The sequence below is a fragment of the Lygodium microphyllum genome, chromosome 3 (genome assembly GCF_053477565.2).
Source record: "Lygodium microphyllum isolate KBCC chromosome 3, Lygodium_microphyllum_v1.1.10, whole genome shotgun sequence".
NCBI classification, from domain to species: domain Eukaryota; kingdom Viridiplantae; phylum Streptophyta; class Polypodiopsida; order Schizaeales; family Lygodiaceae; genus Lygodium; species Lygodium microphyllum.
Genome location: NC_141137.1, coordinates 111080649 through 111152737, shown reverse-complemented (window position 1 = coordinate 111152737; position 72089 = coordinate 111080649). Strand labels below are relative to the sequence as shown.

The 72089-nt window shown below is 39.9% G+C and overlaps 1 protein-coding gene across 3 annotated transcripts; it reads right to left on the bottom strand.

Moving 5' to 3' along the window:
- Nucleotides 1-27312: 27312 nt before the first annotated feature.
- On the bottom strand, nt 27313-33300 carry LOC148038752 (pentatricopeptide repeat-containing protein At3g09040, mitochondrial-like). Of its 3 annotated transcripts, none has more exons than XM_087674600.1 (2): nt 28135-33300; nt 27313-28051 (listed from the first exon to the last, which is right to left on the bottom strand). In XM_087674600.1, exon 1 carries the CDS (start codon nt 31749-31751, stop codon nt 29412-29414), a length of 2340 nt encoding a protein of 779 aa, XP_087530726.1. In that variant the 5' UTR covers nt 31752-33300; the 3' UTR covers nt 27313-28051; nt 28135-29411. The 3 variants fall into 3 exon arrangements, with proteins under 3 accessions (XP_087530726.1, XP_087530729.1, XP_087530728.1); XM_087674603.1 differs by having other exon boundaries at nt 27313-28040; XM_087674602.1 differs by having other exon boundaries at nt 27313-28435; nt 28558-33300.
- Between the last annotated feature and the right edge of the window lie 38789 nt (nt 33301-72089).

The following is a 72089-nucleotide window of genomic DNA, read 5'->3' as shown; positions in this document are numbered from 1 at the left end:
GGGAGACAGGTCTAACCATAAGTGAGGTTGACCTCCCTAGGTATGCCTTTCCCTTGATGCACCCTAAGTGTGAAGGGGGGAATCAGAATGGACTAGGGGATTCTTGCCCACCGAAGTCACCAAACACACATAACTTGAGGACCCCTAGGTATAGTGAATGTGACACTCTTGAGTTTCTTACTTTTTGTTGTGATTTTTCTTCTCAATTTTCTTGTTCTTGTCCTTTCCTTTCTCTCTTTTTTCTTTTTTTTGCCGTCTTTCCTCTTCTTTCTTCTCTCTTTTATTTTCTTTTTCTCTTTTTTCCTTTTTGTTTTTTTAATTAAATTGTGACAAGAAGCTAGTCTTTGTCATCGTGGTCATGAGAGGGGAGAAGTGGGGGGTTTAAGGGACCTATTAAGAAATCTTTTCCCTTGCATATATCCTTTTAGGCTCATTCAAACATTGAGAGGGGTTGTGGAAAAAAAGGGATGGTTGTAGCTAGTGAAATGGATGTTACTCATGTCCTCTAAGAGGGCTATGCAAAAAGATAGTAAGAGGGCACAACGCGCATCATTAGCCTATCCATTGCACATCTACCTATGCCAGCATTGAGATCAAAAAAGAGTGGCGAGAGGTGGTATTCTTGCAGAGTAGGGTGTTGCCTTAATAAAACTCTAAGGAGCCTAAGGTAATTACAAGTTGTGAGCAAAGAGGGGTCCGAATTCATTGAGGAAGTGGTCAATAGAGACATACAAGTCATGCTCAGAAAACATGAGCGCTTCCTCCGGCTTAGTGGAATTGACATTATAGATTTGTGGGAAGTCATATCAACCATGGACATCTGGATTGAAGTCCACTCCTACCCATCTAGGATATGGCATGTAGGTGGGGTTATTCCTCTCAAAGGGTAGGGTGTTGCAGAATGACACTAGGCATCCATGTTGCCATCCCAAATGTGCCTTGTCCACCTTGGCTGGCACTCGTAGCCCTTCACTATTTTGGGCACTTCCATGACCTTGTTCTCCCAATAGTCAAGAGCCTCTGTGCCCCATAAGGTAGGATTCTTCTCTCTTTTGGCAACCCACCTGTCTCCCAACCTTCTTCCTACATTAATCACCTCTTCTACCACCTTGGTTGATAGAGCTTTGCTCGATGTGGTGGGGAATTAGAAATTAAAGTCAAAGGGCTCATGGCCATTCTCCTTCTACTCCCATACTATGAGTTCTGTGTTCCAGTCTACTGGGAAATAGTCTTTTCTTAGAGGGATGGGCACCTTTGGGGGCACTACTAGTTGAGCTCTCAGTCTCCTCCGTGCCTTGTCTAACATGTTTGTTCTCCTCTTTTTTATCTCTACTTTTCTTTCAGCATTGGTGTCTACCTCGTGCTATACTTCTGGCCAGGGGGAGGGAGTCTAGGGGACTAACTTCTCGTTGTGCTACCCCATCTCAAGGCTTGGTCATGCTTCTTCAGTCAACATTTGCACCTCCTTTCCCTTGTGTTCTTGTGGATCTCCTTCCTTGAATCCTAGAAATTCCACTTCTTGGACTGTCAAGCATGCCCTTAGTATTTAGCTTCTTTGATCCTATGGGCCTTGGGGCTGGTTCTTGCTGTTTGGGGTTGGATGTATAGCCCATATCTTAGAGCCCTACAAATAGATCTCTAGCTTTCTCCTTAATGATTCAATGGCCTCCTCTTCTGATTGTGTGGCATCTAAGAGAGTATTGAGGAAGGCACATTGTTGGGCTTCCAAGCTTATTTGTGTGGCCTCTTCCCTACTTTGTGCTAACACTTTGTCACCTTCTGCAAGGGCTAGTTAGCTTGCTAAGTCTCTCACGCATCCTTCACCCTTGCCCACCCATTCATCTTCTCTTCTTCTCATCTATTTCAAGCCTTTCTTTTGCCTATGAGCCAAGGCCCTTATTCTCTGCCCTTGTTCCTTGATTTCTCTTTCTAGTCCCTTCTGCTCTTCTAGCTCCACAACCACCCTCTTCTCCAACTTATCCATGTTTTCCTAATATCTTTGGGCCCTCTCTTCTTCTCCAGCTACGAACTCCTCCATGGCATCCTAGACCCTCTTCTCCAACTTATCCATGTTTTCCTAATATCTTTGGCCCCTCTCCAGCTACAAACTCCTCCATGGCATCCTGGACCCTCTTCATCTGCCCTTGCAGCTCTTCTTGTTGTAGGATGAGCATCTTGTACTCCCTTTGAAGTCCCACCAACTCCTAATTCTCATCTTCAAGCCTCTTCCACCATCTTTCCTCTTGCTCCTCCTTAGCCCCGTGAGATCCACCTTTAGCTCACATATTTCTCTCTGATAACCCACTACTTGGCGGGTTTTCACGAGCTAGAAGGCCGTTAATGTGTATTTCTCCACTTCTTACTCAGCCATAGCCACCTTCTTTTCCTCCTTCACTCTCCCTAGCTAGGAAAGGAGTTCTTTGACATAATCATCACATAATCTGTAGACGATGGAAATGCTATAGGGACAGTCATTGTGGATGCTTCTACTTTTTGTCTCTTAGGATCTTGTTGTGATTCCAAATCTGTTGGTGCTGGTATCTTTGTTCTCGTCACTGGGGTTCCTCTATTTGCATATTGAGCTATCTCTTTATTGACAAGAAACTACACCCAGGACATAAGGTTGCTGGCATCAACTATAATTGAAGTGCCTTGTGGGTGTAGGGAAGAGTGGGGTGGCAAGCACTAGGACAAGTGGGATAGGTTCAATCAAACCCTTGCCCTTGCCTTCTTCTACTACTAGGGGTGGTGTAATTTGTGGCACTTGGAAACTTGTTCCTAGGCCTTCTTCTCCATGCAGGCTCGCGGTAGTCAGCTCCCCCTCTCTGGAGGGTTGCTCCACTAACAAGTGGATGGCCCTGTCTATGTCCTCTTCTTCTCTCCTTTTAAGCTCCTCTGCCTCTTCATCTACTTTTCTCTTTCTTTCTTCTTCTACCTCCTTGGATTCCCTTTGGCCCCTGAGGTAGTCATCTCTTTTCTTCCTTCTCTTCTTTTCCACTCTCCTTTAAGGGTTTTTCTTCTTGGACGTCTTGGCCCCTAGACCGTGTTTCCTATTGTCCTTCTTCGTCACTCACGGTTCTCTCACTGGACTGTTCCTGCTCTTAGTGGAGAGGGGACGTTGGTTTCTCACCAACTCTTTCATCGCCTTGTGGTTCTCATAATGCCTCCCTGATGATGGCAGTAAAGACCCCACCAAATCCAATGGTCGAGGCCTTAGACAATGACTTCTTCCTTGCCTTGGAGGCTGGGAACTCTCACTTGCGAGTCTTCCACCTGAAGCCAGTGCCTTTGCTGAAGTCTCGATGGTCTTTTGCACAAAGTCTTTCAAGTTCACTTCATCAAAAGATTTGGCTCCAATGCTTTCCAGCATCGACACATTGATTTTTCTCATTAATGCATTGTACCTTTGGTTGGAAAATAAGGCATGCACCATTTTGGCTTGTAGCTGGACTTCGGGTTGTTCAAGGATATCAACTAGGCTAATGCCATCATTAGTGTGGACCAGCACTTTGTCCATTCCCATCATGTTATTCCCATCATGTTGTACACATCCCTTTTTGGCCATCTTTCAACTTTGTTGGTCATGCCCAATGCTCTCTCCACAAGCTTTGGGGTCAGCTCAACTTCTACTTGGCCGATGGCCTCTCCTTATCGCACAGTCATGGTCCCACGATTCCTGTTGTTGAATCTGCAAAAAAATATTTGGGCTCTTGTCCACCTAACGAGTGTGGTTGTGAATTTTCGTCGCATTCGGATAAAATTTGGTATTTTAAAAATTATCCCACACCAAAATTATGGATACATCAAAAATTGAGAAATCAACATCGTGACAATCATCTCGATGGGAAGCACAAGAAGAATTTGAAATATCACCTTGGACACAGACATGGTAAAACACCAAAGACTAATCCTAGGAGGAAGTAGAGGCCAGAAAAATGATGTTGAACTTGCAGTGGCAAAAGGGAACATGCCATTTGTTTCAATTAATCCAAACTTATCTAAAGGATCAGCCGGATTGGGGCTATTGAATATTACTATTCCATCAGGAGATCTCTTGAGCAACTTGTCAAGAATTAGGATTGACGGATTGGAAACCATATGTATTCTTCATTAGAATGGCGAATTGCAAAGGGTGGGACACTTGGTATCACACAGTCTATACTTTTCAAAATTGCTACAATTAAATTATTGGTTTCTTTAGTTGTGTTAAATATGAAGCATGCAAGCAAAGACTACCGCCTATTGTTAGGAAGGCATTTGCTCTACCAAGAAAGGGTAATCCATAATTGGGATAAAGAGAAGTGCATAATTCATAGGAATCAGTATAAAGTTACTATGTTATTGAAAAATATTACCCCTCCCTCACCACAATGCAAACTAGTTGTGGTTGAAACAGTCAATATGGTAGAAGGCTTAAGCAATGAGAAGGAGGAGAAATTTCTAAAGACTAATGCATATTTATTGTCATGATATCTAATTAATGTATTGTAGATTATTCAATAGTATATGCAACCATAGAGGTTACCTGCTAAAACCCTAGAGAAAGAGGAGGAGGACCACACTTCAGATAGTTCCAAAATCTAGAACCAAGACTGTGAGAAGGAAGATGCTGATATTGATGAAATTTCTAAAGCTGAGATAAAAGAAGTACTAAGACAGGAGCAAGAGTTTGAGGCACAAATGCAAAATGTTGCAGGCGTGAGAATGTGGATTGATGACCCTAGATAGTACCATCGAATATTCCCCTAAAACCAGATGTTGTTCTAGTCTAGATGTAGTGATACTGGATGACCCTCACACAGCCAAACAGGTCAAAGAGGAGTTAGGCTGACTACTACAAGTTGGCTTTATAGCCCCAATAGATCAAGATTATTGAATTTTCTTAATTTTCATTGTCCCTAAGAAAAACAAGAGGCTGTAGATCTCTGTTGACTACAAAAATCTCAATGTAGCCACTATTCTAGATTTGTTTCCCATTCTCTACTTGGATACTATTCTATTCTAGATAAAGTGGGTGTCTATGAGATGTACTCCTTTCTTGATGGTTTAAGTGGCTATAACTAAGTTCAACTTGTCCCAAAAAATTAGCCTAAAATAGATTTCATTACTACATGGGGTGTGTATGTCTGTACGATGATGTGGTTTGGCCTAAAAAACGCTCTAATCTCTTTTCAAAGAGACATACAAGAGACCTTTGGGCCTTATCTAATTGATTTTATTAGAGTCTTTCTATATGACTTTAGTGTGTTTGGAAAAAAATTATTGCATATGATGCATCTTTAACTCTATCCAACATGCTATCAAGAGGTAAGCTTAAGGTTAAATCCTTTTAAATGTGTGTTTGATGTCAAAGGAGGAATCTCACTAGACCACATTATTTCTCAAGATGGCATTAATGTTGATCCCACCAAGGTGATAGCAATCATACAAGCTACAATGCTAAATTCACCATCTACACTACTCAAATTCTTGGGGAAAATTTGGTGGCATAGTCACTACTTGTGACTTTTAGTACAGTTGCCTATCCCCTTGAACAAATTGGCACATGTGGCAAAACCTCTCTTCTAGCAGAATCAAAAGAAAAACTTAGCATTTCATTACCTCAAGCTATTACTTTCCTGAGCCCTAATTGTAACCCCATCGATTTGGGAGAAACCATTTCATGTATTTGTTAATGCCGCTAATATGGTGATTGCCAATGTGCTTATGTAGGAAGATGTCAGTGGATGGTTTCACCCAATATTTTACACAAGCAGGAGATTGTCCAATGTAGAAAAGAACTACTCAGTCATCATCATGGAAAGAGAGTGCCTTAGCATTATCTATTTCATCAAGAATTTTTTGTACTATTTTCTCAGGCATGCTTTTGTTTTTCATGTGGATTATTTAGCTTTAGTTTATTTGGTTAAGCAGAAAAATGTCGCTTGGCGACCAATAATCTTCTTATTCTTCTTCTTTCTTCTTCCACACAAAGAACCAAGTCTACAACATGATAAAAGACTAATATGAAAGTACCACAACATATGTACACATGGTCACTAAGTGTGAATCTACTATGAAAGAAGAGGTGGTACAATAAATGTGCCATAACCAAGGATGGACTATGTGGGTGTATTCCAACTATAGAATCACTAGCATATCCTCATGTCATCACCTAACACGCCAATGAATAATATCATGCTACATCACCAAGGCATGTAGTGGATGCTAGATCATGTAGAGTCAATATCTCAACACTCCCTCTCAAGCTTAGTATGAGCTTGTGAACTTCAAGCATAATCCTGAAGCATCCAAGTTTCTCAACTCCTAAGGCCTTGGTGAAAATGTTAGCAAATTATTCCTCTATGCTGATATAAACCAATCCAATATCACCTACCAAAACCCACTCTCAAATAAAATGGTAATGGACCTCTATGTGCTTGGTCCATGCATGATACAATGGGCTCCTAGCCAATTGAATACTACTAAGGTTATCATAGTAGATTATAACCTTGTTATCTATGTGCATCCCCAAATCACCTAGTTTGTGTAACCAGGCTACCTTACATACCGCAACTGCACTACCTTTATACTCTACCTCTGTGTACAAGACAAGGCAACTAATAGTTGTTTCTTGCTACTCCAAGTAACAACAACACTCCCAAATGAAAACATAAAATGACTGATAGATCTCTTATCTAAAATACTTCCATCCCAATCTACATCTATGTAATTATGCAAATCCAATAGTATAGCTACACCATAGTCCAATGTGGACTTGTCATAGCACAATGTGTGCCACACTACATCCAAATGTGGCTTTCGTGGAAGTTGCATAAACTGACTCTCCAAATCAACTATGTAGTTTAGGTTTGGCCTAGTGATTGTCAAATAGATGAGGCTGCCCACAATCTTATGATACATAGTGACATTCTCAATCAAGTCACCCTCATGTATACTAAGCTTAGCATTTAGATCCAAAGGTATAGACATATACTTGCAATCAACTATGCCATATTTCTTCAACATATCCAGTGCATATTGTCTCTGTGATAGCCATATACCCTCTGGAGTCTTGATTATCTATATGCCAAGAAAATACCATAGCTCTTCCAAATTCTTCATCTCAAATTCAGCCTTTCGAAGACCCTTCACATTGTCAATCGCTCTCTCAGCATCACCCACAATGATCAAATCATCCACATATATAATAATGACCATAATACCTATATCACTCTCACATACATAGACTAAGTGATCAAGGTGTACTCTACAAAATCCAATGCTGACAAGGTATTTTGTAACTTTGTCATGCCATACCCTAGGTGCTTACTTCAGCTCATGCAAGGCCTTATGAAACCTATATACATAATCTAGATTATTCTCATTCACATTACTAGGTGGCTGCTCCACATAAACTTCTTCTTGTAACTCCCCTTGCAAGAAGGCACTCTTAATATCCATCTGATGCATGATCCAACCTTTTGATGTAGCCATTACTATGACAGTCCTTATAGTGGCCATTTTAACTATTAGAGCAATCATAATCAATACCATGAGTCTGTGCATACCCTTTGGCAATCAACAACCATACCTTATAGTGCTCAATAGATCCATTTGACTTATGCTTTGACCTTGTAAACCCATTTGCAGCCAATAGCTTTCTTGACTTTAGGTAAGGGCACCAACTCCCATATGTCATTATCCATAAGTGCAAGCATTTATTCATCCATAGCATAATCCCAATACTCATTACCCACTGCATCCTCAAAAAAAATGGGTTCCACATCTTGCACAACCTTAGCCATGTATACATAGTGATGAGCTACATAGCTATCATATGTCGATTGCCATGTTGGCTTCCTTACTCTACTTTACCTATATGGACTTGGATTACGACCAGTACTTTAAAAATCCTCTTATGCCTTTCACACACTCGGTGTTTTAATAGATAAAATCCCAAACTCCTCATCCAAGCTATACTTAGAGCTATCTGAATCAACATCAACATGAAAGAAACCTAATGATACATCTATCACAATAGGTGAGTTCCTAACTTTCTCTTTACCTTTTCTTGATATCTGTGATGTACTTGGTGGTGTAATATATGACCTTAATCTTCCACTCCAAGATCTATCAACAAAACCATGACTAGGAGACTCTTACGATCCACTCAATGTTTATGAGACTGCTGACATGTTTTTGGCATAGCCACACTCTCATGCTCATCAACCCCAATTTCATCTCAATCAAATTCTTAAAGATTTTGAAGTGAGTGAACACCTCACTTTTCTCATGCATAAAGTAAACCCATACTTTGCAAAGTATGATAATCAATGAAAGAAACACAATATCTGAAGCCACTCAAAGTTGCAATCTTTGTAGGATCCCACACATTAGAATGTATCAAATCAAGTGGCTTCTTATATACATGCTTTTCATGTGGAAATGCATGCCTTCATTGCTTTTTAAATTGGCATACTTCACATACTTTATGCATCCCATTAACCCTAAACTTGGGCAACCCATCCACAATCTTTTGACTATATGTCTTTCAATCTCACTGCATATTCACATGACCAATTCTCATATTCTAAATCTTAATACTAGCCACAACACCTGAACCTTGTGCAAATATGGTAGCATCCATTTCAGCCATACTTACATCAAGAGTAAACAATCTACTAGCACAATTTCCTTTAGCAATCAATGTGCAATTATTTTTTAGATCTTCTACATAGCAACCATCAAATGTGAACCCAGATGTGAACCAAATTTGTGATCCCTATTCTACCATCTAACTAATAGAAACTAAGTTTTTTGTAATATTTGGTATATGTAGCACATCAGCCAAGTACTTAGTTTTTCCATCCTACGTACTCAAAGAAACATTTCCAACATAAGTAATGGGGTGATTTGTATCATCCCCTATCTCCACATAGCTCGGAAACTTTGGACTGCACATATGTCTAAAGCAATCCATGAGAAGTCATGTGGTTAGAGGCACTGAATCTACATACCATATATCATTCTTTGATGAACCATCAACAATCATAGTATTCATAAAGTGCATAACAAACAATCATTGTTTCTACTACTAGATGTATAGTTACCTTGTTGCTTTTTCCCGTTTCTAATTTCAACCTTCTTTTTGAAGTAATTTTTAGAAATGCGATATTTTTGACCAAAATGCTAGCATTCTCTATTATCACCAAAAAAAATTAGTCTATTAGAATCTGCATGTTGCCCTCTTCTTTGGCTCCCCCTTCCTCAAGACTATCCTCCTCTATTTTGTTGTGCATCGTAACCTTGGACCATGACTACCACCTTGGCCTCTGCCATGACCTCTACCTCTGGTAGTAGAGTAAAACACATATTCAAACTTGTTCTTTCTTTGAGAAGAAGAGGAATCCAAGTCAAGGTTCTTCTCCTTAAATATCTACATAGAAATTAAGTCTGCAACATCAAGGATATCATCCCTCGTATTCATAGATGACTTGAAGCTCTTATATTCGTCTCCAAGTCCATCTAAGCATGCTTGCACAACATTATCATCATCAACTACCACACTGATAGATCTAGGAGCTTCCATAATACTCTTGAACTTCAAGCATAATCATTAATGGATAGGTTCTCTCTTTTTACTTGATTCAGCGTTAACTTGAGCTACGGCCTTCTGGCTTTTTTATTTACTTCGAACAACCTTTCCAAACCCTTCCATGAAATAGCAAGCATTTCAGGCATTGAAAAACAAGAAATACATGGCTTTACTCTATGTTAGGTCCCAATCTTTCTTAGCCTTTAACTATTATATGTAATAGCATTTCATGCAGGAACTTCAGGTGCTAATGCCATGTTTTCTTCAATGTAATTTCAAATATATTTTCCCTTCATGTTGTTGCCCTATCTATGCAAAATACATAATAGGACAGATAGTGCCTCATGAGGAAAATACCCAATCTCATATCAAGAACTCATATAAACTCAAAACTAATCATATAGAGACATAGAAACACTGACTTCAACACTAATGATCAGAAAATGAGAAGGAAATCACTAAAAATATGCTACAAATAGAATAAGAACACCATAGATGATGGCGCCAACTTCCAGATCCTCTCTATAATCGTATGAATCCATCATACATCAAGTGTGGACATCTAGGATGATCAGATAAATGAAAATGACACACAAAATTTCCCATCCGGTCACATTTTGCAATTGTCTCAAAACTGCACTTCATGAGGTACTAAACTTCATGAGGCAAATAGTGACTGCCTCACACATAATACTAACATAACTAAGGTCAAACCATGCTAAGTTCATAATACATTATCCATAAAGTGTGAAACCATAACCATGACTACCACCAAGCACAGCACTAGCATAGCCATGACACAAACCCTTGCATGATCCATGAAGTTAAAATGCCTTATCCAAAAACCTGACATATCTAGTGACAACAATTATGCCTTACTTACAGCCTTGCACTGTGAAGTAAGCCACAAAGAGTAACCACAAGTAGAGCCTCTCTAGTAGGATACTTATAGCCCTCTAAATGGTTGCATAATCCCCTCAAGAGACAATCACAAAACCTAAAGGCATAACATAGAGGCATGCATAACAAGGATGAAATAAGAATGATGGACAAACAAGGAAACTTAATCTGACAATGGTACATCAAAATGATTCATGAGCTATGAGGTTCATGACCATCATGACAGTCTATAATAGACTGCTCCTAGGCATGCTACTCATGTGATCCAATAGATGAAATATCCATATCATAAATCCTGTCAAGCGTGAGATCCCTAATCTTAACTTGCTAGTTAAGATCATGCAAGACACCATTAATATCAGCCCTAACCACATCAACAACCTCTGAAGGTCGATTTTCAGCACTATGAATATGCCTAGCATTTTGCAAACTAGCAACCATATCCACAAGTTTATGGTACTCACTATATACTATCCAAATTCTCTTTCAACATGTCTTTCTTACATAACAATGTTTCTATATTCTCATATACAAATGTCTGTTGTAATACTCCATAAGGACTAGAAATAACATGTGACATCCTGGTCGTAATGCCAACCCATTGATCATTCATCAAACTAGTCAATGTAGCCCTCACTGAAGCCAAATAATGCTGCATAAAAATAGACCCATCTAGAGCAGCCTCCATGTCACTCAAGAGTTTCTTTTCAACCTTAAGGAGAGGTTGCAAACGAGCATCCAAAATAATTCTATCAGTCGTAAGCTTAGCATTTTCCTTAGCCACGAAATCAAGTTCACCCTAGAATTTCTCCTACATGTGTGGTGATGTCCATTCTTTGAAAGCAACTAAAGACAATTTACATTTAGCCATCATATTAGCATACTCATCAATCTGCCTCTGTAAAGCACCTGCTTCATTATCATGCAATTCCTTCATCTTTTCCATCTCAATCAACAATTGTATCCCTTTTAGTCTTCATGCATGACAATTTCTCTTGCAAAGACTGCACTACATCCAGCTTAACCGCACCACTCGCATGCATATCAGTCATGAATCAATGTAAACATGTCATAAATGAGCAAGCTTCCTCAAGATTTTGAGGGACATATCCAGTTGGAATAGATTTTCTATCATAAGGCAATTGTCATAAGGCAAACCAATACCTTGCTACAAAAAATCACTATGTTTAGGCATAGGCATATTCTCCATCTTGACTTTGGAGAATCTAACCTTTTTCTTCACCCATGTAATAACCACATCTTCATGAACATTGTCATTTTTAATATCATCATTCAGCCATTCTGAATGTCCAAAGACATACAACCTCCCAAAGCATTAGCATTTGAGTTGACCAAAACTAAGAGGAGTGAGAGGAGAGTTGAGCCATGCTCAACTGAGATTTGATACCATGTTGAAAAACACAGATATAAAGCATGGCAGCTATGGAGGTTGTAAGATGAAGACCAAATTCATAGTGACATGGACAATGAGCTGTTACACAAGTGAATTAGGTTCCAAGATGGAAGCTTGGACTCATAAACACAATCTTGTGTAAGAGACTGACAATGACAATGACACTAACTGAAAGTTCAAAGCATCATGATGTTGCATTCAAATCCTTGATAGTGATAGTCAAGTACAATGCTTTATAGTAGCTGGGTTGTTTCACTCTCCTCACTATATGGGACTCAGGACATCTCTTCTTGGAGCTACATCATTTGTCATATCTTTCAACATTTGTAATCCTTGATTCCTTGATGATTGAATGCCAAAAGGGTATAATGTGCCAAACCATGACCGTGGGTTTCTATTTGGCTTGATTGCTTATGCTTTTGTGGATCTAAAAGTACATGATTCCATGGATGATGATACCTATGGCTTGGTAGTCATGATTTTAATGCATGGACATGATGTCACTTTTCTTTTTGATCCTAGAGGATAGAGGATTACATTTGAAAGAAAACCTTCTTTTAGACCAATGCTTGCCTTGGAATTGTTCCCACATCTTCAAGGGATCATTTGAAGAATGATGGTGTCAATCTATAGTCTTTGTTTCACTACAATTTGTCAAAGAATTGCTCTCTATTTTAGACCAAAATTGATGTTGATTTAATACAAAGGAGTACAACTTATATAGACCGAAGATGCACAAAAAGAGCTTTGTTTGGAGCTATTATACACCCCGATTAGATCAATCTATCAAGAGATATTGTTGATTTAGTATTTTTTTTTAACTTAATAGGCCCATTTCCTTTATGTTGTAAACTTTTTGTATATTGCATTGTTTGAGGAAGAAGGAAGAAAAACTAGCAAGAAAATGTTTTGGCCTCCATCTCTCTTATTGTGTTCTTCAATGAGTTCCCTTTTGTGTGTATTGTGTGTGTCTAGTGCAGTAGCTTAAGCAAATCTTCCCACCAATATTATACAAATAGTGATCATTTTTAAAATTGATGAGAAGATATCATGAAATTATATATTCTCTTTCTTAAAGCCCTTGGCTACCAATCTCGTATTTTTCTTATGTATCTAGCAATGACATTTTTTGCTTGTAAAGTGCGGTAATGCATGCCTACCTTTAGGCAACATAATCAAATTTCAAAGAAACATTCTTAACTAAATAATCCATTCTCAATTGTAAATCCTTTTTCCACTTATGATTATCATTGCATCCTTACAAGATAAGACCTTTCATAATCTATCACCAAGAAATAATCTAGAGCTACAATATATCTTTATGGAGGTCTAGAGAATATTGTGCATTGTATTAATATTTGCTCAACCCAAGCATTTCATTGTGCCAACTATCTACCTTACTGAATGTAAGGTTGTATACCTCAATCTACACCTGGCTGCTATGGTGGTACTCCCAACTCAATATTTATTTAGCCCTTCACTATATGGAATAGTTCATGCATGCTACTTATATAGTGATTGTCCATCTTCCTAAAATACAAGCTTGCACATCTCAATGCTCTTTATGGAATGTGTATGCATCTTTTCCTCATTAAATATCACATCATGGCTATGGACTATCTTTTTAGCCTCTAGATCCCATAAATAATTAATATCCAACTCTCTTGAATCTCCATATCATCAAAGGAAAATGCATTCCATTACTTAGGATCAAGCTTGGTTCCTTTATCCTTGGAAACATGCATATATACCTCATGGCTAAACACATGTAAGTGCTCATAAGGGGATCTATTTTCAAAACTCACATTTAGTATATCATTATTTTAACAAGTTCAGCCCAAAAATCATATGTAAGGCCTACATTAGATGTCATCCCTAGAATCCTTGCTTGTATGGTCCTATTGATCTTATCTAAAATCCCATTTTGAGTCAAGTTTTTAGGAGTAGTCAACTTGTTCTTGATATCTTTCATCTCATCAAACTTTTGGAATACTATAGAAGTATACTCTCAACCATTATCAATAAGCAAGCATTTGAGTTTCTTACTTGACAAATTTTCCACATATGCCAATAACTTTTGAAATGCATCAAAGATATTACTCTTTTTATAAATAGGATATACCCATGCTTTCCATATAACATCATCAATAAATGTAACAAAATGTAATACTCCTCCCAATGACATTGTAGGCATATTCCCACACATATGACTATGAAATGATTTCAATGGTTCAAATTTCTTCTTACAAATATTCTTCTTATGTAATAATTTAGTTTGATTTCCATACATCCAATAGCTACACACATCAATGTTTGAAAATTTTTAAAAATAAAGATATCACAAATGAAAAATTAATTGCATTATTGTCATAGGCATGTAGCCCAAATGGTGATGCCAAAGAGATACATATGGCTATTCAATCACAACTATAATTTGATCTTTATACTAGACATATGCAAAGACTATAAAGTGCTAGAATTTGGCCCTCGTGCAATAATAAGAAAACCTTTTCAAATCTTCATGAATTAATATCCAAAGAAAGAGAAAATTAGCAAGAGATAGATGTACATCTCCCACTCCAACAATGTCACATACATAGTCATTGCCCAAATGGAGACATTATTTTCTAGCTATATCACAACAAGCAAACCACTCCCTATGTGGAATAACATGAAATGATGCTCCTGAATCAAGGATCCAATCATGTGATACACCATCATCAATAGAAACAAGGGATGCATCATTAGAGTAGAGACATATGAGACATCATCATCAACATTATTGCTACAAATAGTGTTTACTTTCTCAACCTTTACCTTGGGCTTCTCTTTCTTTTTTCCATCCTCATTAACATTTTTTTCCCTTTTCCTTTGCCCCTCCATTTGAAGGACTTTTTCTTTGTGTATCCCTTCTTTTCACTATAAATGCATTGTACGGTCTGTCATAAATATATGTATGTATCACATGGGTTCAATATAAGGGATTTTTAAAATACCATTTTTACTTATTTCTTATATACAGAAGGGTACCATATAAAGGGGGTTACTTACAAATTGAATAGAAAAGGGTTATGTTTTATTAAAGAAAAATTCACATATAAGAATATTTATAAAAAGGCCTTGAATGCACTGTCAAGATTGTGGGAGAGAAGGAAGGAGTCTCACTTGTAGCTTTCTTGCTTGCACAATGGGGGAATACACACAAAGGTGGAGGCTGAAAACAATTTTCCTCTTCTTAGTTGTGTAAGCCAAAAAGAAGTCTTATACAAAGAAAATAGAAGAACCCTATACATGGGTCTCAAACCAAACTCAACTAACTAAGGTGGCATACTAACTGAGCCATGAACTAGAGTAGATAAGGATAGCTGTCATCTAGCTATTATTCATGGGCGGTGTACCAACCGCACCTACAACTGACACGTCAGTGACATAAATGCACAACGATCACCCTAGCATATCACGAGTGGAGCTCGATATCTCAACACTCCCCCTTGAGCTCAATCCCAATTCCTGCACACCAAGCAGGTCTCTGAACTTGCGCAGCTTCTCTGCGCCCAATGCCTTCGTGAATATGTCAGCTACCTGATCCTCTGTGCTGACATAAACTAGATCAATAAGACCTAGTAAAACCCTCTCCCGCACATAGTGATAATGCACCTCAATGTGCTTTGTTCTAGCATGATAGACTGGGTTATTTGCCAAGTGTATACTATTCATGTTGTCACAATAAATGACAACTGGCCCATCTGTAGACTGATGCATGTCATAAAGTAGCTTATGCAACCAAGCTACCTCACGTGCAGCCATTGCTGCACCCCTGCACTGAGCCTCTGTGCTCGACAAGGCAACTGTGGCTGTTTCTTGCTGCTCCAAGTGATTGCAGCACTCCCAAAAGAGAACACATATCCACTGGTAGATCGTCTATCAGAAATGCTACGAGCCCAATCAGCATCAGTAAAACCATGCAACTGTATCTGAACCCCAGTCTCATAAAATAGTCCATACTGCAATGTGGACTTCACATACCTGAGTATGCGTCTAGCCACATCCAAATGCGGTTTCCTTGGAGCCTGCATAAACTGACTTACCAATCCAATAGCATAGCTCAAATCTGGCCTGGTAATAGTCATATAAATCAAGCTTCCTACTATGCGTCTGTACATAGTAGGGTCTTCCAGAAGCTCACCTGCATCTGCGCTCAGCTTCACATTCTGCTCCAAAGGAACTGAAATAGGCTTACAGCCTGTCATCCCATATTTGGACAGTATGTCCAATCCATACTGCCTCTGCAAGAGCTGTATCCCACTTGGTGATCTAATCACCTCAATGCCCAAGAAATAACGCAGCTCTCCCAAATCCTTCATCTCAAACTTTTGCTTCAATAGCATTTTCACATGAAGGATATCTTCATCACTGTCACCTGTCATAATCAAATCATCAACATAAATGACAAGTAGCATAATACCTTTCTCTGTTTTTCTCACATAAAGTGAGAAATCTGCCTTGGAAATCTGAAAGCCAATAGTGACAAGATACTGTCCTATCTTGTCAGACCATGCTCTAGGTGCTTGCTTCAAGCCATACAAAGCTTTCTTCAACCTGCAAACAAACTCAGGATGAACAGCATGCACATAACCTGGTGGCTGCTCCATATAGACCTCTTCTTGCAAATCACCATGCAAGAAGGCATTCTTTACATCCATCTGATATAAAGACCATCCCTTTGATGCATCCATAGCAATGACTGCTCTTACGGTTGCCATCCTTGCAACCGGACTGAATGTTTCTTCATAGTCAATGCCATATGTTTGTGCATACCCCTTGACTACTAATCTTTCCTTGTATCTGTTCACAGAACCATCAGCATTATGCTTCACCTTATAAACCCACTTACAGCCAATTGCATTCTTACCTTTAGGCAAAGGTACCAATTCCCATGTAGCATTTGCTTCCAAGGCATCCATTTCTTCATCCATGGCTTTCTCCCATTTTTCTTTTCCCATGGCTTGCTCAAAAGAAGTGGGTTTTGGTTCCTGTATCACTTTGACCATATATGCATAGTGAATGGCTGTAAATCCATCATATTTCAGCCTATCCATAGGATACCTAGCTCTCGTAGACCTACGCAAAGTAGGTTCACTCCCAGGTGCTCTCAAAACATCCCTGGTCTTCCTTACTCCAGGTGTAACAATAGAAGAAATACCCAACTCATCATCAATGCTCTGCTCTGAGCCACTAGATTCACCATCCGCATAAGAGTGACCTGCATTCACATCAAACATGGGCTGATCAACCTTCTCTTTTCCTTTTTGTGATACCTGCATACCTCTATCTGAATTGCTTTGAGGAGATTCTCCTGATCTCAATCTGCGTGTCCATAGCAAAGAATGTGAACCATTGCTAGAGGACGCTCCAGGTCCACTAATATTTTGTGACTGCTGCTGTGAATTCTGTGCAGCATTACCATTTTGTGCATCTACATCATCAATCACATTTACTGGTTTATACCAGCTACTCATCTCATCAAAAACAACATCTCTCCTCACTGTAAACTTACGAGTAGAAGGGTTATAGCATCTATACTCTTTTTGCTGCAAAGAGTAACCAATAAAGATGCACTTCTCAGCTTTTGGATCCAACTTGGATCTCAACTCATCTGGCACATGTACATAGGCAATGCAACCAAAAATTTTCAAATGAGAAATATCTGGTTTCCTACCAATATACCTCTCCTCTGGAGTCATCCCATGTATTGCTACAGTGGGAGTCATGTTCATTATATAGACTACTGTAGCAACTGCTTCAGCCCAATAAAAATTTGGCAAGTCTTTTTCATTGAGCATGGCACGAGATACCTCTCCAATATGCCTGTTTTTCCTTTCTGCAATTCCATTTTGTTGTGGGGTATGACTGCATGAATATTGCTGCTTTATGCCATGCTCCTGCAAGAACCTTGCAAACTCATTTGAGAGGTACTCTCCCCCTCCATCTGACCTTAGGCATTTTATTTGCAGACCTGTTTCTTTTTCAACCATGGCTTTAAGAGTTTTGAAATGCCCAAAAACTTCACTTTTCTTTTTCATAAAATACACCCAAACTTTTCTGCTATAGTCATCAATAAAAGTGACAAAATAATGACAGCCTCCAAGAGATGCAGCTTTAGTAGTCCACACATCAGAGTGGATTAATTCCAATGGTTCTTACTCTCTTGAATATGTCTAGAAAATGGTTTCCTTGCCTGTTTTCCAAACTGACAGGCTTCACATACCTTATGCATTTCTGCAACCTTGAATTTAGGCAATCCTGCAACAATGTTTTGGGCCTGCATTGATTTAAGTCGCTGTACATTAACATGACCAATGCGTTTATGTCAGATATCAATATCTACAACTACATCGGTCCCATGTGCAAACATTGCTGCACTCAATTCAGGCATGTCTGCATCCAATGTAAACATTCTGCCCTTCTTCTTTCCTTTTGCTATCAAGTGACCTTTATTTTTCATATCCTCAACAAAGCATCCATGAGGATTAAATCTGACCTGCAAGCCCTGCTCAACCATTTGACCAACAGAAACCAGATTCTTGGTGATATTCGGGACATGAAATACATCGGACAGGTATTTCTTTTTCCCATCCTGCATAGACAAAGGAATTTTTCAAATCTGCACAATATGATGTGCAGTATCATCACCAGTCTCCACAAATCCTGGTTTTTCCATTTTCCTTGCATCCTCCATCCATTCTGCATGACTTGTCATGTGGTTTGATGCACCTGAGTCAACATACCATACATCATTGCTTTCTTCTGCACTTGTCACAGAATTGTTCATGTGCTGCACCATAAACAAATGCTCATTTCTGTCATCACCCTGTCTACTAGAAGATGCATAATTCCCTTGTTGCAGTTTTCCATTCATGATGTCATTCTTCTTTTTATAGCAGTCTTTAACATTTTACCACAGTAGTAGCATTCAACATTACTATTTGCATTTTGGCCTCTTTGCCATCCACCACGACCTCTTTGGCTCCCCCTGCCTCTAGAGTTACCACGTCCTCCTTCATAGGACTGGTTTTCTTGAGTTTGCTGCATATTCTGATTTCTACCATGGCCTCCAAATCGGCCTCCTCTACCTCTGCCTCTACCTCTTCCAGCATTTGAGTAGAAGACAGTTTCTTTTGAAGTTCCTCCTGAAGAAGATGCACCACCATTTCTCTGCTCCTCAGAAATTAGAAGAGCAATCAACTCCTCAAAATCAGGAAATCTTTCACGAACTGAAATGGATGTCCGAAACTGTGCATAATCCTTTCCTAGACCATTCAAGGTCACAGAAACTAAATCATCATCTTCCACTGGCGACCCAATGGAAGCAAGTGCATCTGCAATCTTCTTCACCTTCATATGGTAGTCATTGATGCTCATATTTTCTCTTTGAACATTATGCAACTCTTGCTTGAGCTGCATTTTCCTGGCTTGAGTATTTGTGCTATACATTTTTGACAAAGTATCCCATGCCTCCTTTGGCGTACTTGCATCCTGAATATGCACAATCATAGAGTCTGAAATACTGATAGACAGCCAGTACATAACTTTCCTGGCTCTCTCATGCCATGCTTTAAATGCCTGCATTTGCTGTTGATTGGGAACATCAGGAAGAACTGATTCTTCTTCATTTCCTGCAACAAATTCCCAATATCCTTTTCCCATAAGGAAATTCGTCATTCTAAACTTCCATGCCTGGAAGTTGCTCTTGTTAAGCTTTTCAGTTACAATCTGTGAAAGAGAATCAGACGCCATTACAGAACACTGCAAAAAATATTGTCACTGCAAAAAACTCAGCTTCACCCTCACAAGGGCAAATATGCAAAACTGGCGAAAGTGGTATTTGACCACACAGTCACTTCCTAGTGATGATTTTGCATAAACAGGAACCAAGGATGATTCTGAAACTCCCAATGTCTATGCGCACAAGCATACGATGCAATTTCTACAGTAACTTTTCACCGACCTGTAGAACAGTGGTCGCACAGCATAAAATAGGGTCTTTTCCTGAGTGCGTGCAGAAAACTTCCGCCTCCAAAACAGACCCCGAAATGGCCTCAAATCAAAAAAGCAAGGTGGCCAAGGGCTAAAGCCCTTATCCCGCAGCATATACTGCCCTCTTGCTTCACCGCAAAGGGCGTCTCAACCTAAGACACTGCACTCTTGCAATTTCCGGCTGTGCTACCTGCAGAGATCTGCTCCCAAAACAAAAAATGAAAGCAACACTGCTCCTCTTACCAGAACACCGCAAGCTTGGCTTGCTTTCTTGAGCTCCTTACCACGAACAAGGCTCTGATACCATGTCAAGATTGTGGGAGAGAAGGAAGGAGTCTCACTTGTAGCTTTCTTGCTTGCACAATGGGGGAATACACACAAAGGTGGAGGCTGAAAACAGTTTTCCTCTTCTTAGTTGTGTAAGCCAAAAAGAAGTCTTATACAAAGAAAATAGAAGAACCCTATATATGGGTCTCAAACCAAACTCAACTAACTAAGGTGGCATACTAACTGAGCCACGAACTAGAGTAGATAAGGATAGCTGTCATCTAGCTATTATTCATGGGCGGTGTACCAACCGCACCTGCAACTGATACGTCGGTGACATAAATGCACAACGGTCACCCTGGCATATCATGAGTGGAGCTCGATATCTCAACATGCACGTGATATAGAGGGCATACATATATTGAATTACCCATGTACATCCTTCCTTGTATGAGGCTTTCTTCTAAATTTTTCCCTTTCATGGGATTTATCTCTTATATTAAACCTTCCTTTCGCAATGGGATCATTGGATTAAAACCTTTAGTACCTACGTTATTCTTTCTATTGAACTCTTCAATAAGCTAACTTCTCACAACATTTGCACTAGTCAAGCCCTCCCAACTGTTGAATTGCTAATAGTAGTCCCAAAAGTATCACAATTTTTAGGCCATATCATAAGCAGAGGCATGGGCTTGATAGAGTCCTCAAAAGTAATCTTTGAGCTAACGAGTAGCTAAAACTGGTGTTAAAGTCATTTAAGAAGTCAAACGTAAATGTCCCCTCTTCCATATATACGAAGATCAATTGAGCTTTTCATAAACCTGAGATGCAACACTTTGTTTTTTGTAAATATTATATAGATTTTTCCATATTCCACATGTACCACTGTATATCTCTTTTACATTAAAGTACAAAAGATTTAGTGGGGTATCAACATGCAAGCTCATTTGTTTCATCCCTAACATCTCTATCTATGCCTTGCTTAATCTATTTCTTTTTCACCAAAATAATATGTATCTATTGAAATAATAGAGGAACTTAGTTCAATCCAATCTTTTAATGTTAAAAAGGTGGTATTTTCCAAGGCAAAATAATGAAGCTACAACCACTATGGGAGATGTAAACCAAAAAGTGACCAAAATAATGTCAACTATACCACTAAGAAGACCAAGAGTACTATTCCAAATAGACAAATTTTAATGCCCAAATAGTCAATCTACTTAATGCTAACATTTTGCAATTTTTTAGCAAAAATACCCCCAAGAGATTTCATAGAAACTGTCTTTTAGGCCTTTCAAATAACTAGTTTTCTTCTCTCTAGTGTGAAAGAAAACCAACCAAACTTCTTATATGGTTCTTAGGTCTTATCCAATTGTTTCTAAAGGGACTTCTTATATGCTTCTAGGATCTTACCCAATCATTTCTAAAGCTTGTGTCTATTGGCTATAATTGCCTCAGCTTTGTCTCTCTTAAGTTCATCACCTACTCTAGAGCTCCTACTCTACCTATTGTGCCTTCCCTCCTATGGGAGGTTCTTCTATACTCTTAGATGATTCCTCAAGGTGTAGCATATATTCTTTGTTCACATTCATGCTTTGTTTTACCCTTATGAGCTTACTAATCTTTGTCTTCATCCTTGCTATCTTTGCCATCATCCTTGCTATCTTTGCCATTAGCTCACAAAGGGTTGTCAAATTAGAGGATTGTGATTCTGTTGTTTCTTTTCCCTTCCCTTTAGAAGATTTATATTTTTTAGCCAGAATTCGAGTCACTTGCTATGAGATGGATTGATCCTTTTTACATAGCACTTCTTTAACGGAGACTCTTATTGCTCACTAATGCTCAACCTGAATTTTCATCATCCTAACTTCCAACTTCTTCCATTCTTTCTTCAACCTCCTTTTGTTAACTTTGATAACAATATGTTGATCTTTTGTCTCTCTCTCATCAAATTCCCCTAATGATGAACTTGGCTCTATTTCTTACCTTTTGCCTCCTCTTTCACTTATTTGGCTCATCAATGGGAGTGGCATTCTTAGTCTCCTCTCTTTTTTTCTTTTTCTTCTCCTAAGTATTGTGTCCTCTAGTGTGATCCTCTGGTGGCAACGGCAGGGTTGCATACTGGGATGGCATAATTGCTTGTAGAGGGATTCCTACTGTGCAACTACGATGAGTTAGTACACTACCATGGTTGATGACATTTTTTTGTGCCTCAAGGCAGTTTAGCTTCTATGTTGGATCCTTCTAGAGAATTTTATGTTCATTTTCCAAGGATTCAATCATGCATTCTAGCTAGAGGGCACTCAAGTCCTGATTGGCTATATTTCTTGTTATAATACCTCTAGTAGTAGAGCCATATTGACACTCAAACTGGGATGGTGGTGGCTTTGTGGTACGTGAAGAGGTGACTGGACACCTGTATTGTGACTTTTTCTTCATCAGTGATAGCTTTCAACAAGAACTTCTTGATTATTCATCACTAAATCATCCCATGTCCATGCAGCCTAGAGTGTTTTTTACATTCTATTCCACTTCCTTGTTCTATACACAAGAAAGACTTTCTCATTAGCTAGAACACCTAATATGTAAGATGTATCATGAGCGTTCACTTGAAGCATTGGTTGGTCATCAAGGTGCACAAATTTATGTGGTATAGGTACCTCAAGAGGAATTGAATGGTTCACAGTGGGTGCTTGGATCAACAACCCATGATGGGCTTAAGGTTGTAGTAGGGTCAACAAAGGTGGGTGCCTTACATGGTATATCTAGTGTGATGTGCTTTACAACTCGAGGGGCAATATTGGCTTGATTGTATCTTCTTGTAATTTTCATTTAGACAGAGCAATGGTAGGACATTGTTGTTGCTCTATTTCCTAAAGCTCGAGTGTTCATGTTGGCTGATATAGGACAATGCAATAGCTCTAAACAATACGATTGCAAGGACATGGTTTGCTTGGGGAGCCATAGGTATCTACAATCTTGATAGTATCCTTGGGCATGAAGAAGAGCCTTGGGTACCCATTGAGGCATCGTATGTGGCCTCCAATGATTAAGGTGGTGGTTATAGCATGTCCTTCGGAGACAGAGTAGTAGTTCAAGTAGATTTGGATCTCCTTTGAGGTTGGGACTTGGGCTATGAGAGAAGCCTCTAATTATATAAGGCATGAGCAATTAGAGGCTATGAGAGAAGAGCTATGTCAGTTGTGGGAATGGTTTGCTAGTATAGCATGGTGGAAAAATGATTGTTAAGGGTTGTAGGCCAAAATCCCTGATACTTAATATACTGAGATAACTCGTATACCAATGAATTTCACATGGATGCATTTGTCAATGTAGTTGACACTATACTTTATGAGGAATTTTAATGGGTGGCCTAACAACAAAACATAGAAGAAGATTTGAATGGTTTCAATCTCAATTGTCAATTTTAATCTACACTTTCCTAGAAATAAATATGGTTGGCCACCATAGTGTTGCAACTTGTCATCATGAAGCTACAATAATAGTTGACTCAATTCTCTCTGATAAGAGAAGAGATTGAAATTAGCACCATCAATAAGTGTAACAGCTGTCACATTTATGGTTGTGGTCAATCAAATGTGGAGGTAAGCAAATAGGATTATGAGGTCATTTTCCAATCATAGGCTATTAGTAGTCATTGCCCTAATTTTGATGTTATTGGGGAGAAGGTTTGATTGTTGTGTTGTGCATGTTGCTCCATTTATTCATGCCATGTTTGTTCATAAACATGATGTTCTAGATGGGAACATCAAGTTCCTTCATGGGTGACTCGTGTAAGTAGTGCTATTGAGGGCGGTACCATTTGATATGACTACTCTTCAAGTGACTGATACTTTGCTCATCCATGGTTTCTAACTCTATGTTGTCTATCCCACTAATGATACAAGTGGTCCAAGACCTCAAAGTTTAAGTTTTTTGTTTATGACCTTTGATCAAATACATCAGTAGTAGGTCACATTTCTCAAAGGATTATTGCTTGATATGTTTATCGAACCAATCCTTTTTTTGAGCTTTTTCAACAAGCAAGACATGGGTTGCAAATAGTCATATTTTAATAAGGTGTTCTAGTTCTATAAGATATTCTATCCAAGTTTTAGTACCTCCCCAACATTCTTATGCTATGATGCAAAGACTAGGGCTAAGGAACTCCATGAGTATAACACCGCAATTCTATAAGGCAGCTTGAAGGGTATTTGCCCCATGGTCGTCTTGTAAGCTATACAATAAGCCCCAAGGGTTCCCATGATCTTATGATTCCAGTCTAATCGATAAGGTGAGATAGTCTTGATGAGAACATTAACAAGGATCTTATAAGTTGCTTCTGCTTGGCCATTTTCTTGAGGGCAAGAAGGGCTAGAAGGGCTAGACTTACAATGCAAACCAAGAACTTGAACAAGAGATGTTCAATGACCTCATTTTAAAAATGAATTCCTTGATCATTGAAAAGTTCAATGGGATAGCCAAATTGTGAAATGACTTGCTCCCATAATAAATTGCCCATGATTCTAACATCATTCTTTCTTGTGGCCCCAGCATCTGACCACTTAATCATATAGTCAATATAGCTATGATAATGTCTAGCCACTTAATCATGTAGTCAGTAGCTACGATAATGTAGCATACTTGGGAGTACTCAATAGTAGGGCTAATGGGCCCCATGAAGTCTATTTGCCGCTTCTCAAAGGATTAGTGGAAAATTGTAGAGGAGAGTTCTATTTTATCCTTCTGATTCCAAGTTTGATTCATTGACACTCATCGTAGTGTTTGACAAAATAGGCCACAACTTTGAAAATAATAGGCCACTAGAACTAGGACTGTAAAATCTTTCTATGTGGAATAAATAGACATCGAGGAGATTATCATCAATCCCAATTACTTTCTTACTATTGGTGATACTAGACATATGGTGAGTAATAAATTTTTTATTTCCTTTGCATATGACCACAAAAAAGTTAAACTCTAGTAGAAGCAGAAGCCATCTAGCAATGCAACCTATAGCACAAGGCTTATTTTAAATGGTGTACAAAAATTGCAACTGGGATGGTCAATAAGTAGTGGTGAAACTTCTCGATGATGTACACAATTACTAATCCTTCATATTTGATTGTTAAATAGTTTATTTCTACTTCAATGGATTAATACTAGAAAGATTCACAGAGGGAATTCTATGTTATGCTCATTGGGTTGGCATAACATGGCTCCAATTGCAAGTTTGGAAGTGTCGCTATGTAGTGAAAGGTTATCGTCCAATCAAGAGCTCATAAAATCAATGGAATCATTAGAGCCTTCTTCAGTACTTTGTACAAAGCTTGGTATTTATTTGTCCGTTCCCAAATAACCAACAACTTGGATAGGGATCGTGATATTAAAGTGTAATTCAATACGGTGGCAATAATATCCAATATGTACAAGGAAACATTGAATATCATTGTGGCTACTGGATGGTGGGAGATCCAAATAACCAACAACTTGGAGAGGGATCATGCTATTAAAGTGTAATTTAATATGAAGTGGCAATAATATCCAATATGTACAAGGAAACATTGAATACCCTTGTGGCTAGTGGGTGGTGGGAAATCCATTATCACCTTAATCTTAGTATCCCTTCCAATGTTGTTTCTAGATACCACATGGCCCAAAATGATACCATGCTTAACCCAAAATTGGTACTTCATGGGATTCGAAGAGAGCTAGTATTGCTAACATCTTTCAAAGACTAATTGAAGATTTTCAAGGTGCTCCTCCCAATTGGAGTGAACACAAATGTCATCAACAAACACCTGGAGGGGCTAGCTATTCGCACCCATTTTAGATGTAGTACAAGCATACCATATCCTAATCCACAGATGTGATACAAGTTAGAAACTTCGAAATTGACATATCCTTGGTATCGGCCAACGAAACCAAAATATTGCAATCTATGAGCTCAATATCGGAACCATTGGATGCGTCATTATTTGTTCAAGGATTTCAACTTACAAAGCGCACATCTGTCTCTTATCTAACCTACTCACATGCTTAACAAATCTAACGGCTCAATATGACTAGAGATCACACTTATCAAACTCACCATGTTATAGTTATTGCATTAGCAACCCATATCCAGAGTCCATGTGTACTCTCTTTTTCCCTCGACTCTCTTTTGCCCTCGACCGTGCTTTCATTGTCCATGAATGAGAGGAGTTACCAAGGACAAGCTTAAGGAGATGATGAGAAAAAAATAGCTTCACGAATTGCGTTTCTCACTCCCTCACTCTCAACATCGCATACTCTTGCTTGCATTTGTAACTCACCAAGAGGATGGGATAGAGACTCATTGCCCCTCACTCCACACACCCACACTCCCTCTCCTTCACTCTTACTCAAGACAAGAGAAAGAAAGCTAGAAGACAAAGTTTGCACACACATAAATAGCTTATTCTATTATTTTTCATCTCTTTTATTCATGAGTTCTAGAGTTAAGGTTTCTCTTCTCTCTTGGGCATCCAGTCCTTTTTTAACTACATAACCAGTTTCCCTTCTTATTGCATGCACCTAGACCTTAGAAAATTTGACTAATGCATGTCATAATCACATAGTGCTACATAATATTTGATACAATTTGCACAAAAGGAAACTCGGCTCTCAATGAAACATCCAATTGATTGTTACAACATTCTCTCTAAAAAATTTACGTCCCTTACCTAGTCGCAGTTAACAATTGATGCTTGAAAATTCTACTACATTAGAAGTCAATTAAGACCCCTTTTTTCAGGTCGATCCTTGTAGGGCTGAGGTGAACATTCCCCTACAAGGGTAGACTCAAGCGATCCTACATCATGAAGTTTGAATATTCATTTGGAGTCACAAAGTTCAAATATTCCTTGCGAGTGAGACTTTACGGGTAGAGGAATTAACGTGCCTAGCTCCCCCTCATTTCTCACTCTCTTTGAACCAAGTGCCACACTAGTGCACTTTGGTTTACAATGCTTAGCATAAGCAACTACCTAGTGTCAACACTAGGAAATTCTACTTGGAGACCTTGGAAGCCAATTTGAACCCCTCTTTTCAAGTTGATCCTTGTGGGGATGAGAGAAACCTTCTTATGCTAGGGTAGACTCCATTAATCCTAGGTCATGAAGATTGAATATTCCTTAAGAGTTTCGGATAGAGTCACCTAGATACATCCCTTAGTGGACTACCAAAATTGTGCTATCAAGGATTAATTAGATAGGCACATCATGATTTCACAGACTATAAAATACATCTAGAAATCACTCCACCACAAAACAAGAGATCCATATTGATGTACATTCAGCAAAAACAGGAGATCCATACTGAGATACATTCAGCAGAAAGCAAAATAGCTAACACATTTGCCCAATTGACCGCCCAATGACTATTCAAAGGCAAATCAGCCCTATATTTCCTGATTGAGCCATACTCATACAAATCCCTTTTAAGAGATTTTCCATAGCTTCACAGGAAATTGCATAAGAAAGAGTTCAATATCCAACATTTTCCAATGCCTCAATATTGCACAAAAAGATGTTGTCAAAGAATCTCGATACAAATTATTGGCTGTAAAAGGTCTTCCTCTGAGTTGAACGGAACTTATCTCCTGCAAAAAATGGAAAGGATATCCCATAGGAAAAGGCAGTAAGGTAGAGATAACAGGTGAAAAACACTGACATCATGATTGGCAGCTGTATTAATTTCATCAACAAAATGTATGATAGTAACTTGCCCGCAGCATGGCAGAAATCCAAATCTGATGCAACTGGATTACATCAGCTTTGTCTGCACTCTTGTCATCCAGGTAAGAAGAGCTGAAAGGAAGTAAACCTGTAAACTATCTGCTTCCTGGTTAGAGGCGATTGAATTCACGGACCCACCATGGACTGTCCACACAAAATTAAGGATTGAATTAGATGGATACCTGTGAGGCAATTCTCTTGATTGCTGAAGGGGTGCAGAAATAATGTTGCTATAAACACCGGAGTTTGAAGTAAGCAGCAGAGAGGACAAGGCTCTGGATTGCATTGAAGAGGGCAGCCCATCATTGTTTCACGAAGAGAAATCAAACCCTCAACACAATGCATCCAATGGCCTTCATTTAGGCATGCGTGTGCAGAACCATCATGTAGATTCTCCAAAACTAAAGAAATAATATTTCTTTACCCTCAGCTTAGTACCAGACTGAAATCAGGGGTGGGAGAGAACACCTTCACTTGCTTATCCTTCACAAACAGATACACCAGCAAAGGCAGAGGACCAGCATTGGCATGTAAAACGGCAACTCCAAACAAAGAAGGAGATGCTCTCATTAAACAAAGGGACATTTGTGCCAAGAACAATTTACCATTGTCAGGATGAACAGGATTATCAACAACAGAAAGAACTTCCACGCTTTGCCACATTTTTTTGGAGCCCTTCAACAGCACAGCACCAAGTTGGACCTTCACTCCACGCTGGCGAAACCAAGACAAGCAATTCATTAATTTTTTGTGGCCCAAGGCAGGCCTCGCACAGCCCAACCTCCTGTCCCAGCATTCAGAGTTTTAGAAAGAACTGGAAAAGTTCACCAGTTGAACTTTGCCTTCAAGTTGCTTGTCACCATCCCTAAAGCACTAGCCCTAGCGGGAGTGCTAACAACTATACGTTCACAAAACAAGGCAATTTTTAACCCGGGAACAGCTTGATCCTCAAAAATAGGATGTACATTACATACAAGCCTTAAGTGCACATGACTTGGGGCATTGCATATCACATTTACTTGTTATGACAAAAAACCGCAATGATGTCTGGATTAGCATGCTTTCTTCTTACTGTATATGACATGAGGCTTGCCACCAAGTACTTCATGTATGCACAGCTAATGGCCTTACACACTACACCCTTGATCCTCAAGCAACAATCGTGTGGGATAAAATGCATGATTCCAAGACCAGCTTGCAAACTAAGAAGCAAAGAGAACCTTGGAAACTGCCAGTGTGACATAAATCACAAACATTGCTCTTTGATACCTGACCCATGGTACCAATGACCTCACTGTTATAAGTCCAAGAAACCACTTTGTAACATTGTTGCCAAGAGATGCATTCTGGTGACCGTGTTTTACCTCTCATTTGCTTGACATTTTCAGTTCATGGGTCAATATTTATTTGACAGCACAAAATTAGTGTCCTAGACAACTGCAAGAGTTGAGTTCCATGGTTAGCCCTCTCCAGATGCTGCATAAAGATTAGATAGAACAACAAAAGCAACTGTATTATCTGGTTCCAACAAAAGTAGCTGCTCTGATGCATACTCTGCTAGATCCACAAACCCATGGATTTTGCAGGATGCAAGCAATGGCCCCCAAACAACTCCATCGGGCTGGAATGGCATTCTTTGAATCAAACCTTCTGCAACATCCAAATGCCCTGCACGACCAAGTAGGTCAACCATGCATGCATAATGATCCACCATTGGTGTGATACTGTACACAAAAGGAATGGACTCAAAATAGTGGCAGCCTTCATTGATTAGACCAGAATGACTACATGCAGAAAGAATAGCAATGAAACTTCTACTGTTTAGCTTCACTTGTTCAAGCTGCATGCAGGTGATAAGTTGAACTGCCTCTTGGCCTTGCCCATGCTGAGCAAAAGCTGTCAACATTGTGGTCCATGAGATAATATCTCGCTTAGACATTTTGTTCAAAACACTCAGTGCCTCATTCAGGCTGCCACATTTGGCATACATGTCAATAAGGGCATTTTCTAAAAGCAAATCCAGGACAATTTCGCTTGTTATGATGTGAATATGAACCAGCCTGCCTTCATCAAGGGCTGCAATATCACCACATAGATTGACAATGCTCATATAAGTGATGGAATCTGGCTGTACATGTCCTAGAATCATCTGCTTAAACAGTACGAATGCTTTTCCACATTGCTCATCTGCTGCAAACCCTGCAATCATTGCAGTGAATGAAACATAATTTCGTCCTCCCATCTTATCAAAAATTCTAAACGCGTCATCTGCATGCCCTAATTTACCATACATATTGATGAGAGAATTTCCTAAAAGAATATTGGACTCCACTTTGTATTCCAACATATGAAAATGTATCCATTGACCCATTTCAATATTACTTGAAGTGGTACATGCATCCACTAGGCTCACAAAAGTAGCTTCAGTGGGAGAAATACCTTCAAATTCCATTCGATACAAAAGATTCACAGCTTCCTCTAAGTTGCCCTGCTTGCCATAACCACCTATCATTACTGTCCACAAGACAACATCCAGCTTTGCTGACTTTTCAAATAACAGCCGTGCATGTTCTAAATATCCAAATTCAGCATACATTTGCACCAAAGCACAATGCATGGAAGTATTTGGTTCACCCACACTTTGAATAGCACACATATGCACTTGCTTTCCTTGTTCCAGATTTCCTAACTGAATACAGGCATGCAGAATGCTTACAAAAGTAGTCTCATCCGGCATCAGTCCTTCATGTCTCATGTGCAAAAAGAGAGCCAAGGCCTTTTCGGCACATGCATTCTTTGCATGACCAGCAATGATGATGTTCCAACTTATCACATCTCGTACACACATCATATCGAAAATTCTGCTTGCATTTTCTAGGCCTCCACACTTGCAATACATGTCAATAAGTGCATTTTTCAATGGCACATCTACCTTGACCCCAGAACAATGAATCTCAGCATGAATCTGCTTGCCAAGTTCCAAATTTTCTAGGCTGGCACATCCATTCAACAGCCCCAAATATGTAACTTCATTTGGAAGCATGCCTTCAGATGTCATTTGTTGGAAAAAAGCATTGGCTTTCTCCACATCGCAGTGCCTAGACCATCCACAAATCATTGTATTCCATGAGACCATATCCTGTCCAGTCATATTGTTGAATAAATCACATGCATCCCAAATGCTTCCACACTTTACATACATGTCAAGCAGTGCATTTTCAACAAAAATATTTGTTCTGACTCCACTGAGTAGCATGTGTGCATGGATCTGCCTGCCTTTCTGTAAGTCCTCCAGCTTTCCAGAGGCCTTGAGAATACCAACAAAGGTGATCTCATTTGGCTCCACATCTTTATTGACCATTCGACAGAAAAGCACAAAAGCTTCTTCAGCATGCCCATCTTTTGAATATGCTGAGATCATTACATTCCATAAGAGCACATCCGGTTCAGCTATCCTGTCAAATACTTCACGGGCTGCCTCCACACTGCCACAGGTTACATACATGTTGACTAGTGTGGTTCCAAGGAACATGTCGACCTTTATGCCACTATCTGTGATGTTGGCATGGACTAGAGTTCCCTCTGTCAAGTCTCTTGATTTTATACATTGTTGCAGTAGGCGAGTGTAGATTTTGTAAGAGATTGCTTCACTTTCTAGCTCATCTACATTAAGTAGCTGACACAGCACATCTTTGCTTTTTTCTAGTTCAAAATGATACCCAAGACTACTTCTGAAACTTCTCTTATTCACCAATTTTCCTCCTTGACAAACAGTGGAGTGAACTAAAGAAGCACGCATCAAGGGTCTGAGATCAAGTCGTGGCAACTACTTCGGAAACTTCTCTTATTCATCAATTTTCCTCCTTGACAAACAGTTAAGGAGTGAACTACAGCAGCACGCATCAAGTGTCTGAGAATATTGTTGCACGAGGTGAGTGTAGATTTTGTAAGAGATTGCTTCAGTTTGTAGCTCATCTATTTATGTAACTGGCACAGCACATCTTTGCTGTTTTCTAGTCCAAATTGATACCCAAAACTACTTCTGAAGCTTCTATTATTCATCAATTTCCCTGTTTGACAAACAGTTGAGTGAACTACAGCAGCACGCGTCAAGAGTTTGAAAACAAGTCATGAAAATTTGCAAACACAAAAATTGCATCAACAGCAGCACTTTTGTCAAACACAAACTTATGTGAAATTGATATGTTATCGGCTTGGCCACAAAGCTTATCATTGTTGCTTCATGTTTGGAATACGAAACCCCTTCGCACAGATTTCAGATACATAAACTCTAGTGAGTTGGAACTAACATAGATATTCATTATTTAACTTGCTCCAGCTTACTCTAACTTCAATTGCATGACATGCACTGCAAAGATATGGAGTCCTCTTCTGCGTACAATATCAGACCTCCTACCTGTCCCTGCTGGCCTTAATTAACTTACAGTCACTTCTGGATATAAATTACATCTGCCTCAGCCTGGTCAAGTCCCGAACTACCACTTTGTATATAGCAAGAGCTTCCAGTCCCTCTTGACATGAACATGTTCCCGAATACACAGCAACAAGCTCACTGAAAGTAGCAAACCAATTCAATCTTTTGATGATAGGTCAGTATCATTCTGATGTCCAGATCTTGGGAGACTTTAGCTTAACAACACCTACTACCAGTACTGAAAACATCAGCACCTTTGTGTACCCCGTTCATAGCCTTGACTTTGGCATCCATGTACCCTGCCAACTCTTCTAACTAAATGCAGCAGACATAGACTGCTTTGCCTTCTCTTAGTTCTGCTAGCCTACCAAACTTCCATAGGACAGCCATAGAGATAAGCAATTAATCTGGCACCAAGTCTTGTTCTGCCATTGCACAGAGTAAGCAGCAGCCCACCTTCTGAATGCAACCTAAAATTCCCTGATTTCAGAGGCAAAAGATAGTTCTGATTACAGGTGCATCTCTCTGGCTCTGGTCTCCAACTCCCCGTTTGTTACATAGCAGCACATCTGGAAATCTCCATAGTCTCTATTTCTTGCACAGGTCTGATTCCCCCTCTTATGAATGAGTAAAACACAAATAGTGAAGTGCATCCATCTCTCGAATGTGTGACTGCATATACACATGAGACCCAAACCATGAAATCTGAAGCAGAGACCAATAATTACAACACTTGGTTTTTTTGTGAAGACTAGAACATGGATGTATGGCCATTTAAGCTGTCCCACAGTAGCCATAACCAGTCCTGTGCCTATGAAGCCGTTACTCGCTCCGATTGCGTCACCATAACCATCCCTTCTACAAACGTATACTGGACACCTATCACGACAAAATGTTCGGAAATTGGAATTATCAACCTTCCCTCCGAAAAAGTCACAAAACTATTCCTCAGCTTCCCTTTGCTTTTTGCTATGGTTTGTGACCCTCTTTTGGCGAAAAATATTGATTACTTGGTTGGGAAACATGTTATTAAAGGTTGATTATGCTAGATGGGAGTGGGAGTGTCTTCTTCTCTAAACGTTTGCTCAGTGACAATGCTAATATTATTCTCCGAGGCACTTTTGGACCTTTATCTTAAGTCTTTGGCCCATAGATTAGTATGACGAAGGCCGAAGGTCTAAAACTCCATTGTGGCCTTAATGATAATGCCTTAGGGAAGTTTGGTTTCAAAGACATCCAAGTGAGATGAGTTCACTACATATCTAGGATGCCTCATAAGGTTGTCAAGCATTTAGCTTTGGGTAGATTAAGAGCTATCAAACGCATATTACAATCAATGACTGGTTTTGTAGCAATCTTGGGTTGAAGTTGAGAAAATGCTTCGAAATTTCTTGTGGGACTATGTATATAGGCAAAGATCGCATGGCAACAAGTTACTTCTCTCAAGGAAGTAGGAGGTATTAGGAATCCCAAGCTTGCAAGATCATTCCATGAAAAGTTTACTTGGAAATTATCTAAAATTATTGGATTTCCTCAACCCTACGCTATACTCTTGAAATTAAGGGTCTTTATCTCTCTAATCAAAAGGAATATTTAACCAAATGCTTCATGCTAGGATAGACTTTATATCGATCCATCTAAGCTTAATATTAAATAGTCAAAAACTACCCATTTGATTATTAATGCTTGGCTAGTGTTTTTCAGACAAGTCAAATGCAAGGGCTTAAAATCAAAGGGCGTTCATCTCTTTCATTATCTATTTGGCTTAATTTTGTATCATAGATGGATTATTGGTCAATGGTCATGTTAAGTGTTGAAAAGGCTTTGAGGCTCCCCAATAAAGGGATCAAAGTATGGATTGATCTTTGGGACAAAGTAACCTTAGATTGGATTTTGTTAGATGGATTGAAATAGCAAATATCTTGGGGCCTTTCCACCACTGTGCTTATGGGATTGAGCAAGCCTGTATATCCTTAGCCCAACTGCTCCATAGAAAGGGGCTACACTAGGTGTGATTTCCTAATCCTCAACACCCCTCCTCAATCACAACCAAAATGTAGAGGCTTTAGTAAATCACCACTTGCAAAGTGTGGGCATACCACAAGGATGGTAACATCCAACGATTATCGCAAAACAAAGCTAAGTGTGGATACCAAAAAACACTGTGGGAATCTAGATGTTATAACAAGGGATTTACAAAGTGTACAGAGGCTATAGTGCCAAGTTACATTACATGAGGAGTTTACAAAGCTTATGACACAAGCATTAGGGCAAGGTTATACAAAGGCTTCAAAAAAGTCTATCAAAAAACTGGGAATAGAAGGACTGGTGAGGCTTGTCCCTCTACTCTTGAGATGGTTTTCTTCTTCTTCTTCTTCTTCTTCTTCTTCTTCTTTTGCTTGGTGGTCTTCTTCTTCTTTCACCACTGCAAGATAGGCCTTCTGAGACGTCTTTTTGGCATGACAAAACTTCTCAATATGTCTGATCTTTTTGCAAAACTCACAAATTAGTTGGTCCCTTTTGCATTTGTTCCTATTATTATTAACATACAATAGTTCTCCATCTTTTGCAATTTCTTCTTTTCCTTTAATTTTCTTTTCTTCTTCTAACAAAGTTGTTTTAATGTCAACCAATTTAGGGTTTGGCATGTTGATTAAAGTGGTTGAAATATTATCAAAATCTAAAGACAAACTTTTTAACAAGACACCAATACAAATATCTTCATCCATTTGTAGATTTATTCCTGTAAGCTAGGTTAGAAGACTTTCCATGTAGTTCAAATGAGATACCAGGGATGTATTAGGCTTCATGTCTAGTCTAAAGAATTCAATTAGCAATCCATACTTAGAAGACTTTGACTGGGCAGCACCAAACAATTTTTCCAAGTGTCATGGGATGTGTCACAAGCATCCACATGATGAATGTAGATGTCATCCAACTCAAGCTTTATGATGGCTTGAGCCTTGTCAACATTTTTTTGCTAGATTGCTGTAAGCACAGTGTCCCCGAGCTTCTTCTCTTGTCCATTAGTGATGGCCCGTAGGCCCTTCTTCATCGGGATCAACTTTATGTGGGTTTGCTAGGTATGAAACCTAACTCCTTTGAAGCAACCTGTTGAAGAGTCTTTGCCCATAGTGGAGTGGCTGGAATAGTAAGATGACTTTGAATGTGTCAAGAGACACAAGCAATGGAAGTATTAAATAGTATCAAGAGATACTAGCTTGATCTTGAATCTTCCAAGTCAGATCTTGAATCCCTTCCTTGCAATTGAGAATAGTAGCAAATGATTGATAATATATCAGCAAGAAGGTTGAGCTTAAGTGTACCAAGGAAGTAAGAGATTAGCTTGAAGCACTTGATGTCAAGCTTGATGGTGCTTTATCTACATATTGGCTGCTTGATATTTAGGCAGGTAGCTTGATCTTCAGGATTGCTCCAAATCTTCTTCTTGAAGGTTTATACTTGCTAGAAACTTCAGATTTGCTGAAAACTTTAGATTTGAGTGGAGGAGGCTTCAGTTGATTGAAAACAGTGGGAAACATGAAGTGGAAAAGAGCTTGAAGAGTACTTGGTTATGGAGTCCTTTAAGGTTTATAAATAGGTGACTGGTTTTCTTAACCCAATAGCTCGTATCAACAATCATTTGCCACAAGATTTTGTTGAGAGAAAGCTTATATAACAAGCTTCAAATGTCCTATAACCCCAAGAGAAATTGCGGACTGCATGCATAGCATCAACCGTACAACAAGTCATTGGCACATTCTGGACAGTAAGTTGTTGCAGTGCAATGCTAGTCTGGAAAGGCAGCAATGTCAGGGTTTTAGGTGACAGGAGGGAGTGCTCTAAGCAGAGGAGAAAGTCCCCGTAAGAAACCTTGCAAAGATATAGCTTATGGAGGAGTGAGATCCAAGAGCTCCATTGAAGGAAGGTGCATGTTGGCTATGGCTGCGAGGAGGTAGAGGGTGAGGAATGAGCCCATGAGTTGAGACTGAGCTAAAACAAAGGTGAAGAGGAGCTGAGAGAGAAGTTTGTTAAGCTGAGCCATGCTCCCATGGCTCTGATACCATGTTAGAATGCATGGATCTAGAGCATGGCTATGGTGGATGATAGATGTAAACAAGACTCATGAAGACATAAAGTTGACAACTATTTATTACATAAGTGAATTAGGTTCCAAGATTGAGACTTGGACTCATAAAGACAATCTTGTGTATCTAGACAATGACACATACACTTGAGTGAAAGGACAAAAGTACTATGATAGTTTTTCAAATGATAGGCAAGTACAATGCTTATAGCTTGAAGATAGGTAGCATTTTCCACCATTGTGCTTATGGGATTGAGCAAGCCTACATATCCTTAGCCCAACTGCTCCATACAAAGGGGCTACACTAGGTGTGATTCCCTAATTCTCAACAATATGTACTTAAGGTTTTAGTGAAGTTTTGTTGCAAGGGCAATAGTAAGGTTATTTTTCTAAATCTTAAGTCCTCAATCATCAGTGGTTGTATTTGTTTATTAGGGATGTAAATATCAATTTTCCATATTAATGTACCATTATCTTTCCATATTGATATACACACATGTTTTAGGAAAGGCCACTTACTTATAGTTGCATTATGTGATTGTACTTCAACTAGCATGCTCACTTGGGGGACTAACCTTCAAAATGTTGAATTTGTTAAGTAGTAGGAGAGTAGTAGTGAGTATTTGTACTTCTATGCAAGTTCGATTGCTAGTTTAATAATATCTTTGGCATTATGGTTTATCCAAGACAACATGTATATGGTTTTGATAAAATTTCTATTCATTTTATGGATTTGATAAGCATATATCACCCCTCTATCCTCAATTGTGTTTTAACCCAACATATCTACATTTTGCAACAATTTTTACTGCATCATAGAGACAATTTTTCTTGCAAAGCACTAAGCTACCTCAGGGTTAATTTGGAAATACAAATGAGCTCATCACTATAACTCTTGCCTTTAGTTTTGAGTTTTCTTTTTAAAAGCTTATTTGTAAACATACCTATCAATTCATTTAGATATGACATGATGATATATCATAATGATGTTGAAACACATTATGTATCTTTAAAGAAGAATTCATATTAACAATCACAATTAAAACAACTTTCATTTGGAAGAGGTCCAGGGTCATTCCTATATTTCAAGGATGACATATTGGTTACATTATTAGTTCAACTTTCTATAATAAGAATCAAGATACTAAGTGTTAATAATATTGCAAATCCAATTGCTACCTTGCTTTTGAGGTCTAGACATTGTAAGAAAGTTTTGCATAGAAATTAGTTTAATACTACTCCTTGATTGTGTTTTTAAAAAGATAATGATTGTTCATTTTATAAGGATGACACCATTATCATATTATCGATGCTTTCCTTACTATGCAATGTATGTTTCATGCATATGGCATTTTCCTAAAACAATTCATTTAGAATTTAAAGCTATCAAAATATACTATGGATGGGGAAAAATATTATATTATATAAATAATCTCAGTACAAATTGAAGTAGGGAAATAAGCCCAAAAGACTATTGAGTCTAGCCCTATCCCTAGGCTCCAACTTGCCCACCAAATATGAAACATTCCAAAACAACTTTGCTTTCTATGATGTTAAGATCTAAAGTATGCCCATTTTGGTTTTTGAGGACCATACAATTTGTAGCTTCCCATAGCGATTGCAACGATAAAATGCAAATCTTTGGAAGCACAAATTCTCGATTTTGTCATCTCCTTTAAGCATGTTGGGAATACAATATTGAAGATTGAGATTATTTTGATCCTACATGTCCAAGCAAGATATGATTTCTTACTAAATCTTTGATGCTCTACAACCATCCCACAAGGCATGCTTAGGAGGAGTTTAAATATCGGATCTAGAGCATGGTAGGAGCTATGGAGGTTGGAAGATGAAGACTAAATTCATGTTGACATGGACAATGAGTAGACAACTATTACACAAGTGAATTAGGTTCCAAGATAGAAGCTTGGACTCATAAAGACAATCTTGTGTAGAGGAAAGCATCATGATATTGTATTCATCATTATGAAAGTGATAGTCAAGTACAATGCTTTATAGAAGTTGGGTTGTTCCACTCTCCTCACTGTGCATATGGGATTCAGGACATCTCTTTCTGGAGCATACATCATTTGTCTATTTCTCAACACCCCCCTCAAATGATGAGTCCGTACACTTGCCAGCTTTTTCCTCCCTACATGGTGACATGTCCGGAGAGACTAGCTCATAAGTAGCCTAGTCAAGTTAAAGCTTGAAACTTTACATATTTGGCAAGGGTTTTTACAAAGAAAATCCACCAAGGAAAACATAGAGAGCCACTATGGAAAAAACATATGAAATATACAATGAAAATTCTTTAGAACAATCTATCAGAGTTGTTGATGGTAGCGGAAGTATCTTCTTCTTCTTCTTCTTCTTCTTCCTCTTCTTCTTCTTCTTTCATGAACTGGTTTTGGTGCTCTTTTCTTGTGGAAACATTCACTAATTGTGTGGCCAGTATTGCCACAGTAATGACATATAATCCGATCCTTGTTGTTGGTGTTGAGTCCTCGACCACGGCCTCTTGCTCCATAAGTGCCCTTGGTGTACAAGAGACTATTGTTGGTGGTGTGTTCCTTTGCATCCTTGCTTTTAACTTTGCTTTCTCCATCGTAGTGAGTGCTCAATATCTTTAAGTGAGAGAATTGGAACATTACTTAGGGTGGACACAAGATTCTCATATGGATCCTTATTTACACTTGCAAGGAGTACGGCTATTGCTTCATCTTTGTCAATATTATTCTTAAGAGTTGCAAGCTGGGTTTTTTAGGCTCTTGAACTTGTTAATGTGTATGGTTAGGAAAGTACTATATTTTATATCCAATTTATAAAATTGCATGAGTAATTTTACCTTTAAATTCTTTGCTTGGGTACCAAAGATCCTGTCAAGTTCCTCCCAAGCAGTTCTAGAATCTCTAATGCCAGAGATATAATGTAGCACATTATCATTTAGTCCCCATGCAATAATGCCTAGTGCCTTGTTATTCATCTTCTTCCATTCTTTGGTTTTTGGTGGAGCTACTGCAAGGATACTGCTTTCTGAATCTTCTTTCCCACCATCTGCATCACCTTCATCATCTTCAAAGAGATCCCAGAGGTCTTTCCTCATGAGATGGTACATGGTCTTTTCCTTCCATGCATGGAAGCCTTCTCCATTGAACTTTTCTATTTGTTTGAGCTCTAGTATTTTTTATCAGCAGTAAATCAGTGAGCAAAAGCATTTTACTTCAATGTGTCAAGGGACACAAGATGATTAGTGTTTAACAACATTGCATGAGTATTAAAAAAATACTATCTTGGAGCTCAATGTCAGATGTTGATGCTTGATCTTCTTCTTGTTGCTGATTTAGTATGATGCTTTGCTGAAAATTAAGTGCTCAATAAGACCGGAGGGATAAAGTCTTCAATGGACTGAGAGGAGTAAGAAAATGAAAGGTTTCATGACCTTGAAGGTCAATGGCTACGGCTGCCCACAGAGATGACAGTTAGGGTTTCTCAAATTGTGATCAACAGAGAGAGCATTTTGGGGAACCCTCTTGGGTGAGATTAGCCCACTTGGGGGGCTGCCAAAGCCTTATGGTGGCAGCACAGATCGTGCAGCGTGGAGATTATGGCAGCCGTATGACTAGCAGGGGTGCAATTTAGGACAAGGAGGAAGAATTTCAACAATACCGGCTTCTGCAATGCGCAATGTTGATATGTGAAGTGATAGGATGGTGCGCCCTAAGTAGAGGAAAAGATTTCCAGAAGAAACCGTGTGTAGATATTAACTATGGAGAGAGATCTAGGTGCTGCAAGCAGATAGGGTACTGCTGTCCATGGCAGCCATGAAAGCTCCAGTGAAGGTGAAGGTGAATCTGGAGTAGGAAATGAAGTCTTGAATTGATATCAAGCTGGGAAAAGTGAAAGGGAGCTAGAGAAGTAGAGTGAGGAGCTAATCATGCTTAGCTAAGCTCTGATACTATGTTAAAATGTTGGATCTAGAGCATGAGCTATGGAGGTTGGAAGATGAAGACTAAATTCATGTTGACATGGACAATGAGTAGACAATTGTTACACAAGTGAATTAAGTTCCAAGATGGAAGCTTGGACTCATAAAGACAATCTTGTGTATTGGTCTGACAATGATACTATCTGAAAGAGGAAAGCATCATGATATTGTATTCATCATTATGAAAGCGATAGTCAAGTACAATGCTTTATAGAAGTTGGGTTGTTCCACTCTCCTCATTGTGCATATGGGATTTAGGACATCTCTTTCTGGAGCATCATTTGTCTATTTCTCAACATGAGTTTCTTCCCTTTCACATGAATACTTGTCTTTGATTAAGCCTCTCTTTTTACACTTATCTACTATGAACGATGGCACCCATCATAACCTTCCATGCAAACAATCTATCCTTGAGAGGGAGCTCCAAGCTCCACTTATGTTCTAAGATTTGGATGGGTATCTCCTTTGAGAGATTAATTACCCAAATTATGTGCACTTTGATCACTTCGGGGCTATCCTTGCTAACATGCCAATTAGCACCTTTTAGGTTGTGAGCACAAAGAAAAGCATTGCATCCACTATTTTCACTTATGTGATGCTCAATTCTACAGATGAAGTAGGAAGCCCAATGAAAGGCCTTACATGTGCTTTCACCACATCCCATACAATTTTACGAACCCTCACACGTGTAGCATCACGAGGGTGTAGTCCTGAGATGTGCCTATATGTTGTATCTTTCTATTTCATGTATACAAGGATTTCTTATTAACATATTTTGTGTCCCTTTTGAGTGTGCCATTTATGTGCCTTATTATAGAAATTACCACTTGAAGTCCTATGAAATTCTGTAACACTTGGTATTAGAGCAACTCTATCCATAGAGAGAACTAGCTTGGTAAGGGGAGTAGGCTCATGGTTGCAAAGAAGATCCTGATGGAACTTGAAGTTGACATATGTACCAACCAAGTTGTGAAGGAGCCATTATATAATAGGTGCATGCATCATACCATGCAAGATGACAACCACATGGATAAACCTCAAGATATGGAAGGACACCTCATTTGAAGAGAAACTCGAGCTATGTCACTAGCTAAAAGTTGCACATAAGAAGAAGGAGCTACCTCTAAAACAAATCAAGCAAGCATGGAAGACAATCAAGGAGCTAAAGAAGACTCACAAAGGAATCAAGGTGTTGCCAAACCTCTAGGAGAAGGCTGAAGAGTTAGACAAGGACTTGGATGAGGTCAACTACCAACTAATCATGGTGCATGAGAGAGCTAGGTTGTGGCAAGTCAAGATGGCCCAAGACCTCAACATGGAGCTACAAGGAGATATAGTCCTAAGATGGGACTAGGAGATTGTTAACCCCGATGTAAAGAAAGCACAAGAAAATCAAAAAGACGCAACACAAAGCAGAAAAAGGCAGCCCAATGGAAAAAACAAGAGGAAAAGGGGCAAAAGCACAAGAAGTAAACTCAAAAGGAGAAAGACACATTTTAAATATAAAAGCACACCCTAAATCCTTATAAAGGAGCACCAGGCTCCCTCCTGTTGTACAATTTGTAAACATAGACAGGAATGGGTGAAGGAACAATGTAAATAGGAAAGGAATAGGGAAAGAGGACCTAGACTAAAATGGCTGGTCTTGTAAAAAAGGGGATGGGCATCCAAAGAGAAGTAAGGCATGTATAAAAAGGCAAAAAGTGAAGGAAGAAGCTCATTCTTGTGTGTAGCCAAAACTAGCTCTCTTCTTCTTCTTCTTGCTCTTGCTTATGCTTGTGCTTGAGGGAGGGAGTGAGGGAGTAAGTATGTGAGGGTGAGGGACCGTGGTGGAGTAGCTCTCCATCTTCTCCTCTCTTCTTTTTCTCTTCTCTTCTTTTCTCTTGTCTCATGCATGGCAATGGATCTTGGAGCTTGGAGGTTGAGGATCGAGCTTGCTTAAGCTTGCACCTTGGATTGTGGAGCTACCCGAGAGCTTGTGGGAGGAGGCAACTTGATCAAGTATGAAGGTAAGCTCACTACACTCGTTGGAGTGACCCAAAACACTAGTAACAAAAACATAGAAGAGATAGATCTATCACTGCACTCAAAGAAGAAAAGGCTAGCCAAGATTGGGGATGCATCTTTAGCTGGCTTAGTTGACCTCATAGACACACTAGTGGGTTAGGAGGCAACTACTATAGCAGGCACTAGTTCAAACGAGAACATTCTTGACCTCAATCTTGAAATTAACATGGCAGAGTACTTGGACAACATCCAACAACTTGTTACACAATATGACCAACAGATGAGGATAGCGCACCATGGAAGACCAATAGCCGATGTCATAGCTGACCTTGAGGAAGAGAGGAGATTGGTAAGGATAGCATTGCACTGCATTGCGAGTTATAGCTAGGAGCAAAGGGCTCAAAGGTTACATCAGAAGAGAGAGCTCAATGAGGTTCACAGGATCCTAGCCATCTCATGTAGGAACAGAACGAGATGCAATGTTGATAGGAAGAGAGACCTAGAAGCCAACCTTACAGTAAGCGAGCTAATCACAAAAATATTGCTAGACAATACTAGTGTTGGGTAAAGTGGGCTAGCCTTGGTGGCATCATTGCTAGCCGGCTAGGAGTTACCCCAAATGCCAGGAGCCAAAAAAAAAACCCATAGTTGCAAAGTAACTTGACAAATACCACACAGGCCATGACCCTTACAACTTTGTCAAGCAGTTTGAGCAGGTGTGTGAGGCTAATAACCTCATGGACCCTTGCTTAATGAGCACATGCATTTGGTCTTTGCTTGGGACACAAGAGATGGACTTGGCTCACTAGTCTAGAAAATGTTGAATGCAATAAATTCACTCAGTTTGAAGGATCTCTTCATCAAGAGATTCTCAAAGGTAGGATACTCTGATAATCTCATTGTTAAGTTGATGAATATCAGCCAGAAAGACAAAGAGGACATACAAGACTACATCACACATGTGAGGAGTCTCTATAAGAGGATACCTATAGTTGAGTGACCCAATAAGAGAGTAGTCTCTACCGTATTCATTAATGGGATCTGCAACAAAGAACTCTATAAGGCCCTTGTAAACAACTCAAACATGCAAAGGGATGTGCTTGCAAGAGTCTTTGAGGAGGCCATACACATAGATGACTTGCTCATGGAGAGAAGCTTTCGGGCTATGCAGTAAGGTAGTAATGCATTTAGGAATGCTGAGAGTGCTACAACAACTAGTGAATGAGAAGTCCCCAATGAATAAGAAAAAGGGAAGAGTGTTGACTAGACCCAAGCTATAGCCTGGACCTAAAATCAGAGCTGCCCAATTGCAAGAGTCAATACAAAGGCCAGTATGACCTCAGGTGCAATGTATCCACTATGGAGGGAACCACTTGTCTTCTGAATGTCCCAATCATAGATCAAGGCCTTACGCCAACTACGGACGATTCGAGCATGACACCATGCACTGCTAGTTACCAAGATGGTTGTGTTACCAACAACCTTACACTAAGCCATACTATCGAGGAGTTAGGCAACCATATTTTGGAAGGGGAGCCCCTTTGGCTCTCCCTGCACCTAACAATTTAGAGCAAGCTACCTCGAGAATAGACATCAACCCGATGAGAATCCCTAGACCTCCACGACCTATCATGACTCATCCACCAAGCGCTCTAGTGCACTTTATGGAGGAACCACTAGAGGAAGATTCTTACTTGAACCAATATGTCTCTTATGACAAAGAGGGTAATCCCATATTGATGGACTATAGACTTGTGTCGATCATGGCCTTAGGCAGAGGAAGAGGTAGAGGCCTAGGAGGAGCTCAGAACCAGAACCCATAGCATGCTAGGGAATATCTTGTCTCACTATCCCAAAAAGGAGCAATAAAATAGAGAGAAGGCCGACTTGAGATGCCCCGAATGCGAAGTCATGCACCTATTCACCAATTGCCCTAGAACACAATATTAGTGAGTTTGGGAATCTCCCAATTCCCATTTTTTGAATACTAAAAAGGTGGCACCCGGATAACATGCCCATAAGTTTCTTAAAACCATATGATGTGACCTATCATTGGAAAGCGCTTGAAAAATGGAATCTATTGAGCTATAAAGCACTGGATTTGGAGTTATAGTGTTCAAGTTATGACAAATCCAAAGATTTGACCACGTGTCCCAAACTTATGGGAAATTTCCATATTCCCCAATATGGTGTTCTAGACGAAAACCCTCCACTAGCTTAGTAATTGTACCATCTGTGCTACTCAAACTCTTTTGTGTCGAGTCACCCTAGAATGACGCCACACCTATTCCCCTAAATGTCATGACACGAGCTCAAACAAAGCATGCCTATATCTCATTACCTAGAACTAGCAACTTGGATGCATCCTCTATAGGGAAGAAGAGTTGACGGCGGAGGAAAAAGAGGACCAAGGCAAAATAATGCTCAAGACTAAGAGTGAGACCATGTTAACCAAGGGAAAATAGGTTCGTGATGCTGAAGTAGAGACATCTACTCCTAAGATGAGAGAGAAGGGAAACACTAAGGTTGGTGCCCTGACCCCAACCAGTAGCAAGCTGAGGGTTGCAGACAAGGTCAAAGAATGGATAAGGGAAGCACAAACTCACCTTCAAGAGATGTTGAACCTATCATGGAGGATGAGATTAACAAACTCTCAATTGTGAGCCCACTAGTCTCGCCCACATATCTGAGAGTAGGAGAGACAACGCCACCATGTGAACAGCTGCATGGGCAAAATAAGGGGGCCGTGATTGTACAACCAGCTCACAAGCATTGGTAGGAGCCCAAGAAGCTAAGGAGGGAAAAAAGGATGGAAAAATGCTAACCACACTAATAACAACTCCTGTGACATTGTCGTTGGGAGAATTGCTTTGTCAAAACTTTGCACTTTGGCAAGAATTCAAGTGATGGGTAGAACACAATAATGAACATGAACCGCAAGACTTTCCAAACCACGATGCAATGATGCACATACCAAGCCTAACACTAAATCAAATGCCTAAGTCCCCATAAGTGAATGCCTTTTGGGAGGGCACTGAGATGCATGCACTCTTACCTGTCGTCGCCTTAGGAGATACTACAAGAAAGGGGATAGTGGACAATAAGTAGGGATTACTGTACTTAGTCACGTAGTCTTGCAAGCTTGGGTAAACCCACCAATGGAAACCACAAGGTTCAATGTCACTCTAGCGAATGGGATGAAGGTTAGACCCTTTGGAGTCCTAAAGGACCGGCCTTTAAAAATAGTGAGAATCCAATTCTCAGTGAACTTCATAGTTATGAAGGGAGTGGACTATGATATCCTACTTTGCCAAACCTTGGATTGTTGAGGATTAGGCAATCACACCTAGTGTATCCCCTTTTCATGGAGTAGTTGGGCTAAGGATATGCATGCTTGCTTAATCCCATAAGCATAGTGGTGGAAAGTGCTACCTATCCTCAAGATATAAAGCATTGTACTTGCCTATCATTTGAATGCAATGTCATAGTACTTTTGTCCTTTCTCTCAAGTGTTTGTGTCATTGTCTACATACACAAGATTGTATTTATGAGTCGAAGCCTCAATCTTGGAATCTAATTCACTTGTGTAATAAACAGTTGTCAACTCTATGTCTTCATGAGTCTCGTTTACATCTATCATCCACCATAGCCATGCTCTAGATCCATGCATTTTAACATGGTATCAAAGCCATAGTGAGCATGGCTAAGCTAATCAAACTCTTCTTTCAGCTCCTCTTTGCCCCTGTCTAGCTCAAGTCTAGTTGATGATTCCATTTCTCACTTCATCTACACGCTCTACCTCTTGGTGGCAGCCATAGCCAAACTACACCTACCTTGCTTCTTTGAGCTCTTAGATCTCTTCAACTAGGCAAGATCTTGACAAGGTTCCTTCTAGGCATGTCTCTCCTACTCATGGAGCTCCTCTTTGTCACCTCAAAGCTTGAAACAACCGTGCAATATGTGAAGCTTTGTGGTTGGTCTTGACTGGGATAAGATGAGTGACCTTTGTCAGCATATCCACAATCACCATGATTGAATTACACCCTCCTTGAACAGAAGGTAAGCAAACTACGAAACCCATACTGATGAACTCCCATTTCATCTGTGGAATGTCAAGTGGTTGGAGCTTACCTGACATTTTGACACACTTTGCTTTCACCCGGTGACAACTTAGGCACTCAGTTACATATCTGAGTACATCATGCTTCAGTCTTTCCCAGTAGTAACTTTTCCTAACTGTATTAAGAGTTTTTGCATAGCCAAGGTGTCCTGAGAACGGGGAGTCATGGGCTTCCCATAGTATCTTCTTTTTCAGCACTTGACTGAGGGGAATGCAGAGCCTTGTCCTGGAATAGACAAGTCCATCATCCACAGTGAAATTTTGGTATTTGACTCTGAGCTTAGGATCAGTGTCCTTAACTAGGATTTCTCTAAGCATTAACTGATACTTAGGATCCTTGTCTCCTTCTTCTTTGACTAGCTCAATGACTAGATTGCTAGGCATCGATATCATGGTAGCTAAAGTCTCTCCTAATGGCTCTTCCATGATAAGTGCATTCAAAAAAGCTTTACGACTTAATGCATTAGCAATCACATTCTCTTTCCCAGGTCTAAACTTGATTTCAAAATCAAATTCTTGCAAGACTTCAATCCACCGATGTTACCTCATGTTGAGGTCTGGTTGAGTAAAGATAAATTTGAGACTTTTGTGGTCAGTGACCAAAGTAAACTTGCTTCCAAGTAGATAGTGTTGCCACAATTTGAGAGCATGGATCACAGCTAACAGCTCAAGATCATGGGTGGTGTAATTCCTCTCATGGATTTTCAGTTTCCTTGAGGAATAAGCTATTAGATGACCTTGCTGCATAAGCACACAACCTAATGCAAGAGAACTTGCATCTCTTACAACTTCAAACTCTTGACTTAGGTTAGGTAGCTTTAAAATGGGTGTTGTTACCAAAACTTTCTTGAGCTGCTCAAAACTGGTTTGCTCAATGGGTGTCCACACAATAGCAGTTTTCTTTTTTAGCAAATCACTGAGAGGTGCAACTATTAGGGTGTAATTTTTTATAAAAATTCTATACCATCCTGTCAGTCCTAAGAAGCTTCTCACTTCCTTAACTGTCATTGGAGGTTGCCACTCTTGAACATCTCTAACTATTCCATCTGTCTTTTAAAAAAGGTACACTTCTTTTTCTTCGCATAGAGCTTGTGTGCCCTCATGGTGTCCAGCACAATGCGCAATCACAGCTCATGGTCTTCGTCTCTAGACTAGGAGTAAGTTAGGAAAAAGGGTATAGATGCTATAACCCTTCTACTCGTAAGTTTACAGTGAGCAGAGCTGTTGTTTTTTATGAGATGAGTAGCTGGTATAAACCAGTAAATGTGATTGATGATGTAGTTGCACAAAATGGTAATGCTGCACAGAATTCACAGCAGCAGTCACAAAATATTAGTGGACCGGGAGCGTCCTCTAGCAGTGGTTCACATTCTTCGCCATGGACAGGCATATTGAGATCAGGAGAATCTTCTCAAAGCAATGTAGATAGTGGTATGCATGTATCACGAAAAGGAAAAGAGAAGGTTGATCAGCCCATGTTTGATGTGAATGCAGGTCACTCTTATGTGGATGGTGAATCCAGTGGCTCAGAACAGAGCATTGATGATGAGTTGGGTATTCCTTCTATTGTTACACCTGGAGTAAGGAAGACCAGGGATGTTTTGAGAGCACCTGGGAGTGAACCTATTTTGCGCAGGTCTACGAGAGCTAGGTATCTTGTGGATAGGCTGAAATATAATGGATTTACAGCCATTCACTATGCATATATGGTCAAAGTGATACAGGAACCAGAACCCACTTCTTTTGAGCAAGCCATGGGAAAAGAAAAATGGGAGAAAGCCATGGATGAAGAAATTGATGCCTTGGAAGCAAATGCTACATGGGAATTAGTACCTTTGCCTAAAGGTAAGAATGCAATTGGTTGTAAGTGGATTTATAAGGTGAAGCACAATGCAGATGGTTCTGTGAACAGATACAAGGCAAGATTAGTAGTCAAGGGGTATGCACAAACATATGGCATTGACTATGAAGAAACATTCAGTCCGGTTGCAAGGATGGCAACCGTAAGAGCAGTCATTGCTATGGCTGCATCAAAGGGATGGTCTTTACATCAGATGGATGTAAAGAATGCCTTCTTGCATGGTGATTTGCAAGAAGAGGTCTATATGGAGCAGCCACCAGGTTATGTGCATGTTGTTCATCCTGAGTTTGTTTGTAGGTTGAAGAAAGCCTTGTATGGCTTGAAGCAAGCACCTAGAGCATGGTCTGACAAGATAGGACTGTATCTTGTCACTATTGGCTTTCAGATTTCCAAGGCAGATTTCTCACTTTATGTGAGAAAAACAGAGAAAGGTATTATGCTACTTGTCATTTATGTTGATGATTTGATTATGACAGGTGACAGTGATGAAGATATCCTTCATGTGAAAATGCTATTGAAGCAGAAGTTTGAGATGAAGGATTTGGGAGAGCTGCGTTATTTCTTGGGCATTGAGGTGATTAGATCACCAAGTGGGATACAGCTCTTGCAGAGGCAGTATGGATTGGACATGCTGTCCAAATATGGGATGATAGGCTGTAAGCCTATTTCAATTCCTTTGGAGCAGAATGTGAAGCTGAGCGCAGATGCAGGTGAGCTTCTGGAAGACCCTACTTTGTACAGACGCATAGTAGGAAGCTTGATTTATATGAATATTACCAGGCCAGATTTGACCTATGTTGTTGGATTGGTAAGTCTGTTTATGCAGGCTCCAAGGAAACTGCATTTGGATGCGGCTAGACGCATACTCAGGTATGTGAAGTCCACATTGCAGTTTGGACTATTTTATGAGACTGGGGTTCAGATACAGTTGCATGGATACACTGATGCTGATTGGGCTGGTAGCATTTCTGATAGACGATCTACCAGTGGATATGTGTTCTCTTTTGGGAGTGATGCAGTCACTTGGAGCAACAAGAAATAGCCTACAGTTGCCTTGTCGAGCACAGAGGCTGAGTATAGGGGTGCAGCAATGGCTGCATGTGAGGTAGATTGGTTGCATAAGCTACTTTATGATATGCATCAGCCTACAGATGGGCCAGTTGTCATTTATTGTGACAACATGAGTAGTATATACTTGGCAAATAACCCAGTCTATCATGCTAGAACAAAGCACATTGAGGTGCATTATCACTATGTGCGGGAGAGGGTTTTACTAGGTCTTATTGATCTAGTTTATGTCAGCACAGAGGATCAGGTAGCTGACATATTTACGAAGGCATTGGGCGTAGAGAAGCTGCGCAAGTTCAGAGATCTGCTTGGTGTGTAGGAATTGGGATTGAGCTCGAGGGGGAGTATTGAGATATCGAGCTCCACTCGTGATATGCCAGGGTGACCGTTGTGCATTTATGTCACCGACTTGTCAGTTGCAAATGCGGTTGGTACACTGCCCATGAATAATAGCTACATGATAGCTATCCTTATCTACTGTAGTTCGTGGCTCAGTTAGTATGCCACCTTAGTTAGTTGAGTTTTGTTTGAGACCCATATATAGGGTTCTTCTATTTCCTTGTACTAGAGTTCTTTTGGCTTACACAACTAAGAAGAGGAAAACTGTTTTCAGCCTCCACCTGTGTGTGTATTCCCCCATTGTGCAAGCAAGAAAGCTACAAGTGAGACTCCTTCCTTCTCTCCCACAATCTTGACATTTGATCCATGGGAAGTGTCATTTTCATGGTGAATTTGGTTACAATTTAGGCACAGAGTAACTGGAGGACAAAAATTAGTCACATGATTTGATTTAGTTAAAACAATGACTAGTTAAGGTCTCTGCAGTAAACTGTGACTAATTTTGATGGTCTTGAAGAATGTTTGAAGAAACAATGGGGGATTCATGGTCATTTTGGTGATATGTGGTCAATTTTGGGCCATTTTGAAGGATCATGGACTTCTAAATAGGATTTAAAGAGGTTAAACCGTGGTTACTTTTTGGAACAAGCTTCTCTTTCCTCTTTGCAAGCTTCTTGCTGAAAATTGCCATGGAAATTTCTACTCATTTTTCTTTGCCATGGCCATATCTCTTCATGAGACCTTCAAAGAATGATTCGTGAGGTCTTAAGCAACCTGTGGACTACCTATTTGGCTAAGCATCAACAAGGTATTGATCACGTGGAGCAGGAGAAGGGGCTGAACAATTTGTGCCATTTTTCCAGCCCATCTTCTCCTAAAGAATCAACAATCTTTTTCATGATTCAAGCTTCTTTCTCTTTTGACTGATCAATGGCAGATCTAACATGAAGTACTTACCCTCTATTGCTTGATCTTTCACTCTTATTCAGCCCTGAAGCTTCCTTTACAACCTAGCTATGGCTGAAAATGTACAACATGAAGAATCCTCCAATTTCTTGAAGATTTGGCCTCTTCTTGGCTTCTTCTAGCTTCCTAATAGCAAGAGTAAGCATCTACATCAAGCATTGGACTGACATTGAGCAAACATTGGAGCTTCCAAGCAAGATTGAAGCATTTTCTTCATCTCACATTGGAGAAAACAGGGTGGGCATCAATCTTCATCAAATCTTGCTTCATTAAGGCTTCGATTCATGGGGATTTTGTTGTTTACAACCCCAAGAAGGCTCAATTGAAGGTATTCCTCAAAGATTGGGCTTACATTGAAGAATTTCTTCAAGTTTGAAAGCATTTTCAGCCTCTTGAACATGTCAATGTCTGAAAATTCATGGAATCCATGAATCTAATGAGAATTTACACTCATCAAAGCTCAAACGATCTTCTCCAACAAGCTATTATAGACTTTTATCAAATCATTGGCTTCTTTTGATTGCATTGGAGAAATCTTATTGATCGAGAGCTGAAGATTACATAAGAGCAATTATATTAGACAAAGCTTTCTTGAAGTTGGTCTTATGATATGAAATCTTGGTCTTTTGATGGTGGTTTATGGTGAATGTTGATTGATTGGATTCATCTACTACTTTACATCAACATTAAAGAGGTAATTCTATTGCTTTCAGCTTAATTTCTCTTTTCATCCAATTGTTGGACCATTCCCATTTTTCATAAGAGAGATTGAGTGTAATAGAACCTCCTAATTCCCAGTGAAGGGCATGTAGAATTCAAACCAGGACTGATTATGATTGCTTGATGAGTTTCTTTCCTGCCTATTCAAATGTTGAAGCTCAATTGATTGCATAAATGCTACTTATTGCCTACTTGATTTGTATTTTTTTTGGATGATTGAACATTGATGCTATATGACTGAAATAATGATGAAAAATGGTAAGTGGAAATATTGTAAAAGTAGTGAATCAATGCAAAAGGGTAATGGCCTATCCATAGCCCTTTCAATTCAGTCATTTTCCAATATCCACTTGCATTTCATTAAAGAATTTAAAGGTTTTTTCAGTCAATGTATAGCATCCTTGTTTGATTAGCCATTAGAATGTACTTGCCATGTTAATTCCCACGAGGAAAAGCGGATGCCATGCGAGTTGGGAAGACAAAATAGAGGTGACCCTCCCTTCCAGATTAAGACCCTGAAGGGGTGCACAACTCGATTTGAGGTGGAACTTTGCATACCTCTATTGTCTCGGAGCCCATGTAATTTTCTAATTTATTTAGGTGCAGGTACATTTTCCATTATCAGAGTTTGCCAGTAGTATAGCAATGATCAGCCCTATTCAGGGCACCATAGGTGGTTGAAGGTTCCATTGAAATAACATTGGAAGAGTTGCAGGGCATCTCCTATTTTCAGGATACCTATAGGTGTTGGATAGAGTTTTTACAGATCAAACAGTAGGTATATACCAATCTACAGGTTATTCTTGAGCCCTATAGGTGATCCATAAATCTCTTCTAGTTGCTACAATGGTTTACAAGGGTTTCTTCCACTCAGGGTATTCCTACAGGGTCAAACAGGATACTTATAGGTGGTGCATAGGGTGCAGGAAACTCCTATTCAGACTTGAAGATTCAATCATAGAAAATTCTATCCTGATCCAAATTGAGAACGTGATAGGTCTATTTGAAGAGGGGATCCTAAGCTTTGATTTGAATAAAAAAATTTGGAATCCGATATCGGGAACTCAAGTTATTGCTGATTTTTTGACACTAGGTATGCTGAGACCACCTAGACAGCATACAGGGGGACACTGTTTGACATTCTTCCACTCAAAGTATCCAATCCAAGTCCATATCTTTTGAAATTTGGTATATCCCCATATAATAAGCTTCCCATAGAGCTATTAATCATTGGGATTGGTGCCATATTTTGAGAGAATGATGGGACCTAAAATGGGCTGGCACTGGCTATAGCACTAGCTAGACCTCATGCATATGACAGACAACCCCATCACACGGCCTCGTGGGCCAAGAGCGTCTAAAACTCACATTACACTAAATGCTTATGACGATTTTGCTTTTGTATCCAATATGTAGTCCAACGTTCACCTTCCCTTCTCCTCAGAGGGAGGTCCCATAACATATAGGCATAATGCCTCGTAATACACACATAGGGAAGCACCTATCGACTGATCGTTGCAGCTCCACTGCGACTCTCCTACACCTCAGGGATTAGCCCTAAGATGCGTCACTAACACATATAACATTTGCACAAACTCCACTCTTTCATAAATCAGCGTTCTAGGAGATTTTGATTTGCCTCACACAACTTTCCCCAATGGAACTGCCCGTACCGCTTAGGTTTCCTGTCCTCTCAGTGTTGGTCAAAGTTTATTAATCAATTGCAATGCATTCCAGGAGATACCACATAACATGCTTGATGCAAGGTGTATGACAATTGTGCAAAACCATTTTATGATTAAAAAACTAGCCATGTGAGGTGCGAAAAACAGCCCTTTCATGGATTTTAACTAAGTGTTACGTGCAGTGCTGCTTTAGGGACTAGCACCGGAACTTCTATGCTACTAGTCGCCTATATTTAATTATAAAACGATCCCTAAATGCTATGCACAAAGAGGGACATCAAAATTTGTATCTTTTCAGTAATTAGATCGTCACACAAACTTCATTCCCCCCTCACCGTTTAGGTATTGCTGCATTGCATAGGTGTAAATGGTTGTTTTGTATCATTTTTGTATGTAAAAAGCAATAAACACATACTATAACATACAGGACGAGGCCAAACTGAGGCTTGACCTCATGCTTTAGCCTCACCAAATATTCACACACATAAATCTTATTTTTCTATTTTTTTGAGCGCGAAAATCTCAAATTTTTTCATTTTTTGCTATTTTTTCTATTTATTATTAATAGAAAATAGGTATTTTTTGATTTATTTGTGTTGTCTTATTATTTTGACTGAAACTTAACATTTTCTCTAAGTTTATCCCATTTTCACTCATTTCTCGAAATAAAAAAAAACCACTAATTTCCATTAAAAATGACATTTTGCGAGTTTAAAAGAATTAATAACAGCTCTAAATCATCACGGGTTCTGCATTTCTATAGTTACATCCCTCAAACATGATGCAAACAAGATTCAAACAAAAATTCATCGCATATGAACAACATTTGGACCATGAAACAACAAAAACAAGCAAATTTCTTCATAAAATTGGAGCATACCGCGTGTCTTGCGTGTTGCGGGTTTTTTAATAATTATTCTGGGCAGCCCACAGAAACCAGCAACAATTCTTCAGTGGTGAACTTCTTTGCTTAGCCTCCCCTTCATCTTGGAGCAATCCGATCACAGTAGGACAAGCATCCTTCAGCCCATGTTCTTCTTGATTTCTTGCACATGAATTGCCTCTATGCAGGAGAGAGAGGGAGGAGAGAGAAAGACTGGTTTTTTATCTCTTTACTCAGTGCATCATTTCTTGATCCGTTGTGGCGATGGAGGGCGAAGGATAGAAGCATCTCAGGCCCAAGAGGATTCCTCCAGCCTCAGCCGATTAGAAAATCATGATGAAGAGGAAAAATGGGGTGCAAAAAAAACTGACGCCCCCCATCTTAATCTCTTTGTTAAGAGCTTTTAAACTCTTAATCAACTTATCTAGTTCATGCATTTTTCTTTCACACTTCTGGCAAATGTTTTTTTCACTTTTGGAGGGGAAAACGACATCGGATTCGAGATCTGTCTGGACGGGTGGTTCCATGACATCGAAATCTACAAAGCTGGGCCCCGTCACGCTCTACCTGGATTCCAGATCCAGTAGCTGCTTCACAACCTTGAACCTTGCAGGGATTAAATGGGAGATCAAACGACCTCAGAATGGAGATCTAAGACTTGTGTTGGATTCCTGACGTCGTTTTACATCTAGGAAATCTCCAGCTCGACCATCTGCCACTGTTTGATTTCCCATGAAAATTAGCATTAGCGCTTTACGAACTTGCCGCTTAAAATCATACTGATTGCCACCGTCGCCTTCGACGAAGTCTATTTTTTCATTGAAGTTCGTAATTTTTGGCTATTTTTAAGCACTTATCGGCATTAAAAATCCTCTGTCATTGGCGACCATATGATAGGGCGACTCAGCCCGTCAAATCCCATGAAGAGATTTGCACATAAAGAACAAAAAGAAGCATCAAGATGATACACAAAATACACAATACAATACATCATAGCTCATACCCCACCCCTTGACAAAACCAAGGCATGAAATCCACGAGGAGTAGGCCTAGCATAATCTTGATAGAAGGCTCAAACCTAGTCACTAACCAACTGCTGCAACACAGCCAAGCTAAAAAGAACTATCAAAGAGGTCATCCTAAGTGGTGGTCTGAACTACCTACCTAACTAAGGATAACTCAACCAAGAGTTTCTACTAGGCAAGGACTCCTATAGCCTGATCAAAAGGTATTATCTTTTTTTAAAAGCACAATTTTTGTCCCTTTTAGCGTCTGATTCTCCATACTCGGGCGTGTAAAAAGGAGGGAGCTGAGTGTAGTGACCCAAGGAGAACAAGGCATCGGCCTTAGGTCCTGTATCGGTACCCAAGAACCTACTAAGCCCTCGTAAGGCGACACTTAATCCTTTTCTAATGCTCACTTTTATTTTCGATCCAACCTTCTTGTATTCTTTGTTTTTTCAGCTAGATGCCACCCCTAGGAAGACAAGGCATCGGCCCCGGATCTTGTTTCATCCCCAGGAACCTACCAGGCCTTTGCAAGGTGATAAACAACAGCTCAAGGATTTTTCTTTCTTTCCTTTCTATTTTTATAGGGGTTAAAACCCCTTTTTACACACCTCCGTATATATATACTTTCTTTGAGATATTCAAGGGTTTTTCTTCTTTTTATTATCATCATTTTTCTCTGGTAGGCTTCTCTAACTACCTCACAACTAAGCAAGAACTCCTAGAATGGCTGCCTAGCAGGCTGGCAGAACAGGGTCACTAGAACTCCCATCTAAAACAGGTCTTACAATGCCCGACAATGCCTTATAGGAAGCAAGGACTACTCAGACCTCCCCTAGACATACAGAGCCTAAACCTGGGACTTCATGCCTTGAGTATCGGTCCCCAAAAAACAAAAGAAAGTAACCCTCACCCGCACATATCTCATCAATTGCTTAAGGAAAAACTCGAAAAGGGGGACGAAACCACCTAGAATGGCCACAAGGAGCTCCTTTCAGCAAAGCCTCCCTCCATTGACTTCGTCAACCTGTATGGTGCAATCACTAAAACAACAAAACATTAAACGTACCTACACTAAATAGAGATAGGGCCCTCTTGGCCTAAAGAAATAGCACATTTCATTGCAAACTAACTGGCCCTCTTGGCCTAAAGAGATAGATTATTAAAACCTAAAAACAACTGGCCCTCTTGGCCTAAAGAAATTAGACATTAACTACTTAAAGCTACTAGCCCACTTGGCCTAACGGAATCAAACAAAATAGCTCATAGAGATCCCTCCTTGGAAGAAGGCAGATATATGCAAATACACTCCATTCCAAGGGGAAAAATAGGGCTCTCTTGGCCTAAAGAAATAGCACATTTCACTGCAAACTAGCTGGCCCTCTTGGCCTAAAATGGATAGTTCATTCTAATCCATGCAATATATGATCTCCTTGGCATAACAACACATCCTATCAAACTAATCAGAATAGCATGAAATAGGAGGATTATCCTCATGCTACTCATGCCAGTCAGCTAAAAGTTTGATCTACTCTCTTTGTAGATTCACTAGCCCAAGTCTTTCTACTGATATCTCAGTAATAATGGCCATCTCTTCTTGGGTACTATGAGCTGAATGAATGACATCATTAGGTTGATATATCTCATCCCCTTGGTCATCATTCAAATGGATTTCTTGTCCCAACTTTCCAGTAACTCCTTCTATAGGGAGAATCATGGATTTAAGATCATTCAACCCTTCTCTAATTGGACCATTACATATGTCAATGATACGACCCAAACTAGATAGAGCTTCAAGCCTAGACCCATCACATAGATGCATCTCAGGGTGGCGGTCCCTAATGTCAGATGTCGCATTATGGCCTTTAGTCGCATTCGCTTGGGAATCCATCAAAGCATGTCCACATGAAATTCCTGGTCCTTCATCTGACACACTAACAGTATTTTTAGGGATTTTGGGCCTCCAAACCCATCTCATATTCCTTTTCATATTCTCAGACTACCTTATCTGCCCACATTGGTCCAATGGACTCACTGTGGATTTATCACCATTACTAGGTGGCCTCACAGCCTCATGGCTTCTGTTTAGTGTAGGTGGACCTTTGGCATGCCGCATCTTCTCTACAGGAGATGTCTTTACTTGCCTTTGTCCACTCTGCAACAACTGCTTAGCCATAGGAACCATGCTTTTACGAAAAGGAATAGCATCTACTCGAAAGCATGATTCATTTATAAATTGGAAAGGTCTCTCAAGAGCCTTACTAGGAGCACAACTAGAAGCACTCATAGAATGCTCATCTAAGCTTGTAGACCTAATGGTTCTATCAATTCCACCATCACAACTACCTCTCATGGAAGTGTTGCAAGCCTTGATGGGACTTACTGGGCTTGGAATCTTTTTATCCCCAGGGGGTATATTATCCCTACTATTGCCATTTTCTGCTTAGAGATTTTGGCTACCAAGGTTCATCTCATAGGCTTCCTTGGTATCAACAAGTGAGCTATCTCCTTGTAGAAATGGTTGGAAGCTAGGATGCACTTGTACTGAGCGGGGAAAACTCCAAAAGCTTTCCCAACATCTCTGAATATGTCTCTCATAATCAATGGCATGCATCTTTTCTTCCCTTAACAACTTAGGATTCCGCATTCCCACTTGGATTTGCATGTTAATCTCTAAGCCACTAAAAAAGAGCTCACATAACACATTACCTGGCAATGCAATAGCTCTTCTTGGCCAAAGCCTCAGAATATCATCAAAGGCTCTAGCATATTCTTTAACAGAAGGATAGGACTCTTGCCTAATTTGCATCAATCGCCCTAAAACTTGGGTCATAGGCACCTTCTTCTCATATTCATCTAAAAATCGATCACTCAACTCCTCAAAGGATTTAATAGACCCCATTGGGAGGCTTCAGTACCATTTTCTAGCCTCTTCCTTTAGGGTACTTGAGAATACGAGCATCCGATGAATATCATTGAACCCACTTGCAAGGTAAGTTAGGCTGTATTCTCGCAAATGCACCATCGGATCCTCATTAACCAGCCCATGAAACATTGGGAGATCCCTATAAGGTGGAGGGCATTTAGTCCTTTCCTTCAGGATTAGCACTGGCCCATTAAAATCCTCATATTCATGACCTAACCCTAGTGTCTTAAGATCTCCAACCTCTTCCATTTCCACCTTTACTGGTATAGGGAGGTTAATATTATCCTTAATGTCCCTTTCTGCCAACTCATAAAGTGGTCTAGGGAGACCTATAGCTCTTAGCATGTCATTCTGATCCTTTCTTAGAGGATATTCCATATCTTGCCCCTTCCTAGGTAGTTCCATGATGGCTTTATCTAGGAGCTTCTTGTAACGTGTCCACCTGTCCACTTGTAGGACACGTCTTAGCAGCCCATCGGGAAGAGAGTCCAGAAAGCACCGCCTAGCACTCCCACGGAATGTCATGGGGTTTGCGATCTAGGTCTTCCTGAGTCTGCCACGAAGCAAAAGCATTCCGACCATTCCCACTTAGGATCGACCTGAATCAGGGTTTCCCTAATGGTCAAGTTCTTCAGAGGTAACTAGCGTCGAGCCCCAGATGAACTACTTTACGCAGAAACATCAGGGTCGAAGCGGATTTATACTGCACTTGGTTCAAGGAGAATGGAAAATGAGAGGGATGCAAAGCTCGACCTCTCTGCCCATAAGGCATAGTCCCATTCCGTTCCCCTAAAACAGTATAAATCGGGATTCTAGCTTTCTAGATTCTAGGTCATCGTTACCTTGCTATCAATTCTGTTGAGAAAAGTTCCCGGCCAACCGAGACCACCCTTCCATAGGACGGACCCATGGTTACATCCACCGCACTTTCCTCAAGTTACTTTAGTTATCTAATTACCTACCACATTTATTTTGACAAGCAAAAATAGCTTCCTTAATTAGTCAATTAATCACCAGTTTCTTTACGTAACTTAGACACTGACATAGAAAAACAATGTCAAGCAAGTTCCTTTTCAACATTTGATCTTTATTTATCAGTCTTTGGAATACATCATATAATCCAGCCCGAAGGCTATTCCATAATCCACCCGAAGGCAATTCCATAATCCGCCCAAAGGCAATTCCAGCAATCCTCAGGGATTGCTATTCCAAGTTTCTTCCCATAGACTAGTATGCGGGCCTCGAGATCCAATCTCAAGTCATGTCGGCCTCTTGTGCAGGGCCCAGAGACAAGGGATTTATGGCCAGAGCCCCCCTGGCACCCAAACGTCCTCCTGCTCCAAGTAGCACCCACGGAGAGACCTCTCGCGGTGGGTTCGGTCCACGTTCCCGGCGTGGCTAACAACCCCCTTGGATAGGGTCAGGTAGATAGTCAGGGGTAACTGATGCTGCCTCTCCCTCCAGGCTTTCAACCTGAAGCATTTGTTATTTTCCAGCATTAGTTCCTTGAGCAAAGAAGAACAAACAATGCTGTTAAGTGTACAAACACAAACACTCCAATGGTCGTTTATACGGCGAATTGCTAAGGTGTGAATCCTTCTCTCCGAATATATCCAGCATTCGAACCGGGATCAATCGTGACTTGGCAAGATCCCAAGGGTTTCGTAAGCTAAGTTGCTTGTTTACCCTTTATCCTTGGGTTAGGGTTTATACCCTGTTAACCCAAATTGACAATACCTTAGGTTTTCATATATTACAATCAATAAATCCTGGACAACCCTGTTGTCCTCACTTGTTTTTTTCAATTGCTTGCTAGGCAATTCATAATTACCCTAACTTGGCAAATCAGCCCCCAAGGAAGGGTGACGTAGCAGGATGACTATTCATCCTCTAGAAAAATTAGACTTGTACTTAGAACTTGCCAACCTTGTTCTAAGGAGTGGCAAAGCTATTTTGTGATATAGACACAAAACCATGTGACCTTGCAACTTGTTGCATGAGATAGGTGTCGCACCTAACTTGTGGGATTATTTCTGCCATCACACGGTATTCCTTGGTCAAGAATACCTTTGGTCAAGATGTAGGGTTTGGGAGTCCTCTTGACCCAATCCAACCCTAACCCTACTAGGCCGACAACGTTTTTGCCCTAGGGTTTCTAAATTTATACGGAAGTCTACTATTTGGCCAATTGATCCTTAGGGTGAGGACCCTAGATCGTACTTGCATGGGCATTTAGCTAACCCTAACATTCCGTGAATGTGGGTAGGACCTTTGAGGTTAGAAATATTAGGTCGGCATCCTAAGTGCAATACAAGGCAGAATTTTAACGTAACTTAACCCTGTCTAGCACATTGAGGTGTTCGCCGTACTAACTATTTATGCTTTTATGAATCCCATGTGAGTTACACCATTACAAGCGATTTACCTAATTGATCTAATTGTCTTGCGACATGAGGTGATCTTTTCTTAGAGATGCAAATACTTTCCCTAAAAGATGTAAATAATTGCAAGATATAACATTCCATGCAAATATGCGATTTCAAGACCATAGACTTTTTCCTTCTATGCAGCTATAAGATCTATAATGATGGTTACTTTTCCTTGCCTAAACTATAATGATTGACAATTCAAAGCTAACTCTTATAAACCCTACGTTGTTGCAACAAAATCAAAGCTTTAATATTTTTAATGAAGATGCATTCAAACTTTTATAAGAGAACTCTATGCATGAGTGAATGCCATGATTCCTTCATTGATTTAGTCCTTTCTTTTATCACTTAACCTGACCTAAAATGTAACCATCTTCGCATGCAAATTTCCATGCATTGCGACTATTTGGACATCATTCAATGGGCGTCTAAGTTTATCTCATACACGAGTTACAACTAGGAAATTATTACCTAGGTGCATTATGTGTTATATGCACTGTTCTTTTTGCGAGGCAACAAGGATGCCTTTAGACAAATCCACCTTTTAACTTATTCAATATGCGTTCAGGAATGCAACTACTCTTGATCATGCAAGTACTCATCATGCAACTTAAATTGGTAATTCGATGCGAGTATATGAATTTTCCAATGTGTTCAAACTTGCCTTCGTGAAATTAAAGACATGCTTAATGCATCCTTTCATGCAGAAAATTTATCGGAACCTGGACATTAAGATTCGGGGTGTTTTCCACTCACGTACTCGAGATGGAAACTCCCGCGTGTGCGCCTCGCGACTTTTTCTTAGGAGGCATCGATGACGTAGATCTCGACTCAGCAAACTCTCCTTGCCCTTTATCCGGTTTCCAAAACTCCCTTCTGCCCGTGAACTTACTTCCCTTCGCAGGAATCGGCCCTTGCAACCTCGGTTTTAAAAACCCGAGAGGTGTGGGTGAATAAGGCTTATGGAAGCCTTATTTAGAAACTTCTAAGCTTCTGAAGTACTAGAATGACGTGGAGAGAGAGTGATTGGAGAGGATGATAAGGAGGGAGGTGAAGATGACGACGATGATGTTGACGATGATGATGATTATGATGATGATGGTGGTGATGCAGGTGGCGTGGCACAGCAGCAGGCGGTGGCAGTCCTGGTGATGGCGTGGCAGCGTGGCGACAGCACCAGCACGACTCCTCTCTCTCCTCCCCCCTTCCCTCTAGCTTGGGGGGGGTTCTTATATGCTTGTAAGGGGGGGGGTATCCACACATGTGGAGGGTGGCATGATCCCCTCCCCATGCTCCTCTCTACTCCACTTAGCTCCACTCCCTCTCACACTCCTCTCCCCTGGTGAAGGGTGTTCCCGCATGGGCTTGCGGACTTTTAGCCACAGACTCTTGTGTACAATCCGGGCTAGAATTTGATGATGCACGCAGAGGGAGCACTTAGCCACCAACATTTTTCCGTTGCAGAGATTACTTTGCCTTGCTTTTGCGTGAGATGTGCAGGGTCTAGGATCATTAATATTTCATGCGGAAATATTACACTTCTGCCCCTCATCAAAAGCAAACTTATCCTTAACACTTAGGACCTGGGGGCCGTGTCTTTTAAGCAACGGTTTTCCCTTTACATCTAGGGCTTCTAACATCCTTGTGATACTTAAAATTTTGGCATGATGCCCCACCACATGGGATGTTTCAACCATAACTGCACTCCACTATGTGTGTCAAATTTTTCCCATGGCCCTACAGCTTTAGCATAATCACTTGTTGATGCCATGACCGCCATAGCTTCCAACATACTTATTCCATGCCCTCTAGGTTGATGGATGGTTATAGATTATTTCTCTTGGGTAGAGACAACACCAAGGCAAACCTCGGCCCATGCCATCGCATTAGAGGATGAGGTAACCACTAAGTGGTTACTCTTCTCATCACCTAAATTATCTTCTGTAGTGCTCTACATAACTAACTAAGTCCATCAGTAAGTTTTGTATAGGGAAAGCCAAGGTTTTCCATCCTTGAACAAACTCCATTTTATGGTTAGCTTAGCATACTCCTAATGGAAATTATAAAATTAGGTCCCTTTACAACCTAGATTCGGAGACCGCCACTTATAGGCAGCTCCCGGAAGATGCACCACTGATGGGACCTAAAATGGGCCGGCACTGGCTATAGCACTAGCCGGACCTCATGCATACCACAGACAACCCCACCACATGGCCTCGCGGGTCAGGAGCATCTAAATGCTTATGACAATTTTGCTTTTGTATCCAATATGTAGTCCAACGTTCATCTTCCCTTGTCCTCAGAGGGAGATCCCATATCATATAGGCATAATGCCTCGTAATATACACATAGGAAAGCGCCTCTTGACTGATCGCCGCAACTCCACTATGACTCTCCTACACCTTAGGGATTAGCCCCAAGATGCATCGCTAACACATATAACATTCGCACAAACTCCACTCTTTCATAATTCAGCGTTCCAGGAGATTTTGATTTGCCTCACACAACTTTCCCCAACAGAAACGCTCGTCTAACCTATAGCTTAGGTTTCCTGTCCTCTCAGCATTGGTCAAAGTTTATCAATCAATTGCATTGCATTCCAGGAGATACCATGTGACATGATTGATGTAAGGTGTATGATAATTGTGCACAACCATTTTATGATTGAACAACCAGCCATGTGAGGTGCGAAAAACAACCCTTTCATGGATTTTAACTAAGCGTTACGTGTTGCGTTGTTTTAGAGACTAGCACTGGAACTTTCGTGCTACTAGTCGCCTATATTTAATTATGAAATGATCCCTAAATTCTGTGCATAAAGAGGGAAATCAGAATTTGTATCTTTTCAATAATTAGATCATCACACAAACTTCATCCCTCCCTCACCGTTTAGGTGTTGCTGGGTTGCATAGGTGTAAATGGTTGTTTTGTATCATTTTTGTATGTAAAAAGCAATAAACACGTACTATAACACAAAGGATGAGGCCAAACTGAGGCTTCACCTCATGCTTTAACCTCACCAAACATTCACGCACATACATTTTCTTTTTTCATATTTTTGGAGCGTGAAAACCCCAATTTTCTTCATTTTTTACTATTTTTTTCTATTTATTATTCATAGAAAATAGGTATTTTCTGATTTATTTGTGTTGGATTATTATTTTGATTGAAACTTAACATTTTCTCTGAGTTTATCCCATTTCCACTCCTTTCTCCCAACTCAAAATCGAAAAATAATCACTAATTTCTATTAAAAATGACATTTTGCGGGTTTTAAAGAATTAATAACGGCTCTAAATCATCACGGGTTTTGCATTTATGTAGTTACAGCCCTCAAACATGATGCAAACAAGGTTCAAACAAACATTCATCGCATATGAACAACATTTGGACCATGAAACAACAAAAACAAGCAGATTTCTTCATAAAATTGGAGCATACCGCGTGTCTTGGGTGTTGCGGGTTTTTTAATAATTATTATGGGCAGCCCACAGACCAACCAACAACCATTCTTCAGTGCTGAACCTCTTTGCTCAGCCTCCTCTTCATCTTGGAGCAATCCGATCACAGCCAGACAGCATCCTTCAGCCCCTCTTCTTCTTGATTTCTTACACATGAATTGCCTCTATGCACGAGAGAGAGGGAGGAGAGAGAAAGACTCGTTTTTTATCTCTTTGCTCAGTGCATCATTCCTTGATCCATTTGTGGTGATGGAAGGCGAAGGATAGAAGCATCTCAGGCCTAGGAGGATTCCTCTAGTCTCAGCCGATCAGAAAATCATGATGAAGGGGAAAAAAGGGGCGCAAAAAAATTGACCCCCCCTCCCCCCCAACGTTTCAAATTGTGACTTCTTGCTCTTAAGCTCTTTGTTAAGAGCTTTTAAACTCTTAATCAACTTATCTAGTTCATGCATTTTGCTTTCACACTTCCGGCAAGTGGTTTTTTCACTTTTGGAGGGGCAAACGACATCGAATTCGAGATCCGTCTGGACGGGTGGTTCCGTGACATCGAAATATACAAAACTGCGCCCCGTCACACTCTACTCGGCTTCTAGATCCAGTAGCTGCTTCACAACCCCGAACCTTGTGGGGATCAAACGACCTCGGAATGGAGATTTGAGACTTGTGTTGGATTCTTGACGTCGTTTTACATCTAGGAAAACTCCAGCTCGGCCATTTGCCACCGTTTGATTTCCCATGAAAATTAGCACTAGCGCTTTAGGGACTTGCCGCTTAAAATCGTACTGATTGGCACCGTCGCCTTCGATGAAGTCTATTTTTCCATCGAAATTCGTAAATTTTGGCTATTTTTAAGCACTTCTCGGCATAAAAAATCCTCTGTCAGAGAAACAAGGGATTGAGTGACAAACTATCTACTGTTACATCATTGTCTCCTAATGGCCAGGAATAAGAAGAAAGATTCCATTACTGAGGCATTGAATGATGGTGTCAGAGACTTTCAAGAGGATCAAAATTACATAAATGAAGCCCATAATGTTGAACAAATAGATGAAGAATTAAGCATTGGGATTGCTTACAGCCACATCAAGGATAGCATGACATACATGAAGAGCATGCAGGGAATGATTATCTCTTATTGTCAAAAGAGTTGGGACATGTCAATGAAGGCTTTTCTAAGGATTTGAAGGCTTTGAATGAAGGCTTAACACATAGGAATCAAGGTTTGTTGCAAGGGATGGCATAAGTAAACCAAGGAATCTCTAATTTGTAGCAAAGCAATAAATCTTTATTCCAAGAACTCATCTCAGCCATAAAGGAAATTGGAAGCAAGCCACAAAGAGAACCTCAAACTATTGAAGACTCCCATGTAATTCCCTTTGTTGGTAATCCTTCTCGTCCAAGCAAAGAGAAGTCTCAGCCATTTATGTACACTTTTGAAAGGGGAGAACCATCTAGAGTGAGGGGAGAACCATCTAGAGTGAGGGGCCACCTACTTTTAGGCAAAATTCATGGAATAAAGACTCATGGAGACAACATTCTCATGGGCAGCCATCTTACAATGAAAAAGAATATAATGAAAATATCAATATCACTAATTTCAAAGGAGATAATGCTTCAACTTAGGAATGGGAGGAGTGGATCGATAAGCTTGAGTTATACTTCACCTTTTATCCTAGAAGTGAAGAAGCCAAGATTTATTTCGCAGCTCTTCATCTTGAAGGTTATGCCTATACTTGGTGGCATTACATGCACAAGATTGGGAAACGCTTTGACTCTTGGGAGCAGTTCAAGCAAGCAATGATTGATGTCTTCGTGTCTCCTTTGGAAAAAGAAAGGCTTCAAAGAAGATGGTATGCATGCGCTTAAAGAGGAATGCCCGTTAGAGACTATTCCAACACCTACTTGAACCTCTCCATGTATGTTGAAGGCATTTCAGATTTTGCTAAGCTGAATAAATACATTTTTGGTCTTGACCCTGCCCTATCATCGGAGGTAGGAGCTCAACAACCAAAAACATTACATGAGGCCATACAATTGACTGAAATATATTCCTTGAAGTACAAGAGAGATGCATGAAATTTCTAGCAAAGAATTATGGACAATAATATTTGCAATCAACCTACAAAGTATGGGCAAGTTTTCAACCAATCAAGAAACTCTTTTAGGCAAGAAAACAAAGATTATAATAGTCAAAAAAATTATAACAAAAAAGTGCCAACATTTTCCACTTTTTATGCCTCTAAACAAGGTGAAAATTTTGTACAAAAATAGGGACAAACTTTCAAAAATGTGACTGAGCCAAGAGGTACTTTTTCAAGAGTTGAAAATGCTCCTAAAAACAACAACTTCCTTCCTCATGACAAGCTTAGAGAAATGCATGCAAAAGGATTACGCTTCAAATGTGGGGAGAAGTGGTCACAAGATCATAAGCTGAAGTGTAAAGCTAAGAACTCAAAAATCAACATGATGATCACTCAAGATGTGGAAGTTGAAGAAGAAAAAGATCAAGAGGGGAATTTACTGCATGTTGATGCATACCCAATGATTGAAGAGATTCATGAAGAAGAGCATGCCACCAGTGAAAATTTTTATGATCCCATGGATGGATTTCCATTTGATCTAGGTGGTACTCATGATTCTCATGCTTCCTTGTGTACCATCTCACATGATGCATGGACTGGTTGCAAAGGGAAAAATACACTTAGACTCAAATGTCTCATTAATTGCAAGGTTGCACATATTTTAGTGGATATGGGCAGCATTCATAGCTTTATCAACACCAAATCTTTGAATGGGCTGAAGTTGCTACCCATTGATATGGATTCTTCCTTGCGGATACAAGTTTCCAATGGTGCATATGAGTCTAGTAAAAAAGTGTGTCCATGTACTTCAATTGAGTTATCGCCCTCTTGCATAATAAATGTAGACTTGATTACTTTGGATATGGAACCTATTGACATTGCCATTGGATGTAATTGGCTGAAAACACTTGGCAAGTTTACCTTAGACTTGGAGCAAATGCAAATGGGATTTAATTGGCAAGGACAACACATAGAGTTGAAAGGCATAGACCACAAAAAAATAGAACTCATCTCCATGAAAAGAAATCAATGCCAAGTCATACATCTTCACTCTTTTCCTTGCAAAGGTAGATGAAGGAAAATCAACAAATCAACCATCTTCTTCTTTAAAGAAAAGGGATCCAAGATTGGAAGAGCTATTGGAGGAATACAAGAATTTATTTCAACCACCATTATCTTTACCTCCAAAGTGAGAGGTTGACCATCCTATTGATTTGTTGCCTAACACAAAGCCCATCAACAAACCTCCCTATCACTTGTCCAAGTTTGAAAGGGAAGAAGTGGAGCGACAAGTCAAAGAATTGTTGCAAATGGGTTTAATTCAGCAAAGTTAATCACCGTTTGCCTCTCCCATGTTCTTAGTCAAGAAGAAGGATGGATCATTTCACATGTGTATTGATTATCAGGATTTGAACAATTCAACGGTCAAGAATAGGTATCCTATTCCCCGGATTAATGATCTTTTGGATGAGCTTAAAGATGCAAAGGCCTTCATCAAAATAGATCTTTGATCGGGTTATCATCAAATTCAAATGAAGGAAGGAGATGAGTTCAAAACAGGCTTTAGGATTGAAAGAGTGTTAAACCACTTCTTGGTTATGCCATTCGGGCTTTCCAATGCAGCCGTTACTTTTCAAGCCCTCATGAATAAAATATTGCAACCCTTCTTGTTCAAAATAGTCATTTTTTTCTTTGACGACATCTTAATCTACAACAAATCCAAGGATGAGCTTTTGAAGCATATCCAAGAGGTATTTGACACATTACGAAGACACACACTTTGTCAAGATGACAAAGTGTTCTTTCATGGAAAATGAAGTTGAATACTTAGGTCATGTTGTGGGAGAGAAATGCATTAGAGTGGACCCCAATAAGGTAATATGTGTCAAAAAATGGCCCACTCCTATGAATGCAATCTCTTTGACAGGATTCCTTAGGTTATCATCCTTCTATAGGAGGTTAATTAAGAATTATGCTCATGTGGCAGCTCCATTGACAGGTAGACTTAAAAATGAGGCTTTCTTTTGGGATTCCATCACTGATCAAAGTTTCAATGAGCTGAAATCTCTTCTAACTTTAGCACCCACCCTTGTATGCCCAGATTTCTCTAAGGAGTTTATCATATGTGCGGATGTTAGTGGAAGAAGAATTGGGGCTGTTTTATATCAAGACCATGGAGTCATTGTCAAGATTGTGGGAGAGAAGGAAGGAGTCTCACTTGTAGCTTTCTTTCTTGCACAATGGGGGAATACACACAAAGGTGGAGGCGGAAAATAGTTTTCCTCTTCTTAGTTTGTGTAAGCCAAAAAGAACTCTAGTACAAAGAAATAGAAGAACCCTATATATGGGTCTCAAACCAAACTCAACTAACTAAGGTGGCATACTAACTGAGCCACGAACTAGAGTAGATAAGGATAGCTGTCATCTAGCTATTATTCATGGGCAGTGTACCAACTGCATCTGCAACTGACAAGTCGATGACATAAATGCACAACGGTCACCCTGGCATATCACAAGTGGAGCTCGATATCTCAACACTCCCCCTCGAGCTCAATCCCAATTCCTGCACACCAAGTAGGTCTCTGATCTTGCGCAGCTTCTCTGCGCCCAATGCCTTCGTAAATATGTCAGCTACTTGATCCTCTGTGCTGACATAAACTAGATCAATAAGACCTAGTAAAATCCTCTCCCGCACATAGTGATAATGCACCTCAATGTGCTTTGTTCTAGCATGATAGACTGGGTTATTTGCCAAGTGTATACTACTCATGTTGTCACAATAAATGACAACTGGCCCATTTGTAGGCTGATGCATATCATAAAGTAGCTTATGCAACCAAGCTACCTCACATGCAGCCATTGCTGCGCCCTTGTACTCAGCCTCTGTGCTCGACAAGGCAACTGTAGGCTGTTTCTTGCTGCTCCAAGTGACTGCAGCACTCCCAAAAGAGAACACATATCCACTGGTAGATCATCTATCAGAAATACTACCAGCCCAATCAGCATCAGTGTATCCATACAACTGTATATGAACCCCAGTCTCATAAAATAGTCCATACTACAATGTAGACTTCACATACCTGAGTATGCAACTAGCCGCATCCAAATGTGATTTCCTTGGAGCCTGCATAAACTGACTTACCAGTCCAACAACATAGCTCAAATCTGGCCTGGTAATAGTCATATAAATCAAACTTCCTACTATGCGTCTGTACATAGTAGGGTCTTCGAGAAGCTCACCTGCATCTGCGCTCAACTTCACAATCTGCTCCAAAGGAACTGAAATAGGCTTATAGCTTGTCATCCCATATTTGGAAAGCATGTCCAATCCATACTGCCTCTGCAAGAGCCATATCCCACTTGGTGATCTAATCACCTCAATGCCCAAGAAATAACGCAGCTCTCCCAAATCCTTCATCTCAAACTTCTACTTCAATAGCATTTTCACATGAAGGATACCTTCATCACTGTCACCTGTCATAATCAAATCATCAACATAAATAACAAGTAGCATAATACATTTCTCTATTTTTCTCACATAAAGTGAGAAATCTGCCTTGGAAATCTGAAAGCCAATAGTAACAAGATACTATCCTATCTTGTCATACCATGCTCTAGGTGCTTGCTTCAAGCCATACAAGGCTTTCTTCAACCTGCAAACAAACTCAGGATGAACAACATGCACATAACCTGGTGGCTGCTCCATATAGACCTCTTCTTGCAAATCACCATGCAAGAAGGCATTCTTTACATCCATCTGATGTAAAGACCATCCCTTTGATGCAGCCATAGCAATGACTGCTCTTACGATTTCCATCCTTGCAACCGGACTGAATGTTTCTTCATAATCAATGCCATATGTTTGTGCATACCCCTTGCCTACTAATCTTGCCTTGTATCTATTCACAGAACCATCTGCATTGTGTTTCACCTTATAAACCCACTTACAACCAATTGCATTCTTATCTTTAGGCAAAGGTACCAATTCCCATGTAGCATTTTCTTCCAAGGCATCTATTTCTTCATCCATGGCTTTCTCCCATTTTTCTTTTCCCATGGCTTGCTCAAAAGAAGTGGGTTCTAGTTCCTGTATCACTTTGACCATATAGGCATAGTGAATGGCTGTAAATCCATCATATTTCAGCATATCCACATGATACCTAGCTCTGGTAGACCTGCGCAAAGTAGGCTCACTTCCAGATGCTCTCAAAACATCCCTGGTCTTCCTTACTCCAGGTGTAACAATAGAAGGAATACCCAACTCATCATCAATGCTCTGCTTAGAGCCACTGGATTCACCATCCACATAAGAGTGACCTACATTCACATCAAACATGGGCTGATCTACCTTCTCTTTTCCTTTTCGTGATACGTGCATACCACTATCTTCATTGCTTTGAGAAGATTCTCCTGATCTCAATCTGCCTGTCCATGGTGAAGAATGTGAACCATTGCTAGAGGACGCTCCTGGTCCACTAATATCTTGTGACTGCTGCTGTGAATTCTGTGCAGCATTACCATTTTGTGCATCTACATTATCAATCACATTTACTGTTTTATACCAGCTACTTATCTCATCAAAAACAACATCTCTGCTCACTGTAAACTTACCAGTAGAAGGGTTATAGTATCTATACCCTTTTTGCTGGAGAGAGTAACCAATAAAGATGCACTTCTCAGCTTTTGGATCCAACTTGGATCTCAACTCATCTGGCACATGAACATAGGCAATGCAACCAAAAATTTTCAAATGAGAAATATCTGGTTTCCTACTAGTATACCTCTCCTCTAGAGTCATGCAATGTATTGCTGCAGTGGGAGTCCTGTTCATTATGTAGACTGCTGTAGCAACTGCCTCAGCCCAATAAAAATCTGGCAAGTCTTTTTTGTTGAGCATGGCACGAGATACCTCTCCAATATGCTTATTTTTCCTTTCTGTAATTCCATTTTGTTGTGGGGTATGACTACATGAATATTGCTGCTTTATGCCATGCTCCTGCAAGAACCTTGCAAACTCATTTGAGAGGTACTCTCCCCCTCCATCTGACCTTAGGCATTTTATTTGCAGGCCTGTTTCTTTTTCAACCATAGCTTTAAGAGTTTTGAAATGCCCAAAAACTTCACTTTTCTTTTTCATAAAATACACCCAAACTTTTCTGCTGTAGTCATCAATAAAAGTGACAAAATAATGACAGCCTCCAAGAGATGCAGCTTTAGTAGTCCACACATCAGAGTGGATTAATTCCAATGGCTTCTTACTCTCTTGAACATGTCTAGGAAATGGTTTCCTTGCCTGTTTTCCAAATTGACAGGCTTCACATACCTTATGCATTTCTGCAACCTTGAATTTAGGCAATCCTGCAACAATATTTTGGGCCTGCATTGATTTAAGTCGCTGTACATTAACATGAACAATGTGTTTATGCTAGATATCAATATCTGCAACTACACCGGTCCCATGTGTAAACATTGCTGCACTCAATTCAGGCATGTCTGCATCCAATGTAAACATTCTGCCCTTCTTCTTTCCTTTTGCTATCAAGCGATCTTTATTTTTCATATCCTCAACAAAGCATCCATGAGGATTAAATCTGACATGCAAGCCCTGCTCAACCATTTGACCAACAGAAACCAGATTCTTGGTGATATTCGGGATATGAAATACATCGGACATGTATTTCTTTTTCCCATCCTGCATAGATAAAGGAATTTTTCCAATCTGCACAATAGGGTGTGCAGTATCATCACCAGTCTCCAAAAATCCTGGTTTTTCCATTTTCCTTGCATCCTCCATCCTTTCTGCATGACCTGTCATGTGGTTTGATGCACCTGAGTCAACATACCATACATCGTTGCTTTCTTCTGCACTTGTCACAGAATTATTCATGTGCTGCACCATAAACAAATGCTCATTTCTGTCATCACCCTGTCTACTAGAAGATGCATAATTCCCTTGTTGCAATTTTCCATTCATGATGTCATTCTGCTTTTTATAGCAGTCTTTAGCCATATGACCCATTTTACCACAGTAGTAGCGTTCAACATTGCTGTTTGCATTTTGGCCTCTTTGCCAT

What these genes read in the sequence shown, in the direction of transcription:
- LOC148038752 (XM_087674600.1), bottom strand. Translation starts at nt 31,751, where the DNA reads ATGCGTGCTTCTTTAGTTCACTCCACTGTTTGTCAAGGAGGAAAATTG.